Source organism: Phasianus colchicus, unplaced genomic scaffold (assembly GCF_987193195.1).
Source record: "Phasianus colchicus unplaced genomic scaffold, bPhaCol1.hap1.1 HAP1_SCAFFOLD_93, whole genome shotgun sequence".
Classification (NCBI taxonomy): domain Eukaryota; kingdom Metazoa; phylum Chordata; class Aves; order Galliformes; family Phasianidae; genus Phasianus; species Phasianus colchicus.
Window position 1 is genome coordinate 1 of NW_028325264.1, and position 68,269 is coordinate 68,269.

The 68,269-nt window shown below is 49.7% G+C and overlaps 4 protein-coding genes, 1 long non-coding RNA gene and 1 pseudogene across 55 annotated transcripts in view; 3 read left to right on the forward strand and 3 right to left on the reverse strand.

Annotated features, from left to right (window-relative positions):
- The first annotated feature begins 7,822 nt into the window (after nt 1-7,822).
- On the forward strand, nt 7,823-17,684 carry LOC149911534 (ranBP2-like and GRIP domain-containing protein 3; annotated as a pseudogene).
- Nucleotides 17,685-17,946: 262 nt separating this feature from the next.
- Nucleotides 17,947-27,331, forward strand: LOC149911535 (uncharacterized). 24 transcript variants are annotated; one of them, XM_090133694.1, is made up of 6 exons: nt 17,947-19,177; nt 20,515-20,688; nt 21,404-21,727; nt 22,457-23,629; nt 24,070-24,184; nt 25,576-27,331. In XM_090133694.1, the coding sequence occupies exons 1-3, from the start codon at nt 17,956-17,958 to the stop codon at nt 21,556-21,558; spliced, it is 1,551 nt and encodes a 516-aa protein (XP_089989820.1). In that variant the 5' UTR covers nt 17,947-17,955; the 3' UTR covers nt 21,559-21,727; nt 22,457-23,629; nt 24,070-24,184; nt 25,576-27,331. The 24 variants fall into 24 exon arrangements, 18 of the variants coding, with proteins under 18 accessions (XP_089989820.1, XP_089989821.1, XP_089989812.1 ...); XM_090133695.1 differs by having other exon boundaries at nt 21,404-21,598; XM_090133686.1 differs by lacking the exon at nt 21,404-21,727 and having other exon boundaries at nt 25,576-26,075; nt 26,388-27,331.
- Nucleotides 27,332-42,114: 14,783 nt separating this feature from the next.
- LOC149911536 (uncharacterized) lies at nt 42,115-54,697 on the forward strand. Of its 16 annotated transcripts, none has more exons than XM_090133665.1 (16): nt 42,115-42,699; nt 43,167-43,438; nt 43,533-45,910; nt 47,660-47,883; nt 48,025-48,529; nt 48,613-49,653; nt 50,208-50,361; nt 50,613-50,869; nt 51,204-51,274; nt 51,628-51,707; nt 51,830-51,941; nt 52,307-52,430; nt 53,004-53,141; nt 53,461-53,603; nt 53,808-53,933; nt 54,043-54,697. In XM_090133665.1, exons 6-16 carry the CDS (start codon nt 49,402-49,404, stop codon nt 54,161-54,163), a joined length of 1,578 nt encoding a protein of 525 aa, XP_089989791.1. In that variant the 5' UTR covers nt 42,115-42,699; nt 43,167-43,438; nt 43,533-45,910; nt 47,660-47,883; nt 48,025-48,529; nt 48,613-49,401; the 3' UTR covers nt 54,164-54,697. The 16 variants fall into 16 exon arrangements, with proteins under 16 accessions (XP_089989791.1, XP_089989795.1, XP_089989794.1 ...); XM_090133669.1 differs by having other exon boundaries at nt 43,329-43,438; XM_090133677.1 differs by lacking the exon at nt 42,115-42,699 and having other exon boundaries at nt 42,727-43,438; nt 48,613-49,078; nt 49,592-49,653.
- Nucleotides 54,698-60,653: 5,956 nt separating this feature from the next.
- LOC149911537 (uncharacterized) lies at nt 60,654-64,885 on the reverse strand. 3 transcript variants are annotated; one of them, XR_016463205.1, is made up of 3 exons: nt 64,489-64,885; nt 63,187-63,262; nt 60,654-62,840 (listed from the first exon to the last, which is right to left on the reverse strand). It is a non-coding gene; the product is annotated as an uncharacterized LOC149911537 (long non-coding RNA). The 3 variants fall into 3 exon arrangements; XR_016463204.1 differs by having other exon boundaries at nt 60,654-61,606; nt 63,684-64,885; XR_016463203.1 differs by having other exon boundaries at nt 63,684-64,885.
- A 1,195-nt stretch (nt 64,886-66,080) lies between these two features.
- LOC149911538 (protein MANBAL-like) lies at nt 66,081-67,538 on the reverse strand. The gene is made up of 3 exons (XM_090133719.1): nt 67,395-67,538; nt 67,108-67,302; nt 66,081-66,649 (listed from the first exon to the last, which is right to left on the reverse strand). Exons 1-3 carry the CDS (start codon nt 67,524-67,526, stop codon nt 66,542-66,544), a joined length of 435 nt encoding a protein of 144 aa, XP_089989845.1. The 5' UTR covers nt 67,527-67,538; the 3' UTR covers nt 66,081-66,541.
- LOC149911539 (RANBP2-like and GRIP domain-containing protein 8) overlaps nt 67,538-68,269 on the reverse strand; it is a 48,418-nt gene continuing 47,686 nt past the window's right edge. For 10 of the 11 annotated variants that reach the window (XM_090133707.1, XM_090133710.1, XM_090133713.1 and 7 more), the window contains one exon: nt 67,538-67,716. In XM_090133707.1, coding sequence (XP_089989833.1) covers nt 67,543-67,716 — 174 coding nt within the window. In that variant the 3' untranslated portion in view covers nt 67,538-67,542. The remainder of the gene's footprint in view (nt 67,717-68,269) is intronic. The other variant, XM_090133714.1, reaches the window with a different exon arrangement.

Sequence of the window (68,269 nt, forward strand, 5' to 3'; positions counted from 1 at the left end):
TGAGCCATTGAGGAAGCACCAAGCAGAGGAGGAAAGCAGAGGGAGCTGGCTTGAGTTAAACAAGTCAGCAAAGGAAAGATAAAAATGAAGAATCCAGAGGACTAATGTCAGGTAAGTAAAGGCAATGTAAGAGGAAGCAGGCAGGCATGGGGACAAGGAAGGGGAGAAAGAAGGAAAGGAAGAAATCTAAAAAATTTAATCAAGGTTAAAAATATATATATTAAAAAAAAAAAAAATCAGAGCAAAGGAAAAAAAAGAGAAGGAGCAAACAAGAAAGCCAAGGAAAGCAAAGCAAAGAAAGAAAACTAAAAAACAATGAGCAAATTTGGAATGAAAAACAAAAGAGGAAACCAAGGGAATGGAAAAACAAAAAAAAGGAACAGAAAGTAAAAAGTAATCAAAGTGAAAGATAGCACAGAAAAATCTTTTGAAAAGAAGGAAGATGAAAAGGAATTCTCATAGAAAAAGAACAATAATGGGAAGAAAGAAATGCAAAGAAAAAAAAATGACAAAATGAAGAAAACAGTGGAAAGCAAAGAGAAAAACGCAGTAAGGAAAAATAACGGGAAAAAAAAGCAAAGAAAACCAACAACATCCAAATCAACATAAAAGAAATGTTAAAATGTTTTAGTAAAAATACAAGAGAAAAAAAAGCAAAGCAAAGCAACAACATCCAAAGCAAAACAATACAAAAGAAACAAACAAAACAAATGTTTGGTTAAAAAACAAAGAAAAATAAAGCAATAAAAAAAGAGCAGAAGAAAAGCACAGAAAAAAAAAAAGACATGCAAAGAAAAATCAAAACCATAGAATGCAATATCATGGCAAAGTAAAGCATTCAAACAGAGAAAGGGAAAGAAAAAAAAACCTAACTAAAGCTAAAAAGAGTAAATGAAAAAACAGTGAGAAAAAAATAAAAAAGCAAAGGAAAGAGAACCAGCAAAGCTGAAAGGAAAACAAAGCAAAGAAAGAAAACTAAAAAGCAGTGCAAAGGAATGCAAAGGTACTCGTGACATTGAGACAGAACTGCAACAGCGCCAAGCACAGAAGGAAAGCACAGGAACAGGCTTGAGTTAAACGAGTCAGAAAAGGAAAAAGGACTCAACAGAACATAAAGTAAATTTAAAAAACTAAAAAAAAAGATAAAACAAAAGCAAAGGGAAGAAGCGGGAACAAGCAGAGTAGAAAGTAAAGCAAAGCAAAGAAAGAAAACTAGAAAGCAATGCAAAGCAATGTGAAGCAGAGGTGAAAAGGAAGAACAAAAGAGCAAACCAAAGCAAAGCAAGGGAAAATAAACGAAGCCTCAATTTTGGCAGCTTGATCTTCCTGACGGTTGTTTTGTTGTCCTTCATTGGCCCGACTGCTGAGCACATGAGCATCGCCATGGCACACCTTTACACCTGTATTCTTTGTTTGGGCAGCAATGTCTTTCCACAGCTCAGCAACCCAAATAGATTTAGCCCTATTTGGGCCGCCAGTTGTTTTCTTCCCACTGCTGGAACCACCCCCATAAGGCGCTTGCCACCATCCATGAGTCGTGTAAAGATGGAGCACTGGCCACCTCTCCCGTTCAGCAGCATCTGAGGCCAGCTGAACAGCCTTTACCTCTGCACATTGCCTTGATTCTCCTTTTCCTTCAGCGGCCTCTGCAGCTCATCATGTGGGGCTCCACACAGCAGCTTTCTGTCTGCAACGCTTCCCCACAACAGGACACAATCCATCTGTGAACAGAGCACATTTCTTTACATCCCACATCGTAATCTCAATCTCCAATCCCAATCCCGTATCACTAATCCTATATCCCACATCCCAATCCCACATCTTAATCTCAACCCCGAGCCACATCCCAATCCCGATCCCATATCCCAGTCCCACCTCCCAATCCCACGTCCGTAACCCAGTGCCATTCTTAATCTCAATCCCAATCCCACATCCAAATCCCACATCAAGTGCTGCTTGCTCCTGCAGCTCGGAAAGCAAATGGGATCCTGGGCTCCATCAGAAGAGGGGTGGCCAGCAGGGACAGGGAGGTGATTGTCCCTCTCTACTCTGCACTTGCGAGGCCCCATCTGCAGTACTGTGTGCAGGCCTGAAGCCCCCAGGACAAGAAAGACACAGAGCTGTTGGAGAGGGTCCAGAGGAGAGCCACAAAGATGATCAGGGGGCTGCAAAGACAGGCTGAGGGAGCTGGGCTTGTTCAGCCTGGAGAAAAGAAGGCTGCAAGGTGAGCTCATTGCAGCCTTTCAGTACCTAAAGGGAGCCTACAAACAGGAGGAGTCCACTCTTTGAAAGGGGAGATAACAGCAGGACAAGGGGAAATGGTTTGAAGTTGAGGCAGGGAAGATTTAGGTTGGATGTCCGGGGGAAGTTCTTTCCTATGAGAGTAGTGAGGTGCTGGAACAGCTGCCCAGAGAGCTTGTGGATGCCCCGTGCATCCCTGGAGGTGCTCAAGGTTAGATTGGATGGGGCCCTGGGGTTTGACTCTGTGGGGGTGCCCCAACGCTGGGGTGTGACACCATTCGAGTGACAGAGAGGTGTCCCCAGCTTCATGGCGTGACACTGTAGGGGTGTCCTCAACTTCGGGGTGGGACACCATTGGGGTGACACAGGTTTGTTCGCAGCTTTCGGGTGTGCCACTGTGGGGATGACATAGGGCTGTCCCCAACTTCACGCTCTGGGAGTGTCCCCAAGTTTGGGGATGTGACACCACGATGCGGTGTCCTCACTTCCCCTGGGAAGTCCTCGAGCTGCTTCTGAATGCCTCCGAGGATGTCCTGGGCACACGTGGGACCCCCTGGACCCTACAGGGGTCCTTCTGGGACATCTCCAGACCCTTCTGGATGAACCCACGGACCCCATGGATCAACATGAGAACTCCCCAGACCCGCCAAATCCTCTCTGGGACATCCCCAGACCTTCTGGATGACTCCAGGATCACTCAGACCCTCATGAGGACTCTCTGGACCGTACCAGACTCAACTGGGACCATCTTCAGATCAGCCCAGGGACTTCTCAGTGCTCCTGGACACATAGTAGGAGCTCACAGATCCTTCCAGGGGCCCACGGGATCAACCTGGGGACTCCCTGGACACCCAAAACCCACCTGGGACATCTCCAGACTCTTCGGGTTGAGTCCTGAACCCCCTGGATGCACCCAAACCTCTCTAGGACTTCTCCTGCAGATCCTTCTGCATGATTCCAAGGGAGGATAAGGAGGGTTCAGCGGGGGGTGGGAGGGGGAGAAATGAGCTAGTGAGGCTGGGGATGGAGGGAGAGGTGGAAGAGGGAAACTGGAGAGTTGTGTGGAGCTTCTGTGGGGTGGAAAGGGAGTCTGGGGGAAGAGAGTGAGGGGAATGAAAAGAGGAGAACAAGGCTGACCACATGAGTGGAAAGGGGGTCTGGGGATGGAGGGAGGGGTGGGAGGGGAGAACGGGAGGTTGTGGGGGGGGCTTCTTTGGGACATGAAGGGGGTCCAGTTGGGGGAAATTGGGGGCCAACATAGGGGAAACGGACTCCAGAGGGCAGGGAGGAGGGCATGGGGGTACAGGGGACTGTAGGGGTCAGAAATGGGGTGAGGAGCGGGGGGAGTAAGGGAAGACAGGGGACCCTGCGGGGTAAATTGAGGGGACTAGGGGATGGTAGGAGACTCTATGGGAATTGGAGCAGGGGAACTTGAGGGGACAGGGAATTCTGGGGGTCAGATAGAACGGACGGGGGGCAGACAAATCTAGGGGAGAAAACGAGAAGACTCGTGGGGGGGTGAGATTGGGGACACAAGGGATTAGAGTGGGAGACAGATAGACACGGAACCCTGGGGGTCAGAATGGGGAACAGGGGCAGACAGAGACGGAGGAACTGAGGGGACGGGTGGAAGAGGACTCCAGCGATGAGAATGGGGGAAGTGGAGGTGGGGAACTGGGGGGGAAAGCATAAGCCCAGGGGTCAGACTGAGGGACTCGGGAGGTTGTGGGCGACCCGCGGCGGGGGTGGGGGGGGGGGGTGGGGGGAAGGCAGTGAAACACCGGGGGTGGGGGGGAAGGGCGGGAGGCACAGGGCACCTCCCGCCGCCGAGCAGAGGCCCTGAGCAGCAGAGGACCCACGCGGCCAAGACAGGACGGCCCCAGCCCCGGTGCCCCCGCCGCCCCCGAACACCCACTCGTAGAAGCTGAGGCGGAGGAGAGGCGGCGCTCGGAGTCCCGGGGCTGCGCCGCGGCGCTGGAGCAGCGCGGGGCCCCACTCCGCTTCCGCGTGGCCGCGTCCTCGCGTCGCCGCGTGATGACGTCACTCCGCGGGGAGCGGGGACGGCGCGTCGCTCAAGCAACGGCCGCGCCGGGGCGCTGTCGCTATGGAGACGCCGCCGCGCATGCGCTGTCGCCGCGGGGACGGCTTCCCGCGCCGCAAGGAGGGGGGGCGCGCTGTCGCCGTGGCAGCGCGGCCTGCACGCACGGCCTGAAGCCCGAGTGGGGCTCGAGGGGCAGCGGGGGGCGAAGAAGGGTGGGGGGGGAACGGAGAGCCCTCAGGGATCTCCTGGGGAGGTGGGGGAGCGACTGGGGGAGGGCAGAGCTCCGGGGATGGCGGCTGTGAGTGGGGCTGTGGGGTGGGACATCCGCAGGGAGATGCAGCCAAACAGGGGGATGTGGGCAGAGCATGGAGGTGTGGGAAAAGGAAGACGGGCATCTGGACAACAGCGTGAGAGCCAGGCTGATAGGGAGGGAGGGGGGGAGGGAGGAATGGGAAGAAAGGGAGGGAGGGGGGGAGGGAGTAAGGGAGGGAGAGGGGGGAGGGAAATGGAAAAAGGGGGAAAAAAGGGAAGAAGGGAAAAAAAGGGGAGAAGGGAAAGGAAGGGAAGGGAAGGGAATGTTGGTTCTGCATTTGATATTAAAAAGTAGCAATTGGTTTGAAGAAGTAGAACATAATGCATTTGTATTCTGTAACTTATCCTTGTTGATCTAAGAAGTAAAATACTGTATATGTTAGCGGCATGTTTTAGAAACATAATTACTGAATTACCTAACAAATTCTTCCTCACAAAACTGCAGTAGATTTTCAATGTTCTGAACAATGTGGGTGTGGAGAGCGTGATTGAGACCTGGCTGGCTGAGAAAGGCCACACAGACAGTATTCGGCTAATGAGAGGAGAGTCCTTGAGCAATGTAACAGGATGTAAACAAGGCTAACGAGGAGAGAGTCCTTGAGCAAACTAACAGGATGTGTAGGAAGGCAGGAGAATGTAGAAATAAGAAAGATGAATGGCATGGTCTAATCACAAAAAGTACAAAGAAGGGCTGGGGCAACAAGTAGCTGAAGAGCCTATCAGGAGCTCGGGCTTTGCAATGTGTATGAGCTTCATTAGCGCCAACATAAATGCACGCAACCTTCTGATTAAAGTTGAGACTTTCTGATCAATTCTGTGGTCGTGTGTTTGTCTCCCACCGAGCTCCGACAATGCTTGTGCATTGGGATGGCATGTAGCTCAGGTAGTACCCCTTCCTCCGGGGTGGACCAAGGATTCCCAAGGGATGCAATGTATGGTTGCCCTGTACCAGGAGAAAACAGCCTGGGAAAATGAAGCCTGAAAATCACTCTCCCTGTTGTTTCCCCGGATATCAGAGATAGATGACAAAATCCCTCCTGCATTCTCTATGGCCATACAGCTTGTCTCTCAAGGCAGGGTGTGAGGGCTATCAGGCCTATAGGGAATTTCTCACTGTGCAGTGGAACCTTGGATGTTACGAAGGATTTGGCGGGGAACTATTCAAGGCTGGGAATCCCCAGAGCGGATCTCTGGTGGCATTGCGGTGGGAAGATCTTACGGTCCACTCTCCCATCTCATTGGGGAGGTACCTGTGCACTTGTTCAACTGGCTATACCGTTCACTCTGGCATTTGAGAAGGATCTATCTCACATTCACAAAAGGAACAGAAGGAGCCTAGGGGCCCCATTTGATGATGATACAATATATAAAGACTCAATTGGGGTGCCCAGAGGTGTCCCTGATGAATTTAAGGCTAGAAATCAATTGCTGCAGGATTTGAATCTCTATTCTGGTGGGTGACAATTAACAAAAATGTAGATTGTATAAACTACATCTATTACAATCAGCAGAGATTTATAAACTATACAAAGGAGGCAATAAAGGGAATTGCAGAACAATTGGATGCTACAAGCAGGATGGCCTGGGAGAATAGGATCGCCCTAGACATGATATTAGCTGAAAAAGGGTGTGTGTGTGTGATGTTGGGCACCCAATGCTGTACCTTTATCACAAATAACACAGCCCCAGCTAGCACAATAACTAGAGCATTACGGGGGCTTACTACTCTTGCCAGTGAATTAGCAGAAAACTCAGGAATAGGTAATTCCCTCACTGGGTGTTTGGAGTCCTGGTTTGGCAAATGGAAAGGGATGATTGTGTCCTTATTTACTTCTTTGACTGTGGCAGCAGGAGTCCTGACGGCCGTCGGTTGCTGTATTATCCCCTGCGTGGGGGGATTGGTGCAGCGATTAACAGAAACTGCGCTGCCTAAGCAAACAGCAGTGGAACCACCACCGCACTCGGATAAAATGATGATATTAGACGAAATGGAGAATGAAGAAAATGAAGAAGTTTTTAGAATCGTACCTTTAAAAAAAGAAAAAAAGAAAAAAGAAAAAAAAAGGGAATTGCAGAAATCAACACTTTGAAAGAAAAAGAGGGGGGAATTGTGGAAATGGAATGTTGTTTCTGCATTTGACATTAATAAGAGCAGCTGGTTTGAAGAAGTAGAACATCATGCATTTGTATTCTGTAACTTATCCTTAGAAATAGTGATCTAAGAAGTAAAATACCGTATATGTTAGCGGTATGTTTTAAAACATTATTACTGAATTATGTGATTAATTCTTTCTTGCAAAACTGAATAGTTGTTAAATGGTCCAAACAATGCGAGTATAGCGTGTTAGGGATTAGAAAACATACTGTAGAGTTGTTCTGTTAGATAAGAAACTGCCAGCAAGAGAAAAACAGATGTAGCAAACATCAGAGAAGCCAGGGCCTCTACACAAGGCCGGACTGTCTCACTCCGTGAGGAGTTGGGACGTGACAGGCAGGCGCCAAGATAGCACAGAAACATAAGCTCTTAGTTGTTTAATTACCCCTAGCATTTGTGCCCTTTACACTGGTCACTGTTCTGGTCATCCCTCTGTCCTCGCACAGAGATAAGCTGGGAAGGAGGACAGAGGGGAGTGTCTTGGAGCCCGCCTGAGGCACCCTGAGGTTCCCACAGAGTGGGACAGCTCTGCTTCGTGCAAAGGCCCTGGCTCCTTGAAAGCGTGTTCAATGTGTTTCACTTCTGCTGGCCTAACGAACCACCTCACAGCGGGTTTCCCGGTTCAGAACACTACACCCACATCGCTTAGGACATCTAGAGCCTACCGCAGCTTTGTGAGAAAGGATTTCTCACGTTAACTCGGTAACTGCGTTTCTAAAACACGTTACTAATGTGCGCACGGAACTTCTACTTTTCACATCAGCTGTTTCTAAGGATGCGCCACAGCGCGCTTCTTCAGATCAACCGCCCTTTCCAATACCCGACGCAGAAACGACGCTTCCGCTCTCCGCGGCGCGTCGCTACGGGTGAGGAGAGCGGCTCGGTACGCCTCACCGCGCCGAGCTCCGTAAGACGCGCGAGGGCAGGCCGGCCGAGGACGGGACCGGCGGCGCGCGCAGCCCCTCGCGGCGCCCGGCAGCCCGCGCCGAGCGGCCCGACGTCCCGCGGCTCAAAGCGCCGCCGCGCGAAGCGCGAACCGGCCGCTCGGCGCCGCGCATGCGCCGCCCCGCGCTGTGACGTCGCGCGTCGCCGCGGTCGGCAGGGAGGGCGTTCCGCCGCGTGCGGCGGGGAGCTCCCTTAGCGGCGCGCGAGCGCCGGCCTTCCGCCGCTCCCTCTCGCTCGCTCCCTCTCCCGGCCATGGCACGGCGCACGAGGCCCGAGGTGGAGCGGTACGTCGCCTCCGTGCAGGCCGCCGCCTCCTCTCCCAGAGCGGTGAGTGCTACGGCCCGGCCGGCGCCGCCGGCGGCGCTCCCTCGGCCTTCCCCGGGCCGCGGTGGGGGCCGCTCCCCGCCCGCCCCGTCCCTCCGCCCCTCCCGCGGGTGCCGGGCCCGAGGGCGGGCTCCTCCGGCGGGGAGTCGAAGCCGAGGGAGGCTGCCGGCGGGCGGGCGCGGAGTCGCCTCCTCGGAAACGCGGTTCGCCGCAGCTGCGCGCCTCGGAAAGCCGCTGAGCCCTCGGCGGCTTCGGAAGGAGCCCGGCGGCGGGGCGGAGTTCGGCTCCCTCCCGTTCCGTGGGCACGGTCCCCGGGCTTCCGGCCTTCCCTCTCTCGAGGAGCCGGAATAGGGAACGCGTGCCGTTCGGCTTTGGGCTCGTTTGGCCGCTGTGCGGCTGCTGTTGCCGTGGGTGCGACGGCGTTGTGAAACGCCGGCAGGAAGAGAGGGAGAGGCGGGGGGAAATAGCTCTGCTGCCTGCGTTGGTGGCTGGGCAGCCGGGTGATCCCCTGCTCTCTGGAACGACTGGCTGTGGAGCGCGGTCGGTGATGGAAGTAGCTGCTGGTCTTCCTGTTGCGTTGATTTTGGAGAGGAGGGTTGTGCGAGGCTGCCGGCGTTTCTTTTGAAGTTCCTTTCCAGCCCCGTTTACGAGGAGGCGGGGCAGGCGAGAGAGGAAGGTGACAGAAGCATGGACAGGAGGAGCTTGATTTGTGGCATTTGTTTTCTTCTGCAACGTAGATAGGTTGCAAGAGAAACAGCTTGTATGTAGCTGACCCCATTCTCCTCTCTTTAGTCGGAAGTGTGCTTGTGAAAAGTAACAAGTGTGAGGACTTGCTTTGCTACTAACCTCAGTTTCGCTTTGGTAGCCTTTGCCAGTTACTGGGAAGAAATGTTATTTTCTTACTCCTGTGTCTTTCAAAAACAAAGCCCAGACTACAAGGAGTGAACTGGAGCTGATAGCTGTGAAGACACCTTTGGAAGTATTATGCACCCCTGGAAAGAAGGGTCTCCCTACTCAATTACTTCAAAAGTACTGTATATTTAAAATGTACCTTTTGTTTTTTTTTCTTCAGAGATCGTTAAAAGGATTCTTTTTTGCTAAGCTGTACTTTGAGATAAAAGAATACGAACTTGCTAAGAGGTAATAAACGTTACGTATGTTGTTCTGTTCTTTAAAGTGTGATGGGAAAGCTAAATGAAGTAGAGTGGAGAAATGAAGACCGTTGTCATGCTGTTTTAAGGTAGCAGCAAATGGGAGAATGTGGTGCCATTTAAATCTTCCTAAAACAGCAACTTAAAGCATGGGTAGTTGCGTGGTGCTGTAAAAACCCATCCAGTAGAAATGTCTTGTATGCCATCGTGTTACGTCCTTCCTACAGTTTCTGTGAGCTACTGCTTTATTTAATGAAGGCCAGTGCTTGCAGGCAAATATGCAACATCTGTACGTGTAGCAATAATGTTGTGCCTTACTTGAAGATCTAGATCAAGCCCCTTGAACTAAATACAGCTAACTGTCCTGTGTGACAGATTAAAGTCCCACGTTAGCTGCAAGGTGTGGGGGGACTTGTAATACTGAGGAATACTGATCCTTCTGGTTTTTCTTTATTTACTCTGTAGATATACATCTATTTATCTCAGTGTCCGAGAGAGAGATCCCAAAGCTCACAGATCTACGAGGCTCAGGATAACACGGAAAAAGCTTTTGGGTGTTACAAGGTAAGCACCTCACTCACCTCCCTGATGTCCTGCTTTATTCCTTTGTAAATGGACTTGATCTTTGTGCTTCCTGCTCTGATAGTCTTCTTCCCGCTGCCCTTTGGACTAAGAATATGTGAGCCCTGTAGAATTCTGCAGTAGGGATTATGGTGACAGCAGTAATCCGGCTGCTACTGAAAGACTGGACTGAGAGTGTTTTTCAGTTGCATTGTTTGTTTTCTTGTTAGCGGTGGGCTTTTTGTTTGTTTGTTTCCTCAGAGGTAGAGGGAACGGGGCAAATACAGTTCCGATTAGGTAAGCATATAAATGTGAACTTCACAGTCTGTGTTTCATTATTCGGGCACCGGGGAGGGAGAGGATACACACAAAAGTCTTGTTGCCAGCACAGTGACTGAGTGCCATCAGTCTTTGTGACTTAATTCTGTTTTCCGGAAGCCTCCGTATTAGGTTAGGCTAGAGATACCCCTGGTCTGGCTGTCTGAGTAGAGCAGCAGCGGGTGGTAGAGGAGCTGGTTTTGACATTGTTTCTCTTACGGTGTTCTGAATTCCAGCAGTTGTCTGGGTGTTACAAACCAATGGTGGCCTTTCAAAAGGGAGGCTTTTCTTAAAGCAGTGAGAAAGTATTTATTGATAGTTCTAATTTGACTTGCTGGGTCTGTTTAATGGGGGACATGTTTGACATGTTTTCTTTCTTGTTCTACGTGGACTGCAAGATCAAGTTACTAGTAACCTTTTTTCTTATGTGTATGCATGGGGAAAACCAGCGTTCTGTGGAGCTGAATCCAATGCAGAAAGATCTTGTACTGAAGATTGCAGAGTTACTATGCAGTAACGACATCGCTGATGGAAGAGCAGAGTACTGGGTTGAGAAAGCTGCCAGGCTCTTCCCTGGGAATCCTGCTGCTTACAGATTGAAGGTAAATTCCAGCTTCTGATCTCTGTTCTGTGCCTAGAAGAAACTTCAGTTGCGTCAAGCGATAGGAAAACCATGGTAGTAATATTATCCAAGAGGTCAAGATTAGATAGGTTAAGTATTGTCTCTATTATATGACTACACTGCTTTCTAGTTTTTTTTAATTTGAGTTGAAAACTGTCAAGTGTAGGAGATGCTGTTATTCCCTAATACTGTGTAAATGCTTTCAGTCATACAATCTCACTTTTGTACAGGTGTTAGTTTTCTGGAGCACAACTGCAATGAAATTGAAGTCTTGAGAGGCTTGTGCTTTGGGATTTTTTGTGTGGTTATGTTATTTTATTTTATTTTTTTAGACAAGCTGTTCTGTATTGACGTGTGGCATCTTTGAACCAGATGGTTTGACAGTCTTAACTTAGCATCTAACTTAGCATCTACAAGATGCAAACTCTAAAGCTTTGGGTTTTGGTTTTGTTTTTTTTTTTTTCCCTCACTTCTAAAATGTTTGTCAAACTCTCTGTAGCACCTACCAGCTTTCCAGAGCAGTTTGAGTAATGTAGTCTGTAATGGCAATGAGAAAACAGTCAGGTAACGTAGTTGCTGAAGAGGCTCTCGTAGAGAATGAAATTTCAACGTGTTGCCTTCGTATGTGATAGGAGCAGTTACTGGAGCGTAAAGGCGAAGATGGCTGGAATCAGCTCTTTGATATGACTCAAACCGAGCTCTATGCGAGACCAGACGATCCCTACCTTAACATCAGACTGGTTGCTCTCTACCGTTCAAATAATAGATTAAGAGATGCTGTGCTTCATTGTCAGGAGGCGGAGAGGAAAATACCTGTAGACTCCAGCTTGGAGTGGTGTTTGTGCGTCGTAAAGACATTTGAGGTATTTAATCATGTTTTGATCCTGTCATAATCTCCCATGTCCTTGAAACCGGTGTTATTCTCTTAGTATCGTTACAATGGCAGCTAATTCTCAAGTGGCTTAACTCCTTTAAATGTAATGTCTGCGGAAACAATGATTTATTTAGGATTTTCTTAAGCCTTAAAGAGTTGTTTAGTTTCTAGCTGAGGTACTAAGTTAGATACAGCAGCTCCATCAGGGAGGGAATTGCTGAGGCAAATAGTTCCTGGAATTTTGCTGCTGAAGAATACGTTAACATCTCACCTGGGAAACTGGATTATGTAGCAAGATGTTCTGGAGAAACTCTTGCCTTCATAGAAGGATGGCGGTTCCTCATTCTGTGATGAACTTTATTCTTTAGGAATATCTTGAATCAGTACGAGACTTGAAGGCTGATTAAAAAAAAAAAAAAATTGGAGAGCTGTCAAGAAGGATCATCTGCTGGCCTATTCTAGCTTGGTTAAAATGACGCTTGCTTCTAGAGATGTTCGAGAAAGCAGAGGGGCCCTTGAAAGGTACTCTTTTAACTGTTTTGCTTATTTAAAAAAAGAAGAAAAAAAAAGGAAAAAATTGAATATTTTTCTGGGTCACCGAACTTCTAGCAGGCATCATTTTCAGTGAGTAGCTGTTTTATGGATGGAAGAGGAGTTCCTCTGTACTAACTGCAAAGAGCAAATGTTGCTAGGCTTGATCCGCAAGCTGTGTCTGAGCTAAAGGCCTCAGAGAAGACTCAGTGATAGGGGTCTAGTATAAATCCTGGGAGACCAGGACTTGGTTGAAAATGAATCTTTTCTATGTTCCAGTTTTGATCGTGTGCTTCACTCTGTGAAGCTGTGTGCGAATGGACCTGATGAGCTGTCTCGTACCTTCCTTGAAATGAAAGGACACTTCTACATGCACGCTGGCACTTTCCTGCTGAAAACGGCCCAGAACAACGAGGCACAATGGAGAGATGCATGTGAACTCGCAGCATTGTGTTGTCTGAAAAGTTTCCACGTAAGTCACTGTTCAGTTTGTGCCTGTAATTGTTGCAGTTCTTGGATGCTCTCACTGTACGCGCACTGAACGCCTGCATTCCAAAAACTAACTACTGTTTTTAAGGCTGTCTCCTGGCCAAATCTTACCCTTCCATACTTGTTTAAAAGATTTCAAGTACTGTGAAGAAAATCTCATCTGTTTCACTTGTCAGAAGTAAAATGACTCTTAAGGGCTAATGAGTGTGTTTCCTGTAGACTATTCCCTTCTCTGTAGTGCAGCTAAAATAACTAATATTAAGGTTAGTGGTATGGGGGGGAGGGGAATGACCTGAGTAGCTCTCACATACTAATTGTGTAAGCAGCAGAGCTTGATCAAGCTTAATTCTTTGCTTTATGGAATAAAATCAGCTTTCCCTTTTGCACAAGTGCTTGCGTTCAAAACATCGCTTTCTCTTGTGCGCTCTTACAGCTATTTGCAATTGTTCAGTTACTCACCTTGTGTCCTTTTCAGGAAAGAAACAAGCTTGTTTCCTAACTTTTAAGACTAAATGAGGGTGAGTTGTTTTTTGTTGAGAAGAAGCTGTAGCAATTCTTTTCTTTCTTTGCCAGATTCCTAAACCAAAGTCAAAACTAATAAGAGGAGATCGTGCTGGGCAAGATGCGCTGGAAATGTTGGCCTGTGACCGAAAAAGCCAGTCTGGTAATAAAAACTAAGAATTATAAATGTTCCGTAGTTCCATTTTATGAGCAGTTAATGTCAGAGCTAATGGCTTGTTAAAGAGCACACTTGGCGTCTTGGAACATGCTATCAAACGTTCTGTATTTTGGCTACGTATGAAATACAAAAGAGCGGTTTGATCCTGACACGTAATGGGCTTTTTCTTTTTATTTCCAGGACATTAAGATAGAATTTAACTTTCAGTGTCTCCTAGTCTGCTGGTTTCTGCCTACTAATATACTATTTGTAAGCATTGCTAGTCCCAAGTATAAAAGAAAATATTGCTCCTTTCCTGTCACTTTTGTTCCCTTCTTTGTTCCAACAGGTTTGGTTTGGTGCATTTTTTTAAAAATTTTTTTGGTGAAGCCGAGGTAGTTGTTTTCAGTCTTCACTATCCTGTGGGCTCTAGATGAAAACAAAGAAAACACCAGGCATCAGGCTGAATTGTTCCTGAATAGATGAGACTGACAGCTACTTATTTTGAAGACAATTGCAGTGTCATTATAATAAAAATACACAGTAATTCTGGAGAACTGGATTTGAAAATGCCTTGGGACTGCTGTCAGCCCATATGCTAAAAGGGTGACTTAATTATAGGGAGAGTGTAAGTTAGAAATTTGTATTTGTAAATTTGATTTGTAAATATCATAAGGGGAAATCTAGATTCCCAGCCTAAAGCAGCAGGAACAGCCCACTGCATCAAATATTGTAGTCCTTGTTTAAGTTGAGTGTTCTTATGTGACATTACGTTTTTCTAGGTCATATGTTGCTGAACTTAAGCCACGGCAAGGAAGACTTCTTGAAAGAGATTGTGGAAGCTTGCAAACAGAAGTGGTTTATTTACATTGTTTGAAAGCCTGTTTGGGAGTGGAGCTTCTAAAGAGAGGTCTTTTCTCAGCACAGATGATATGGGAGATGTCAGTCCCCAAGCACCAGAGCAGGGAGAACTGAGTAAATACAATATTGGTAAGAGATGCTACTTAAACTCAACGTAAGCATGACTCTGTATTAGAGGTTCTTCTACAAGTGCTTCATCTGCAACAAAAGACAAGTATCTGTAATAGCTGCTTGTGGTTGCCCTAATCAGAGGGTGCTTTGCAAGAAGTTTCACTTTCAGCTGTAGCTGAGGGGCAGTATCATCATGCCAGGTTCTGAAGAATTTCTCACATACTTCCTGCTTCCACACTGTTGTCTTCTGGTCTGCTCTGACTCATTTCCAATTGAAGCTGGAAAGTGCTTGTATGCTGGTGAGTGCTGATAGGAAGGCCCACATTATTTATGTGTAATCTATGAACACAGGTGACAGGCATAAAAATGAAATAATTCCAGGATGAATTGTGAACTAATGATATCTTCCCATTTTTTAGGCTTAACTTGATGATGAAGTCTGGCTTTGAATTTGAGTGTAACAGGAGTAGAATGATACCTTTCCTAACGAGGACGCTTCTTGCAACCCTTGTTTTTGCATAGGTGCTGTTTGGATGCACAGTGGTAGTCTCCAGCACCTTGCATGGCTTGGCTTGCAGTGGAATTCCATGTCAGTGTTATTCCCGCTGCGCAGATCATTACAACAACTCTTTCACTTGCCCCAAGAGACATCGAGACTGGAAACAGATGCTCCTGAGTCCATTTGCCTGTTGGACCTTGAAGTAAGCAAGCTTCCTAAGTTCTTAAATGCATTTAAATGCCTGTTTTTTGCTACCTAATACCTTCTGTTTGTTTATTTTCACCAAAACAGGTTTTTTTACTCGGGATGGTGTTCACTAGCAACTTAGAACTGCAAGAGAAGTTTAATACTCAGCGTGGCACACATCAACCTCTGTTCTTACCATTGCTGCTGTGCAAACAGTTCTGTACTGAGAAGCAAAGATCCTGGTGGGATGCTGTTTGTGCTCTTATGCAGAAAAAAACAAAGTAAGGCTTCTTCAGTTTGGAAATATTGGAACCAACCTTCTAGATGGCTTCTGAATTGATTCCCATAGGTTGCGTAAAACTAGTTCCTTTTGTTTGACGTCCTTTAAATGTTAAATGTTTTTTGCTGTAGGGGTGTGAGATGCTGAAGAACTTTATAAAAATGGGCTTTACATTTCTGACAGTGCATTTGTAAAGAAGAGCTAGCTTAGGACTGAAGCTGCTTGTTATGTTCATCAAACAAATGACGTGTGAACAGATGAAAAAGAGGGAATACTAATTGAGGAATATTTCTTTTGATATTCAGACCAGACTCGGCAACCAAACTGAAGCTTCTTGTACAGCACGGAGTAAGTACTGTGTGAGCCCTGGAGAAACACGGCCTTCAGCCTGCCTTAATTATACATTGGGCAAGAAGTCTGCAAAAAACAGTACGTTAAGATTATCTGTAAATAAGTATCATCTGTTTTTCTCTAATTTTGCAAACTTAATAGACTAAATAAAATCAGATGAGAATGTAGTATTGAGAACTGCTGCTACTAATTTTGATGGGATGTCATGCAAGGCAGTTGCTCTAGTCAAATACTCTTACCTCACTACTCTCAACTGCATCAGAGAAGAATAAGTATGAATAACACTCTATTTAAATATTCTGCGATAGTTTGAATTTCTCTTTCTTCAACAGGGCGTTAGCCTTAACTCCCACGACCAGAAAGAATATATTGGAAGAAGCGTCTACTACTGGAAGAAAATTTTGCTTAGCTTGAGAACTATCAAAAAGCACAGAAGTATTCCCGAACCTGCGTATCCTCTCTTCAGACATTTCCATAGTGTGGACACCCAGGTACTGATGGATTATTCAAAGATGAGAGTAAGAGGGGTTGTATGTCACAGGCTTACATATGAATTGTTAGCTGGTTGGTTTGTTTTTTGTTTCAGTTGGCTTTGTGTGTTGATGGGTTGTGGTTGGTTTTATTTTTTTTGTTTTTTTGTTTTTGTCATTGTACTGCTACTACTGAGATTTGGTAGTATCTTTCTGTTGAACTTCTGAGTTTTAAAACTCTGATTGGAAGATACTGAACTGCCTTAGTACCTCCTCCTATTTGATTACTGTATGGGAACTGCTGAGTCAAGGCCTGAACCTCTGATTAATCACCTGAGGTGAGCAATGAGTCAGCCCTGGGAGCACAGGTGAAAGCAATTCACCTGTGCTGCAGGAAGGGGTGGAGCCTGGCTCCACCTCTCCTAGACCCATTTAAGAGCTGACTACAAGTGGGGAAGGATCTCTCTCTCTCTCTCTTCAGAAGATCCACTCCACTGGAGTTTCCTGAGTGAGCCCACGATATGGGTCAGCAAGTGGAAGCTTTAACGGTAAACAACTTGAGTCACTATATTCGATGCAGAACAGTTGATCTTTTTGTTCTGGTAAGTACTTTGTGACCCAAGCATTGAACTTCACTTACCAGGCTACCTCTTAACTCAGTGAAGAGAACTGCTATAAACACCTGCTTAAACTGAGTTCAAGAGTAAAACTTTGTTGCCTACAAACTCTGATTTGGTACTCAGATATGGGAAGTAATCCTGAGGATTGTGCGTGCAGAAAGTTGTGCTTTCTTCAGCTTAGCTACTTTGTTCTGGGTTTATTTCTAGCTTCAGGGAACAGTCTCAGTTTCGTAAAGCATAGGAAGATCATAGATTATTGCAGCACTTAACTCATCTTTTTTTTGTGTGTGTCTCAGACCTTGAACATGCTTTAAAATAGCAGAGGAGCGTAGGGATCATTCCTTAGGTTTCCTCCAAATACCGATGTAATACGTTTACATGCTCTTAATTGAAACACTGTCTTTAATAGAATGAAATATGGGAAATGAAACGTAATAGTTCCAGTGTAAATGTATCATCTCACTGCTGGCCTGCTGGAAGCTATGAAACAGGTACAGTGTCAGATGGTTATCGGAGAGCACAAAATCTTCATGAAGCTCCTTTAAGGGGTAAGTTGATGCTGAATTTTTAATTGAACACTTAGCTAAACGGAGTAAGACTTCTTAAAATGTTTCTGCAGTGTTCTGAGATGAATGAGTAAAACTGGTCCCTTGGGAAAGTTCACTCAAGTCAGTAATCACAAAAACTGGATATAAACTCTTTTCTTGGTGTTCCTTTTCAGTTGCTACCTCTGGCCCATCTGTTCACTGTAGCCAGTCACCTGCTTGTAACTCACAGTCTCTTCAAAGAACTGCTGCAACCAGTGTAGCACCAACAAAGGTGAGGACATACGAATCTGCTCAAGCCATTTCTACTGATGTGTTGAAAACAACTGGTTTTGATTCTGTGTGTAGCAGGATATAACTGCGGTTCCCGAGAGAGCGTTTACTAAACTTGAGGTCTGCTGGAGACAGGCAGAAAGTTCCGTAATCAGCTAAGCTTTGGGATATTGGGTTTGGGAGAAACAGCCAGCAAAGCATGTTTTTAACCTGCTAACATATGTCCTCTGCTCGTTGTCTGCAATGTTCTTTTCCCCAAAATAGTATGGGGGCTTGATTTTTTTTTTTTTTTTTCTTTTTAAATACTAAAGAAAAATGAGTCTATTCAGCTTACGCTTCTCCCCAGTCTGTGTTTTCAGATACCACTCAAGTTTTGAACGTATGATTTTAGTTTAAACTGATTAGAGTTGAAATGTAATTTTACGGTACGCCTTGCTATTAAGAGTGCGTGTTGCATGGGCTTTAGCACCCTAATCCCTTTTCCTCCTTTTCCACAAGGAAGTAACGGTGCTTTTTCTTTAAGCACCTGTCTGTGGCATGGATGGACTTGCACCTCAGCAGCGTAGATACACTCATCAACAAGCAATCCGCACGCCACCTCTGCGAAACACTTGCGCTGCTGTGTTTCCTCAAGACACGTATGGCGCACCTTTGCATTTTGATGCTCCATCTGCTGGAATCATTTTGCCTCGTGGTGGTGGTGATCGCTACAACTACAGCCTTCCACAGGCAAGCACAAATCCACCACTGCCTGAACCAGGCTATTTCACAAAACGTGTGGTTTTAAAACCTCTAGAATCCAGTGTTAGTGTCGCACAGGACAAATTGGGATCTGCCTTTGCTAAAAAGGAAGGCCAGTGGAACTGTGACATCTGTTTAGTAAGAAATGAACCCACTGCCCCAAAATGTGTTACTTGCCAGAATACAAGCAAAACTAATTCAGAAGTATCTCTACAAGAATTTTCCTTGAAACTTGAAGGGAAAACACCAGCATGTACCTCTCAGAATCTTGCAGATGGTGAAGCAAAGCCTGCAGAGGAAGGATGTAATTTTTCAATGTGGATGCCTCTCGGTGGATTTAAATTTGGTATACAGGAGTCCAGTAAAAATACCGCTAAGAAAGATGATCCATCCAAAGAGTGTACAACTGACTTGACAAACATGGATGAAAAAGACAAAAACGAACTGCCTTCAAGTAGTGGAGTTACACTCCAGTCTGAAGAAACAGCAGACAGGGACAAGAGTGAGCACACCCGTGAGAAAGGCACGTTGGTAACATCTCATGTTTCTCGTACGAATGCAGCCAAAGCATCTCCTTGTGGTAACAACGCTGTAGCTGTGCTGGAGGAAGCTACCAGGGTGAGAAGCGACCTCGGCCATGGTAGTGATGCTTCTGATGCCACCGTAGAAGCTTTAGAGGTATCAAGCACCGCTGAAACGCCAGCAAAAATGGAGGTTTCTGCTCCGAAGTTTGTATTTAGATCTGAATCTGTCAGGAGCGTTTTCAGTAACAAAGAGACATTCCCGTTTGGGAATACTTCAGCCCCCGGCTCCCTCTTTGGATTCAGCTTGAATCGTCCAAGAAAGAGCGATGAAGGAACTTCAGCATCTCGGAAAGCAGAGCAGGAAAAAGCGGGAGTAGCTGAACCACCCAAAAGCTGTAGTGCTGCTCAGAAACCTTGGGAGAGCGAGGCATCCCAGCCGGCTCCTTCGGCACAGGGTGGGCCCTCCAACTTCTCGTTTAAAATCCTGGAGAAAGGTGAGTGTTAATTGAACCAGTAATTTATTCAAGTGTGCAGCTCATTAGTCAGTCACTTGTTAATGCTGGTCATTGTGTATTACTTCTTCTGTCTTAATAGTATGTCATTTCTTTCAGTTCTAATGCACGTCTGTGAATCTTCAAATCCTAGACGTTCAACTTGAGTAAATATGAAGTTGTAGTTCTTTGCACGTAAGAACAGAAGCGTGCCTTATGCAGGACTCAGTGCAACTCTGTAGTGAGAAAGGGAGTTGCAGGTAGGATTTTGGAATCTGTCCGGGGCGTCAGAGTTGATCTTAGTGTTGCTTTTTTTTGTAGGGAAGGAGTTTGGTACTGCTAGAACCAGGAGATGCTAATATTGTTTAAACAACGAGGCGTTGTTTAAAATGTCAGGGTGAAGTGCTGACAGTGCATTTTTTGTGTTAAGCTGGCAGTTATTGTGTTCAAGGCCTCGCTCTGACTGGTAACCTACGAGAACAGCAGTTGTGCTTAAGCTTCAACTCAAATTATCCCTTCAACTAGGAGGCATCCTTCTTGTCTGCTTCCATTCCTTTCCAGTAACTTCACATCTGTCGCTTGAGCCTTTGTTTGTCGTGGTTTTTCTTCTTGTACTTCCCAGAAGTGTTGTGAAATAAGCTCTATTCAGTCTCTGGTTAATACCATCTGGAGTTCCAAATGCTCAAAGTTCATCGGTAGCACACGCTGCTGCTGACTGCTTTCTGTTTCTTACTTTCTTTTTCAGTCCTTGGTTTTGCTTTTCCTCTGTAGATGATACCCATATGGCTCTTCTCTGTAGCTGTATTTTGTTTGGCGTATGGCCATCAATAATTCTTGTAACAATATGAAAATGCTGACCTGTTCTTGGTCTGAGACTTGAATTTCAAAAGGAAAGTGTATAGTGCTACTAGAACCAACAGACAACATTTACAATATGTTTACAATATTTAAATTGAGAAAAACTGTCATCTTCCATTTGGCCAGTCACTCTTTCTGAGGCTGTGAGTGTCTGTGTACTAACAAAAGGTGGCACGTATTGAGCTTCCAGAAATATAAGTAAATGTCAAAGGAAGCTAGTTTTTGTAGTGGCAGTTGCAAGATTGAAGTCTTCATTATTGCATGGAGGTTCTTTGATAGCAGCAGAAAACCCAAGTGTGATGGATTTACAGTTCCTTGGTTATCCTGAATGAGTGTCTTTTTACATAATGATGTTATTTCAAAAGCTCTACATTTAAGATGTTCTGAATATCGTTAGGTTACTTTATAACGTATGTGCCAAAAATGATCACAGTATTTAGCTGTCTTATCAGCTGTTTTCCACTAACTTTTGTGCTTTGCAGCAGGCCCCCTAGTCAAACGTGAATGTGTTACTGCTTGGGAAACTAAATCTTCTGAGCAGAAGGCTAACGGAGAAACTCCACAGGTCCCTTCTACGTCTGTCTGTGGCTTTAGTAGCAGTGCGGAGGATGCCAGTCCAGAAGGCTCTCAGAAAGAAGTAAAAACTCAAAGAAAAAGTACGAGTCAAGTCTTTACGAAAGTTTAGGCAATAAATTTGCAGTATTATCCTTAGACTATTTTCACTTAGTGAGAAATAAAGCGTCCGGCAGATTAGAAACTACTTGGCTTGTTTGACTGTGTCTCAAGTCTGTTCTGGCACTGGAACTATGGTACTACTAAGAACTTAAGTTTCTCCGGGAGAGAAAGGAAACAGCTTTGCCTCCTAAAGTAGAAACAGCTTTGGCTAGTAGAATTCCTCCTAGCAGGTATGTAAGAGTTAAGTGATTTCAGAGCAGTTTCCAAGGGAAATGGTGCTTGTTTTGGAATCGTACTGCTTCAAAGGTACTTCAGTCTCTTGTTGAGTCAAAGCTGTGTGTGTTTTAAGAGTGATGAAGAATGTCTGAAACCTTCCAACAACAATTCTTGTTTGTTTTTTTGTTTTTCCCCAGTTGTTCACTTCCCTTAATCCCTGTTAGTTAGCTGTTCTGAAACATTAGTAGCACTATAGGAAAGTTGGAGACTGAGAACTTACTATCATGTTTTTACTGTACTGCTGTTGTAAATAAATGAAGAAATTTATCAATTTCTGGAAGGGAGGGAGGGGAGAGGGGAAATGTGGCTTTTTTGGAGGGAGTCATTATTCTTAGTGTCCAGACTTAATGTAGTTTGAAGTTTGTATCTTAGGCTCTTACGGCTTATTTGCTTACTGTTTTATTAATCGTACTGACTCAGTCTCTACAAGTAAGGAAGAATTACATACTCCATCAACCAGTGAAGCAACAGCAACAGTATTTGTGCAGTCAGCTGCCAGCAGCGGAGAAGCAGAATCCACAGAAACTGCTCGCGTGTCAGAGAGTTTACCAGGAGGTGGTGATACAGCTTTTTAGGAAGTAGAACAACTTGCTTGAAGAAGCCTGATGTAGCTTTGTAAGGCTTAACTCAGTTGTTCATGTCTGGATTTCGTGTTTAACCTTAGTATGCCTAATAAGAGGAGAAGCTTGCAATGACTGTAGTCTTCTAGTTTGGCTTCCTGTAAAGAATAGAACTTAATTGCAGGTTAGTATAATGACTAAGCAAGACTGATGGAGCACAAAAAAACAGTATGTAGTGTCCTTTAATTGGAACAGTTAATCTGATGAAGTCTGCAAAATGTTGTCTTCCTCTTTCTGCAATATCTTGTCTGCCTTTCCTCATCCGTTAATCATATTACGACGTCTGTTGTTTTCTTTCTTGCCTTGCCTGCTCTCTTTCTCCTTCAGAAATGCTTGTCTGTCACATGTTTCTCCAGTTCTTTCAAGCTTTTCTTTAACTGTGGAAGATGTGTTAATTGAAGGATGTTAAAAGGCAGTAATGTGCACATATAAAGTGAGGAGGATACGCAGCTGTGAGGCCTCCATTTATTATTTTCAGTTGATTCTTATTCTGATCAAATGCCAGTATTAAGTTACTTAGCAGCCTTCATAAGGGGAACACCTGGAATGCTAACAGTGCTGGGTTATCACTCAGCACATCATTCAGCAGACCTGAAATTTCACTGGGAAATATGCCGGCACACTTGATAGCTTAAAAATGAATTTCAAAGGCTGAAATCTGTTGGGCTCTCTCCTTTTGAGAAGGCAGGGCTGTTTGGTCACTTCAGTGCATGATGAGTATAGAGCTGTGGGTACAAAGCCACTGAAGAAAGGAAAACATCGAATAATTTTGGATTATGATGTCAGAATTGTAACAGTGTTGTTGGTGACAACAACTTCTGGGGAAATCACGCGTTACTGTGCTGTGTTTTAGGTGGAGGTAGTCTGGAGAAGAAGATGAAGGAATTCCCTTCAAAGAGAGGGCGAAATTTTACAGTTGGGCCAGAGATGCTGCTCAGTGGAAGGAACGCGGTGTTGGAGAGCTCAGGGTCCTCTTCCATACACAGAAGAAGTGTTACAGGATCCTTATGAGAAGGGACCAAGTTCTTGAGGTGTGTGCAAAGCATGTCATCGCTAAAGAAATGAACTTAGTGCCCTCTGAAACATCAAACAGTGTTTTAATTTGGACAGCTACAGGTGATGCTGGTTAGTCGGTTGAGTGGTTTTTACAGTTCTTTTCAGTATCTTCTGTAGTTTGTTTGGCTTTGTTTTACCCTGGAGATTATACAGAACAAAAGCTGCTGATCTCTGGCTGCAGTGACTAGAGCTAAGGAAATCTCGGATTTGTTTTCAGATGGTGAAGTGAAAGTAGAGCAATTTGGGGTCAGAGCTAAAGTTCAAGAACTGGCCAATTCTTTTGAGAGGAGATTTGAAGAATGCCAGCAAAGCTTGTCAGAGCTGCAGAAGGGCCACCTCTCTCTGGCAGCGGAGCTGTCAAAGGACACCAACCCTGTTGTTGTGTGTTTTGTTTCTGCCAGTGACGAACCTGTAGGACACACAACCACGGAGCTGCTTTCAAATATTGTCCCTCGAACAGCTGAAAATTTCAGGGCCCTGTGCACAGGGGAGAAAGGCTTGTGGGTTCAAGAATACCACATTTCACAGAATAGTTAGTGACTTCGATGTCAGGTAAGCTTAATGTGAAGGCTTTTCATTGAGAGAAAAAACCCTTCTGGGCTGCAGCACTCCATGAATCCTGCCTGAAAGTGGGCTTTTCCAGTTCTTGAATGTGGTGAGAGTAGCCGAAATCAGCAGGGCTGCAGTCAGCAGCGATGCCTCAAGCTTTCCCGACACTTCTAGAGACCATCGCATTTTATTCTTGGAAAGCTATGACTTCAGGGGAATGCCACAGACTTGCATGTTAGACTTCGTTTTCTTCATACCTGTTATCTGCCTGATCGCTTCTCTTTGGCAGCTGTTTGATCTGTAGGCTCTTCAGAGCTGGGTGTCAGCCTTTGGCAGCAGCAGGAGGCGGAGCTCCCGACGTATTGCAGGCAGCGTTTGCGCTGCTCAGGGCCTTGGCTGCAGCGTGCGTGCAGAGAACAGCGTGAGTGTTTGGCATGGCTGTGCAGCAGAGAATATGAAATGGTAGTTTTCTCACTTCCTCAGTGCCTCCCAGCACAGGACTCTGTGGTAGATCAGAAATTGGTGTGCGTGTTGGATTTGCTGTTTAGCAAGTGCATTCTCCTGCTGTATCTCTGTGTGTCTTTGTATTCTACTGTACTTTGACTGCAGGAGTTTTCTCGCAGGAGGGTCAGGGCCATCCAAACTCAGTTCTGTTGTGCTTTGAGTATGGAGCTCTTTCAAGCCTTGATTCTAGGCCTAGTGGAGTAGAAGCCAACACTGTGTGAATAACAGTTGAAAAGTGTCCTTTTCTAGAAGAGGAGCAAGGCAAAAATGGTGATGTAATTCTAGCGATTCAGTTGCAGGCTTCTTTTAACTTTGTGTAGCATGGCATTTTACATCCTGTTACTGTGTTTCCTACAGGTGAGTTCGTTATTGGTTGCGTTACTAAAGCTGTGAACAACCACTGGAAGTGCTTCTGCTGTGATATCTGCCAACAAGTATTGGCAGGAGTTGGATTCGTCAAGAATGACGGCAGGTGGGTCTTCACCCTTCCTTCTATCACTGGTAATGATGAAAATGGAATGACAGTTGGGAGGGATGGTTATGGTTCCTAAGGCTTTCCTGCTGAGATGGAGTAACCAAAGTGTCTTTTATGAGAAAAAGGTCTAAGAATGCATCACAAAACTGAGAGTGGATATCTTAAAATGTGTGCATAAAATATTAACTACTTGTCTACTTCGACACCGGATTTCCTGTCAAGTGTGTGTTGTACCTGGTGATGTTTCAGGATGAGTAGGATACACTGTGGTAGACACTTAAAAACAAATCAGATGCAGAAGTTTTGTCATTTTTAAATAGGTTTTTATTTTCCCAACATGGGTTCCCCAATTTGAGTCCAGTTTATCACCTTTTTCACTAATAAATGCGCTCATTTCAGTGGGATCCTTCACGGTTTGTTTTTTTTTTTAAGTAAACTGTGTAGCCATTGATTTCATGCTTTTAATGCAATACACGTGGTTATGTAGAGAGTTAGGGCCCGTTTTGCCATCCAGCTTCCAATCTAAATTTCTGAAGAGGCTGAGGGTAAACATGGGAGTGGGGCGGGATGAAAGTCTGCAATTTGCAGCACAGGGTGGTACCATAGGAAATAGGAAATCTGAGTGCAAACTTGCTTATAGCAGCAAAATGATTGACATTATTTTTCTAATACAAAGGGCAGAAAATTGGTTGTCTTCAGCTGCTTCAGTCATTATCTTGCCTATGTTCTTTGCTTTTAGTTGAGTTGCACAAAGTGTGTTTTTCTTTTCAGATTTCCTTCATCTCGTTTCATCAGCTTCTGCAGCTGCAGAATACATAGCTGCATGTTTTTACATCCCCCAGTGATGCATGGATGAGGGGGCATTGTAGGATATAACACACGTCACTAGTTGTTTGCTTTTTAGTACAAAGGAAGCTATCATTTCATTATCATGGCAGAGGCTGATTTGAAGAACAACCGGTAGTGTTGTGTCAGCGGTATTGTCAGCTTATATTTTTCTTTCTCTGATGTTTGATATCACGGGGAAAATGCAGAGGAGTGCATTTTTCTTTCCTTCAATTACATTTAAGTAAATCTAAAAGAAACCTGTGCTAAGAGAGCCAGAATGTAAGCCAGGCATGACTACAGCTTTCTAACCTGTTTGAGACAAGCTCCGTAGCTATTTTCATAGAGATTTGATGCATCCTACTTAGCAGGCTTTTCTCAGAATCAATCAAGCTTGTTTAAAAAAATAATCATATTGAACTGTCGTATTTGATGCTGCTAAAGACATTATTATAGTATAAATCCTGTTACTGAAACAAGTGCTAAAAATTAAATGATCTCTACGGAAGCTCTGAAGTTGAAATTGTTCTATTCATGCTCTCAATTAATGAATTTTTGAACAGGAAGGAATTCACTGCTGATGCTCACGAACCGAAAGGAGAATAATTACATGGTTTACCTGCCGTGACAAAATGGGCGTCCCCATCTGTGGAGCACACAGAAGACCAGTTGAAGGACGTGTGGTGAATGCTATGGGCAAACAGTGGCACGTGGAGGTAAGCATCAGCTGACACGTTGTCTTTCACAAGTGTAAAGGTTAACGTACTTACCTGGAATATCGCTGATCAGCTTCCATGAAAGGGTTAGAAAAGTGTGCAGCAGTGATCAGCAAATGCATCTCCTAATCCCATTTTCAACCTTGATGTGCCTGATCTTCCACTGAGAAAAGACCTCTGCCTGCGGAGCTAAAATCAGGAGATGTCCCAGGAAGCATTGCGAGGTCCTTGCAGAAGAAAATGTCACCAAGTGAGAAGCAGGATATATGGAAAGGCAGTAAAGTTCTGTGACAAACGTAGTGCTAGTGGGCATTATAATGTTTCTATGGCTTCCAGTTACTTGCCACGTAAGTATCTCTAAAGCAGTTTAGGTGACAGTTCATATTTCAAGTCTCTGTACAAGATTTACTTCTTTATCTTCCATTTAAGTTATAAAGATAAGCAGTCTAGTCCTTTTGTTGTGAAAATATCCTGTAGCATGTACTTTCTTCACAAGATGCAGTGGTGCTGAAAATGTAGTCTTTGTCATTAATAACGTATCAGAATCACTTCAGTGCATTTTTTTTGTAACTTTTGGGTTGAAATGTTAAAGACAGTAAAAGGAATGTTATTTTAGTGATCTAAAAGTACAAAACAATAGTTGTAATTCTTATTTTCAGGATAGCTGGGCTAATCAGAATCTAGTTGCTCTTCAAGCTTAGTGTTGCTTATGTTGAGCTGTTTCAAGCTTTTACAGATGTTTAAATGAGAGCAGCTAATGACACCCAGTTTTCCCCAAGAACATAAAGACGACTTGCCACTCAGGAGTAGTGGTTTAACACAAAGCTTTTGAATGGCGTGGTCTTCCTTACAGCTGCAGTTCTAAGATGACTGTGTGTTAAGATAAGCTGCATCAAGCAGCTCTTTCATCCGGTTGCTGAAGACTAACAAAGACTAAATTTGTCAGAGGACAGCACCTAGCATTTAAAGAAGAGGTATATGTAGTTGTACCGTTTCCCTCCAGACTCCCTTGACTGTGCAGTCCAGCACCATAATGGATAGACCTTTATTCTTTGGAAGCCAGGTGCAAGGTGTTGTGTACACATCTCTGCTTGGATAAATAAAGGAGGATTACATTTGGGAGTTCTGCAAATTTGCAGGTGGATCCTAAATTTGTCAGCGATGAAGGGCAGGTGATTGAAGTATGCTGGCATCCCTGCAGACAATAAATGCCATGACATGATTAGCAACAGTATTGCAGTCAGGATAGAGCAAGAACATACACCAGGGAAGAGTTGTGTGTTGAGTGGATGTACAGATGTTCAGCTGGATGTTTACTAAAAATGCATATGTGACTCTTCATTGCTGGATTTCCAATGCTCAGATGTTCAGGATTAGGGAAGCAGCAAAACAAAGCCATATTTGTAGAGGGTGGAGCAGATGTAGAGAAATATTTTCATTTTTAATATCATGAAGCCATTTGTAATTAGATGACGCAAGATTCAATTGGAAACCCAAATCAGACTTGCCATCCTTCTCCTTTTATTTCATTTTAAATAAAACAGGAAAGCTATTGAGATACATTTGAGAAATTACCGTCAATAAAATCATTGCTTGAAAACTTTGTTGTTTCTACTTCCTCTTCAGCTGTTTTGTTTCCACTGCAGTCGTGATTGAAGGAGATGGTAAGCAGTTCTCTAGCTGTTTTCTTAGCTTAGTTACGTTTTGATGAAAGTTCTTTCTAAAAGTGGAAGGAAGGTCCTTTGTTGAATCCCTCACTGCTCCCATTAGACCGCAAAGAGGTCTCTCTATCAGACATCAGGATAGGTGTGATTAGTCAGAGGCCAAATGGGCAGAAGACCTTACAGCAGCTGTTTTGTGATGATGGAAGATGAAACAGGAGCTAAAGAGAAACCTTTTAGTAATAACCAAAGGCCAGAGATGCTGGGAGATGCAGAGGAGGCTTCCTGCCCCACCGGCTTTAAAAAGGGACACATACCGCTGTGAGGGTGACCACATAGGCATCTCCCCAAATGAACTTAGGGATCCATGACCCAGATTTGTAAAATATTTAGATACTGAACAATTTAGGTGGGCTTTGTGAGGGATTACTTTTTATTAAGTGCCTAGCTTCTATTGTTTCAGTTTGGTACCTGGAGATATTCACCTATCTGTCACAGGCACCTGTCTTTTGAAAACAGAGGCTGATGATAATTGCACAAAACCAGGAAGGGATTGTACCTGGAAAGATCTGTCCTGCAAAGGCATAAGTGCAAGTGTCTTAATTTTGAGGAGGAGAGATTGTTTGGTGGGCTTTTGGGACTGTCATCAATGATGAAATGCCCTAAGGCAAATCATTTCACGTGCGTCATGCCACGTTATTTTGTCCCTAGCTCTACAGCTCCCTCACCTAACACTGTAATACACGTCTTAGCCTCACCTAGGCCAAATCCATTCTCAAAGCGGGAGGAAGCCTCTGGTATACAAAAGGAGCCATAAAGTAGCTCATAGTCATGTGGGTCATGTAGTCATATAGGGTGAGACCTACGTTCCAGAAATGCGCTTTCCCCACACTTGGGGACTGGGCTGGACCTCGGCGGCTGCATTTCCCTCGTCCCCCACCAGGGGGCGCTGCTCCCCATCCAGCTCAGCACGCACCCTGCGCTCACTTCCAGGGGGCGTTCTCGGCAGCGTGCGCCCTTTGCACCGGGCAGCCCGGGCTGCGCTTTACTGACGTGCTGCTCGGCCGCGTTCACAACGTGTGCTCCAGTCAGCCCGCAGGCTGTCGGCTTTTCAGCGTCTATTACACAGCCCAGTGCCGGAGCTGGTGTGCGCTAAAGGCACCTGCAGCTGCCGGGACAGCCTGAAGAAAAGCCTCGGGAGGGGTTTGCACGACCCCAGGTGAGCCGTCAGCCCGGCGCTAAGCGCACAGAAGGGAACGCTGGAAGGGCCGCTAGAGGCAGATGTTGCCTGCTGGGTCCCCGAAGGGAAACTGCGGGCTGCCGGGGAGAGAGAGGGGAGTGGAAATTCCCCCGCTGGAGGCTTCCCATTCAGACACTCCAAAGGAGGAGTTGAAAGCTGCCATCAATCCATGCGTGCAGAGCTGTGGAGCGGGATCATCTCGTGTCTGCCGTGGCCCAGAGGGAGAAACGCACTCCCGGCTGGGCTGTGTTACAGAGAGCCAACCGGGCAGCAGAGCACGCTGAGCTCCTCTGCTCACTTCCTCACTGTCCCAGCTCCAACCCCTTCCTGTGCCTCTCGGAGCCCGAGCCGGGCTGCAACACGCCTGGCAACCGCTGCTCCCCTCGTTGCAGCCCGTCTGGCCCAGCAAACCTGCCGTGCTGGGCAGGAGCTGGGGCCGGGACCGGGCTCCCGCCTGGGCTACAGCAGCGCCGGTTCCGCCCCGCCCGGTGCCGCTCCCCGCTGCCCTCCCGCCGCTGCTGGCAGGGGGCAGGAAGCGTGCGCTCCTCTGCACGAGGCACGAAGGGCTCCTACCTTGGGTGCGGAGCAGGCTGCTCCCACCTCCGGTGCAGGCAACCGGGCTCCTGGGAGTCGCTCCTGGGAGAGCAGGGGATGCCGAGTGCCCGCAGCCCGGAGCTGGCCGCAGGACGGCCTTGCTGCACCTCCTGCCGCCGCGGTGCTGCCCGGATGGCTTCCAGCCAGGCTCTGGCCGCTTCGGCACAGCCTCAGGTGCCGGGCAGCAATTCCCACAGCGAGCACGCCCCGAGCCGGCTGCCAGGCCTTGGCAGTTTCACAGCTCGTTCTCGTGGCACATCTGCACCCGTGGGAGAGAGGGGAGGATGGGGGCTGTGTTTTGTCACGCTAATGAAGCGTCGCTCTCTGCTCCGTCCCTTTGCTTCCTTTGCTGGGGCCATTCGCACATCCTTGCGGTCGCACATCCCCACGTTGCTGTCCTGGCGCTCCTTTAACTCCTCTCACCCGTGAGCAGGTCCCAGAAGAGGCAATCTCCCGCTGCCCTGCTCTCGAGGGCAGCATCTCCCTGCAGCTGGCTCACTTCCTCACTGAGCGCTGCCCATGGCACTCATGGCACGTTTCTCCTCACTGAGCGAGTGACTTCTATTGCTAACAACTTCCTATCCTGCTTTCTCAATTCGGTCTTCTCTGCAAGGCATGAGCATGGTTAAGCTCTCTGTGTACGAGGGCCAGCTCTGCTGTTCACTTATGTAGATCTGACTTTAAGGTCACCCAGGAGGAACCGCCCTCGGGGTAACCGGGGGTTTGTGTCTGGAGAAGACTGCTTCCTTTTCTATTGCATTTTCTGTGGGGCAAAAGTGGCTCCAAGTTTCACTTGGCAATGTTTAAACTCTACGCATCTTTCTGCAGGGGATGTTCCTCTGAACTTTGCCGTGATCACAGCCGCATCTCTTTCCTTTGTGCTGGTAACCCAGCTGCACACATGAGCAAAATTATTTCCTCTGCTCACATCAAAATTTTCTAGGAAGCAATGGTTTTGTAACAAAAGGGCCAGTATCCCTATGGCAGAGGAGGTCAACACATCCTCTTCTGACTCTGCTCTTGAGAAGAAAAAAAAAAAAAAGAAAAAGAAAAAGAAAAAGAAAACAAACAAGGAAGCTAACAAAGAAGCCCACCCTAGTCTAGTCTGGGACATGGTTCACCAGATTCTTCCAAGTGTTCTCACTTCTGTCTCACTCAAGGCTAAACAGAACTTCCATATGTGTGGAAGAACACAGATCATGGCCTGAACAGGACGACTTGTGGAAAATCAAACTCCATAACCACAAAGTGGTTATAAAGCAGGTATATTTTGAGTTACAGCACTGCACACACACGCTGGGTACTGAGGGAGTAGCCTCTCCTAACGTGCACACCGTAAAAGGACAGTTTAAGGATATTTATGGAGACAAGTTACACATATGCAAGAATAGGAGAGGATATTACGATTGATTCTAAGAAAGGAGGTGTAGATTATTCTGATATTACCCTTAGTATAGGAGGAGATATTCACTGGTTCCAAGAAGTTATAATATTCTCCACCCCAACTGCTGAGTTACTGTGGCTTGCAGCTCTTATTCCTTGCTGTAGTGGCACAGCAAGGAACCAGTAAGTGAGCACGAGTGCCTGGAGCGGTGCGAGAGATGCGTTCCTCGGCTCACCTCCCCCTTCTCCAGGCTGCTGCTAGGAAGGGTGAGTCAACCCCCCTCTGACGTCCCCCCCGAAGCGTCTGCGTCACTTTTTCTGCTCTACACCTCCTTACCTAGTACATAATTCCGAAACAATTCTAAAGAAATAGTCCCACATCAATTCCCCCCTTTTCTACAATCTAGCAATTGTCACGTCGCTAGATGACACCATTCTCACCTCAGGATTTATGAAGAACGCCCCGCTTTCCATCTTTTAGTGTATCTTATGCTGTTTCCATTAAACATACTCAAGAAACAATGTAACAACACATACGAATATTCCAAGAAAGAGTAAGACTACACAAGCCTTGAAGAGTTGCTTTAGCCAGGCAAAGCCCGGTAACCAACTGGTTAATCTGCTCCACAGTTCTGTAAATCCAAATGAGGTGTTATCCAAAATAACTTGGTGGATCACCTGAATTTATTCCCATAGTTTAGTGTGCACATCTGTTTCTTTTCTTTGAGTTTCGTCAGTTTTGATTGATTATAGCATACACCCCTCCTTCTTTGGCCGTCAGGAGATCAAGAGCCATTCCTTTCTGCAATACTACTTGACTAAGAGAGGATACCTCTGTCTGCAGTCCAAGAATAGCATCCATAGTTGAGTTCTTGATTTCCCTAATGTAGCTGCTATACTGATAATTGCCTTTTCTGATTCACTTACTCCTAGTCTAGGAATAAACCATCCAATAAAACTACGGAACCCAGAGGGCCTGTCTATATGGGGGTTATTACCTGCTTCACCCTTTTCCAAGAGGTTCTCAGTATCCCTGGAGGAGGCGCTGTTCCATTGAAGCACTAAGTATCCTCCTCATAATGTCCTTTCTAGTTCTCAGGAAGGGTCTCACATTGAGGCCTGTCTATAGTTGTATACTGAATTTAGGTCCTTTTTCCTATTGTCGTGATTTTATTTGCACACCTAGGCCTACTTCCTGCTCCACCCATAGTGTCCAATTGGTGGAGGGAATCCCACACTGAGGGATTTCCATTCCTCCATCTCTTGGTAAGGCTGTACATATCCAACAATCAGTGAGCTTTAGGCTAACCGCTAGTGATATTTGAATAGGTGATTTCACGCCAGGCTAAAGCAAGTGCAATCTATAAACACATTCTAAACTTATTGTCTCTTAATCCTTAGCTCCAATGGTCCAGTCTTCTTAATATTCCACTGGGGTTGAGATGTCTTCTTAACTCACGTGTAGCTCCACAAGCTTGCTCTTTCACCTTGATCGCTGTATATGATATGATATGATGATATGATATGATATGATATGATATGATGATATGATATGATATGATATGATATGATATGATATGATATGATATGATATGATATGATATGTTCTGGAACCCCAGATCTTGGAATTATCTCTTGTAACAGTACTTTAGTTACTCCCTGCACCCTGTTGGTCCTGCAAGGGAAAAGCCTCTGGCCAACCTGAAGAGGTGTCTGTTAATACCAGCATATACCTATACCCCCCTTTTCTTGGGAGTTCAGGGAAATCAATTCACCATTGTTGCCCAGGATAAATTCCCTTCCCTGTTTGTCCCAGGGCACCCTGGGGCCTGTTCTAGGATTACTCTGTAAACAGATCTCACATTGCTGTGTTACCTGCTTAGTGGTGGTGTATAAATTCCAAGCCACAACCCGTTGGCTCAAGTATTTATACAGGGTCTCGGTTCCCCAGTGAGTTTTCCTGTGCTCAGCCATGATTATGGCCCATAATAGGGAGGTGGGAACTATTATCTTGTTTTGAAGCCTGCACCTCTGTGTCCTCTGTTTCTGAATGCTCTCCAAGCCCCCTCAATTAGTTTATCCAGGTCCTGTATTTTGCTTCCTTTACTCTGTGTATCGCTGGGAGAAAAGACATTCTTGCGCTGATTAGCAAAAGACCTTGGGAGATGTAAACAAGTTCAGCAGAATGAAGGGAGAAAGCCGAAAGATTGTAACTATCTGTGCCAGACCGAGCCTCTCGACGTGATCACGAGGCGTCCAGGAGTGAGCAGATGCTATCAAGGTCAAGCTGACCAGTGGCAAACCTGAGGTGGCTGACAGAGGTGAGTGGCCTGTGTGCCACAGGATGGCACAAGAGGGACGAGCCCAGCTCTAGTGCCACCTCCTTCAGGGCAGGATGGAAGATCCAGCACTGCCGCATGCAGCAGGAGGGTCACAATTCATAAGACACTTGACCAAGAGCATATTGTTCAAGTCCACTGTACACAATAAAAGTTTTTGTTCTGCACGAACAACAGAGTCTGTGTCTAATTGCCACAGGTAAACCTTAATCTGCTTTGCCCTCCTCAACCTGAATGAGGACCTCTGGATAGGATTTAAAAAGGGCATAGAGAGTTTTTACCAGTATTCCATAGTTGTATATCCATATGCAACACCACCTTGTCATCCCTAGGAAAGTCCGGAGCGCCTTTGCTGCTTGAGGTTCCACAGTCTGGCAAATCGCTTCCTTCCTTGTTGTTCTCTAGGGTTTGGAATCCAGCAGCAATTTCGTAACCCAAGGTTACTTGTGGCCACGCCATCTGGGCTTTCTGTGGAGAAACTCAATAGCCATCAAGTCCGAGAAAGTTTAGTAGACTAATTGTCCTTGCTATGCATACCTCCTTTGTTGTGGTAGCTATCAGAAGGTCATCCATGTGCTGTGACAGGATTCCTTGTCCTGGGGCCGTACCCATTGCTCCAGTCTTTGGCAAGTTGGTTCCTGAAAAGAGTGGGACTTTGTTTGTTTGTTTGTTTGTTTTAACCTCTGGAAAAGTGCTGTGCATGTAAGTTGTGTTGCTCTTCCTGAATCAGTTTTCTCCCACTCAAAGGTAAACATGAGCTGATTCTCTGGACTCAATGGTGGACAAAAAATGGCATCTTCTAGGTCCAGAACGGCAAACCATGCCAATTCACCTGATAATTTTGGAAGCAGCGTGTTTGGGTATACTACCAATGGGTATAAATCCTACACTATCCTATTGATGGCCCTTAAATCTTGTGCTCACACTCCAGTAACAACCCGAATTTCTGAAAACTGTCAATTATTGGCTGGATTCCTTTCCCATCTCCGAATCTGAGGGGGTACAGTTTAATCCGAACCGGCCGAGCTCCCTGCTTTATTCCGATTGCTAGTGGTGCTGCATTCTTAGCTCTTCCTGGGGTCTCTACTACCCACACCCCAGGATAGACTTGATCACTTCCTTTGTCTGGGATCCTGGTCCCAGCAGGGGTAGCGATTAATGATAAACTAAGCACCTCCATTAACTGTTCTTCTTGTACCTTACATTCCAATTTTCCTTTCAACTTGATTTCAAGATTCCAGTTGTTCTAATAAATCTCACCCTAGTAAAGGCTTTGGTGAATTTGGCACCTACAAACATTTGTGTATCCCTACCTGTTTACCTACACTAAGTTAAGGGTTAAGAAAGTAAACTTCCTCACTTTTGCCAGTGTCTTCCCTTACGGTTACAAATTCACCACTCACTGGAGTATTTAACACCCAATTAGATGCTCCAGTTACTACAAATTCCACACTTTGCTGCAATTCCTTCCTCAGCTTAATCTTCTCTACCCTTGACTGTTACTGCATCTGTTACCAAATCCAGCGCCTCTTTTTGCACTAACTGCTTTCCCGTTCAATGGGGGCAGAACCTCCTGGGCCCTTCCAGCTCTCCCCTGTCAGCTCTTCCTGAGGAGATCTCTGGTCCTAGAGCCCTGCTCTCAGCTCCTCCCTTCCTAAGGCTTCCCGTGCTAACACTGGGATATCAAGTTTCCCAGGTCTCTGCAGATGAAGGCTATTCGCTCCCAGCATCTCATCTCCTGCCTTCGCAAAAACAATATTAACTGCTAAATGGTCATCGCCTTCCAACCACCATTGATTACAATTTTTAATTAAAGTTTTCTTGCTCACGGGGCCCCCAGGCTCTCCAGCAATATCTCAGGTGGAATTTGCCTGGGAACTTCCTTTCCCTGTGTTCCTCCATACTAAATTTCATTGATTCTTTATTGTTCCCCAAAGTCCACACCTTATAGCTAGTAAGTTACTGTGACCAAATACATACTCCTCTTTAAACCCCAGTCCACAACGCCAACCAAAATGCCAGTTTCCTCTATTCCACTGTAATTCCTGGACAGTACTACAGGTCAAGGCTCTGATAACAAATACAGGGTTAAACAAATATCCAACTAAACTCGATTCCCACGTTCACACCACTCACACCTTGGATCCAAAGGTTAGCATTCACACTAGATAGCAGCCGCTTATAAAGTCTCGTTGCTGGGTAATGGAGTCTGCCTACTTCCCCAGGGCACAGGAACACCAAATTCCCTGGGCACGAGCTATAACCAATGTCTCCCAGCAACAAGAGCACTTGTATTGTAAATGGAATTCCACAAGCAATAATTTTATAACAGAAACACTTATCAATCACAAAGATAACGACAATGAAAAACCAGTTTGGACATTTACTCGTTACATGATCCTACCAGGCCCCTTCCTGGCAGCTAACTGCAAATGCCCCCCAGCGCATTTTTGTTGCGATGATTTCTCCAAAGTATTACAAAGCTTACATTCCCGAGCGCATTATAGCCTCAATCTCAGGGTGCCTTGCAAGATTTCACCTCAGAGATACCTCCCCAAGTGGGACCCTGCTCTCAAGGGTTGTGCTCCCACACCGATCTGCATCACACAGCCTATAGCTGTGGATCCACCCTCTGGGGGAGCACCCTCGCTCCTTCACCCAAATGGAGGACATCTCCTTAAGACATACGGGTCCCTGTACCTGTAATGTACCTGGTGCATACCAGGGCTTTCTCTGCCCCACAGTGGATGATGTGTGGGCCTCGAGAGTTATAGCATAGCCAGCCCTCGTACAACAGAGAGCTTAACCATGCTCATGCCTTGCAGAGAAGACCGAATTGAGAAAGCAGGATAGGAAGTTGTTAGCAATAGAAGTCACTCGCTCAGTGAGGAGAAACGTGCCAGCAGGCAACATCTGCCTCTAGCGGCCCTTCCAGCGTTCCCTTCTGTGCGCTTAGCGCCGGGCTGACGGCTCACCTGGGGTCGTGCAAACCCCTCCCGAGGCTTTTCTTCAGGCTGTCCCGGCAGCTGCAGGTGCCTTTAGCGCACACCAGCTCCGGCACTGGGCTGTGTAATAGACGCTGAAAAGCCGACAGCCTGCGGGCTGACTGGAGCACACGTTGTGAACGCGGCCGAGCAGCACGTCAGTAAAGCGCAGCCCGGGCTGCCCGGTGCAAAGGGCGCACGCTGCTGAGAACGCCCCCTGGAAGTGAGCGCAGGGTGCGTGCTGAGCTGGATGGGGAGCAGCGCCCCCTGGTGGGGGACGAGGGAAATGCAGCCGCCGAGGTCCAGCCCAGTCCCCAAGTGTGGGGAAAGCGCATTTCTGGAACGTAGGTCTCACCCTATATGACTACATGACCCACATGACTATGAGCTACTTTATGGCTCCTTTTGTATACCAGAGGCTTCCTCCCGCTTTGAGAATGGATTTGGCCTAGGTGAGGCTAAGACGTGTATTACAGTGTTAGGTGAGGGAGCTGTAGAGCTAGGGACAAAATAACGTGGCATGACGCACGTGAAATGATTTGCCTTAGGGCATTTCATCATTGATGACAGTCCCAAAAGCCCACCAAACAATCTCTCCTCCTCAAAATTAAGACACTTGCACTTATGCCTTTGCAGGACAGATCTTTCCAGGTACAATCCCTTCCTGGTTTTGTGCAATTATCATCAGCCTCTGTTTTCAAAAGACAGGTGCCTGTGACAGATAGGTGAATATCTCCAGGAACCAAACTGAAACAATAGAAGCTAGGCACTTAATAAAAAATAATCCCTCACAAAGCCCACCTAAATTGTTCAGTATCTAAATATTTTACAAATCTGGGTCATGGATCCCTAAGTTCATTTGGGGAGATGCCTATGTGGTCACCCTCACAGCGGTATGTGTCCCTTTTTAAAGCTGGTGGGGCAGGAAGCCTCCTCTGCATCTCCCAGCATCTCTGGCCTTTGGTTATTACTAAAAGGTTTCTCTTTAGCTCCTGTTTCATCTTCCATCATCACAAAACAGCTGCTGTAAGGTCTTCTGCCCATTTGGCCTCTGACTAATCACATCTATCCTGATGTCTGATAGAGAGACCTCTTTGCGGTCTAATGGGAGCAGTGAGGGATTCAACAAAGGACCTTCCTTCCACTTTTAGAAAGAACTTTCATCAAAACGTAACTAAGCTAAGAAAACAGCTAGAGAACTGCTTACCATCTCCTTCAATCATGACTGCAGTGGAAACAAAACAGCTGAATAGGAAGGAGAAACAAAGTTTTCAAGCAATGATTTTATTGACGGTAATTTCTCAAATGTATCTCAATAGCTTTCCTGTTTTATTTAAAATGAAATAAAAGGAGAATGATGGCAAGTCTGATTTGGGTTTCCAATTGAATCTTGTGTCATCTAATTACAAATGTCTTCATGATATTAAAAATGAAAATATTTCTTTACATCTGCTCCACCCTCTACAAATATGGTTTTGTTTTGCTGCTTCCCTAATCCTGAACATCTGAGCATTTGAAATCCAGCAATGAAGAGTCACATACGCATTTTTAGTAAACATCCAGCTGAACATCTGTACATCCACTCAACACACAACTCTTCCCTGGTGTATGTTCTTGCTCTATCCTGACTGCAATACTGTTGCTAATCATGTCATGGCATTTATTGTCTGCAGGGATGCCAGCATACTTCAATCACCTGCCCTTCATCGCTGACAAATTTAGGATCCACCTGCAAATTTGCAGAACTCCCAAATGTAATCCTCCTTTATTTATCCAAGCAGAGATGTGTACACAACACCTTGCACCTGGCTTCCAAAGAATAAAGGTCTATCCATTATGGTGCTGGACTGCACAGTCAAGGGAGTCTGGAGGGAAACGGTACAACTACATATACCTCTTCTTTAAATGCTAGGTGCTGTCCTCTGACAAATTTAGTCTTTGTTAGTCTTCAGCAACCGGATGAAAGAGCTGCTTGATGCAGCTTATCTTAACACACAGTCATCTTAGAATTGCAGCTGTAAGGAAGACCACGCCATTCAAAAGCTTTGTGTTAAACCACTACTCCTGAGTGGCAAGTCGTCTTTATGTTCTTTGGGAAAACTGGGTGTCATTAGCTGCTCCCATTTAAACATCTGTAAAAGCTTGAAACAGCTCAACATAAGCAACAGTAAGCTTGAAGAGCAACTAGATTCTGATTAGCCCAGCTATCCTGAAAATAAGAATTACAACTATTGTTTTGTACTTTTAGATCACTAAAATAACATTCCTTTTACTGTCTTCAACATTTCAACCCAAAAGTTACAAAAAAAATGCACTGAAGTGCATTGAAGTGCAGTGAAGTCCCCCCTGGTGGGGGACGAGGGAAATGCAGCCGCCGAGGCATTCTTGGTGCAACGAGGGACCGGGGCTTGTTCAGCTTGGAGAAGAGAAGGCTCCGGGAGACCTCCCAGGCCTTGAAGGAAACGTATAAACTGTATAAACTGGAGGGGGAACAGATGTTTACAAGGGTGGATAATGACAGGATAATGGGGAATGGTTTTAAATTGAGACAGGGGAGATTTAGTTTAGATATCAGGGGGAAGTTTTGCATTCAGACGGTGGTGAGGCATTTTAAAAGGTAGCCCATAGAGGACGTGGATGCCCCATCCTTTGGGGCATTCGAGGCCAGGCTGGACGTGGCTCAGGGCAGCCTGGTCTGGTGGACAGTGTCCCTGCACATGGCAGGGGGTTGAAACTAGATGGTCATTGTGGTCCTTTTCAACCCTCCTTTATCCCCTCTTATCCCCCCTTGGAATCATGCAGAAGGATCTGCATGAGACATCCTAGAGAGGTTTGGGGGCTCTAGGGGGCTCTTCTGGACTCAACCAGAAGAGTCTGGAGATATCCCAGAGGGACCTTGGGATGTCCAGGGAGTCCCCGGGTTGGTCCTGTGGCACCATGGAAGGATCTGGAAGTTCCCACTATGGGCCCAAGAGCTCTGAGGAGTCCCTGGGCTGATCTGGAAATGGCCCAGCAGGGTCTGGTAGGGTCCAGGGAGTTCTCATGTGGGTCTGAGTAGTCCTGGAGTCATCCAGAAGGGTCTGGGGATGTCCCAGAGGAGTCCTGGGGTGTCCAGTGGGTGCTCATGCGAATCTGGGGGGTCTGGCCATCCGTCTCATCATCTGCTGTAACATGACCACAGCACTTTCATCAGTGGTTTGGACTCACAGCGACAAGACGCACTTTGTCAACTGTGTCACCAAGGAATCATAAGAATTGGAATCGTTGGAACTGGTTAATATGGACTGCTGTTTATACTTCTAAAGAACCCATCCTTGTTCAGTGTATTAATTTTAGTTTAGCTACTTTTAGGATTGTTTTTGAACCGTGCTTCTTTTTCTCTTAATAGCGAAGGGGGAGATGTGGGATAAAGAAAGTCATTATCTTGCTAATGAGTAAAGAAACTTAGCAGTAACTTGAGCCAGATGTAAACACACACGAGGCTCCTGCTTCCTACATGTAAGTTGCTGTTGCACGGGTATAAAAGGTTGTAAGCATCTTCAGTAAAGGTCCTTCATCCTTCCTTCTGCACCAGCAAGGGAGTCTGAGCCTCTCCGCACCAGCAAGGGAGCTCGGAGCCCTCTTGCCAACAAAGAGGAGAGGAGAGGAGAGGAGAGGAGAGGAGAGGAGAGGAGAGGAGAGGAGAGGAGAGGAGAGGAGAGGAGAGGAGAGGAGAGGAGAGGAGAGGAGAGGAGAGGAGAGGAGAGGAGAGGAGAGGAGAGGAGAGGAGAGGAGAGGAGAGGAGAGGAGAGGAGAGGAGAGGAGAGGAGAGGAGAGGAGGAGAGAAAAGATTGAGCAGAACAAAGGAAAAAGGGAAGAGAGAAGCTTGTAAGGGGGAGAAGAGTGATGAACAAGAGGGGAGAAGAAAGAGGGCAGAACAGAAGAGAGGATACAGGTAAGAAGAGCAGATCTAAAAAGATTCTTTTTCGGAGCAGGACACCATCACTCTGATCAGAGTGCTGTTGGCTGTTCCCAGGCCCTAGAAAGCAAAGCAGCCACGTGCACAGAACGTGCTGGAGAATCACTGACAGACACAAAGGTCTCAGTGCCCAGTCTTGTGCAGGAGCATTTACCTGCTCTTAATTACAGCAATTTTGCATTAATGGAGCGATCCATTAGCAGCTAGTGTGGAGGAGGCCCAGGGCAGACCTTATTGCTCTCTATAACTACCTGAAGTGAGGTTGTCGTGAGCTGGGTGTTGGCCTCTCCTCTCATGTAACTGGTGACAGAACTAGAGGGAATGGCTTCAAGCTGCACCAGGGGAGATTTACGCTGGACGTTAGGAAATACTACTTCTCTCAAAGAGTGGTCAGGCAGTGGAATGGGCTGCCCACGGAGGTGGTGGAGTCACCGACCCTGGAGGTGTTCAAGGAACGTTTGGATTTCGTGTTGAGGGATATGGTTTAGTGAGAACTATTGGTAATAGGTGGACGGTTGGACTGGATGATCTTACAGGTCTTCTCTAACCTTGGTGTTTCTGTGATCTTCTGTGATCTTCCCAGTCCCCAGTCCTGCCCTGTGCTGGTGCTCTGCAACAAACAGCAGTCCAACACACTGTGTCCCTGCAGAATCACAGAATCGCTCACGTTGGAAAAGACCTTCAAGAGCATCGAGTCCAACCATGACCTGAGCAAAGTACCCCAACTCTAACAACCCTCCTCTAAATCATGTCCTGGAGCACCACATCCAAACAGTTTTTAAACATGTTTGGGGATGGTGACTCAACCACCACCCCAGGGAGCCCATTCCAGTGCTCAACAACCCTTACTGTATAGAAGTTTGTCCTGATATCCAACCTAAACTTACCCCATGCCTGTGCGTTCTGTGCAACCCCACAGATGTGACAATGCGGACTGGCTTCTGCACTGGCTTCTCAAAGGAAACGGTGTCAGGAGGAAGCAGCTGATCCTGCCACTCACGCTGCTATTCTGGGAGTCCCTCCCCAGGACTCCCACAGCTTCCCCTTCCCAGCCCCGCTCAGCTCCTCGCGGGCTGCAGACGCTGCTGAGGCTCTCGCACTCCACGGCCGTCATCTTCTTCTCGTGCTGCCGGACCGCTCTCTGCAGGGCTGCGCTGAGTTCCTGCCGCTGCAGCCAGAACCGCAGCTCCCGTGCTGACGGATGGAGGAGCTTCGTGCCGACACCCACAGCACGTGGTCCCCGGGCTGCCGGTGGCACGGCAGGATGCTCCCCTCCCTGTCTCCCATCGCCCCTCAGCTACGCCATCCGCCTATAATCTGCCTAAGGATTCCAAAGACCCTGCAGAGGGCTCCGGTCAGGCCGATCGACGGCTGATGCCAACGGCACGAGGTTCAACACCACCACGCGCCGGGTCCCGCACTTTGGTCACAACGACCCCAGGCATCGCTGCGGGCTTGGGGCAGAGCGGCCGGAAGGCCGCGTGGAGGAAAAGGATCCGGAGCTGCGGGCCGACGCTCGGCTGAACGCGAGCCAGCAGCGCCCTGCGCAGGCGGCCGAGAAGCCGGCCGAGCATCAGCAGCAGCAGCAGCCGCTGATCGCCCCGCGCTCAGCCCCGCCCCGCACAGCGCCGGCCTCGGGCCGGCACCGCGACCGCCGCCTGCAGCGGGACGCCAAGGTGCCCCGGAGCCGCTCGTCTCCAGCGGGTTCCCCACGCCACCGCCGGGCCGCGCCGCCCGCCCGGACGCCCCGCTCCCCCACCTGCCGGCGGCCGCCAGCCCGCGCTCGCCGCTCTCCAGCAAGGCCCGCACGGAGCGGGGCGGGGCGGGGCGGGGCGGGGCGGGCCCGGCCTCGCTGAGGTCCCCCACGTCCCCGCCCTCCTCCCGCAGCCGCAGCCGAGGCCCCGGAAGCGGAGCGGGCGCACGACGGCAGGCATCGCGAGGGCAGCCGGGCTGGGGCCACGGGGACGCGCGCGGTGATGTCGCAATGACGGCGCGCCCGCGGACGGAAAGGACCCCGCGCGGAGCGCCCGCCCCGTTCGGCGCACCGACCAATGGCAGAGCGGAGGAGGCGGGGCCGAGCGCGGGCTCTCCGCCAATGGCGGCTGCGGACGCGGGGCCGCCGCCATGGTGATGCCGATGGCGCCGGCGGGATGGAGGAGCCGCGGGGCTCCGTGCGGGGAAAGCGGAGCTCCGCCGCTCCGCTGCCCCGCCGCCGCTCTCGGGGACGCCGCGCGGTCGGGGGAAGGCGGCGCGGGGGCACCGCCGCCGGCCCCGTCCGTCCCCCGTCAGAATCCGGCTGTCCTCGGAGGGGGAACCGAGCCGTCCTCCGTCGTTGCGGCGAGGCGCTGCCGGGCTGCGAGAAGCGGCGGCTGACCGCGAGAGGCGGGACCCGCCCGGTGTCCGGGAGCGGCTCCTGGCTGAGCCGGGCAGCCCCGGAAGAGAGGGAGCGATCGCGCGGATCGAGGCGCGTTCGAGCCCGGCACGGAGTCCGGCCCAGCGGAGTCCGCTTCTCGCTCGGCTCCAGTCATCGGCAGCGCTGTGCTGAGCTGCTGCCCCGCAGCTGCAGTCTCCAAGCGCCGTTTTCCATCTGATGCCGTGGAGACGGCGCGCCCTCCCTCATTGCAGCGCGTAAAGCCGCCCCCCCGGCGACAGCGCATGCGTGATGGCGTCCCCGTGGCGACAGCGCCTCAGCGCGTGCGCCGCGCCGTCCCCGCTGGGTGACGTCACCAGCCCCGCGACCCGAGGAGGAGGCGGCCGTGCGGAAGTGGGGCGGCGCACCCCGGGGCTCCGAGCGCCGCCTCAGCTTCTACAGGTGGGTGTTCGGGGGGGGCACCGGGGCGGGGCCGGGGTTAAGGGGGCTGGGGGCCACGTGCCGCTCTGCGTTGGCCCCGCGGGGTCTCTGTGGCGCTCGGGGCTTCCGCTCGGCGGGGGCAGCTGCCCTGTGTCTCCCCGCCTCCCCCGCCCCGTGTATTTCACTGCCCTCCTCCCCTCCCCCCGCCACTGGTCGCCCACAGCCTCCCCCGTCGCTCTGTGTGACCCCCGGGGTTGCGCCTCCCCTCCCCTTTTTCCCCCTTCCAGTTCCCCCATTCTGATCACTGTAGTCCTCTTCATCATCATCAAATCATCAAATCACCAAGGTTGGAAAAGACCTTCAAGATCATCCAGTCCAACCATCCACCTACCACCAATATTTCCCCACTAAACCATGTCCCTCAGTACGACATCTAAATGTTTTCTGAACACCTCCTGGGAAGGTGACTCCACCATCTCTTTGGGCAGCCCATTTCAGCATCTAACCACACCTTTGAAGAAGAAATTTTTCCTAATGTCCAATCTGAATCTTCCTGGCACAACTTGAGGCCATAAACACACAACCTGCTGTTAATACTTTTCCTAATGCCCTGACAATACTGAATGAGAAACACATCAACCTCCTGCTAGATATCTCCGAATCAAGTCAGTAGAACAACAGAGAAAGTAGGAGATGCTAACATCTGAGAAAAAATACTGAGAAGGGGAAGTAAAACAAGAAGAAGGCAATGAAGTGGCAGGTGGGTTGTCCCTCCATACCTCTGCTGGTCCTTCACTGAAATTCTTTTCTGAGGGCAGGGCTTTCTTCTCACTGCAATTTCTTGCTTCCTGCAGCCCTTCCCTAAGGCAACAGACACATTCCTGCCAGCTGCATTAATAACTTCCACCTTGTGACACTGAAAACAGTGGGGAACTGTTTAAGAGCATCCTGTCTTGTACAGATACATACAGAAGCAGCAATTACAGTAACAAGAGGAATAATAACGACAAGAAAAAGCACAAGGTGGAAAAAGTCTGTGAAGAAAGTGTGGGCGAAAGCATTTTTTCAGGTTCCTTGCACGAAATATTCCCAAGCAACAGACACTGTGAAGTGGGAGAAATCCAGAACTTCTACAGCATTTTGTCTGAATGCCCTCACAAAGAGAAAGGAGCGGGCTTCAAGACAGGTATCAGGATTTGGCCAATAATAAAACATACCGTTAGTTTTAAATGTGTTCCTTAACCCATTGTGTTACTTTGGCTCTCTCTGAAGGGTTGAAAACTAAGTGCTTTTTTCTCTGCTTGTAATCCATTTCCTGTGGGTTGTTACCACCTATCTGTCTGGCAGGAACTACCCAGTTACCCCGTTGATCAAACCTTACCTTTGGATGTCATCCAAAATTACTTAACAGAAAAGAATCCAACTGGCATATCTACTATGAGGAGAATGAGCAACATTTCCTTGAAGAATTTACTCAAAGTAGGCGTGCGTATTATGTGCCAAGAAAAGAAGGAAATTTGATGCTAGCATCAGTTGATGAACATTAGCATATATTCTTTATATGGTACATGCTGAAGGCAATGCTGGAAAAAAAAATATGAAGAAAAATCATTGTTTTAAGGTCTTCCTGCCTCAATTTAGGGAAAGAAAATGGCAAGTTCTTCAATGGAAAGGCTTTTTTGTTGTTTTGTTTGTTTGTTTGTTTGTTTTCCATGAAGAATGGAAGTACTTCAAGAGATGGGGGTTTTGTTGTCAATGTCTAAACAAAACATTTGCATTGAATTCAAAATCTGTATGTTTCAGCGTGTCCAACACAGCCAAAATATTTTGCTTAGAGAAGGCAGGCATGTGTTACTATTTTCAATGCGTTTCATGTTTAAAAAAAAAAAAAAAAAGTCAATAATGAAGCATTCACTCTGTTGATCCAGTTCTCACTGAGTCATTAAGGGCAGGGAACAGAAGAGACAGAAGGATATGAGACATCTTTGAACGCAGCGTATACAGCGGACTACTGAGAAATTCAAACCCAAACGTCTAGACTAAGTGGAAAAACTTGAAGGAAAAGAAAATAAAAACAACACACAAAAACACAACTTGGAACGAAGTCAAAAAACCAGGATGAAATGAAACAAACTCCATCTCCCCTCATGGAGATGTTCTGATGCAGTTTGGCAGACCAGCTATATGCTCACTTCCTGCTCCCAGGCCAGCTGTGAAGATTGCTCTCTGAATTATGGACTCACAGAATCGTTAAGGTAGGAAAAGGCCATGAATATCATCTGGTTCAACCGTAGACCTCTGGAAGGTTTCCTCCCAGACCACCACCCCCTTCCTTCAGGGGACAGGTGCCATGGTTTATTTTAGTGGGCAGCACCTCCTCAACTTAAGTTCCCTTGCCTTCAGTTCTCTTGCCCCTCTGCAAACACAGCAGCATGCCCCTAAAAATAAACAAACAAATAAATAAATAATCCTGTGGTTTTGACACCTGTCCTCAAATTCCATGTCTGCTTTGACAGAATTACATGTTTTTAGAGGAGTACTTGGCCTGTGATTTTCAGTTAGTTCTGTCAAGCAGTGCACAGACCTTGGTCTCTGTAAAATGGGGCTCTCAGATAGGGTGAGCAAAGCTCACATGAGGGGAAATCACTAAGGGCAGGCTTGTCAGCAGGTTTGAATCTATCCCCTGAACAAAAAGAAGTGAAAAAACAAATTTGGCATCTTGGAGCCCAAACTGGCAGGCCTGATCTGAAATGACATTCCAGTTTTCATTAGCTAGTAGGAGCTGATTTCTTTCCTCCTTATCCAACACGACCTTGAAACATACCTTAAGCTTAAGTAGGTTGTTGTAGTCTTCAGGGGCCTATACTAGCTTTCCACTAATGGAAACTAAGTTTTGAACTCCAGGGGATGAAATGAGGTGAACAAAATTGTCTATCTATCTAGTCACAGCTGTAAGATTTAGGGCATATGAAATAAAAAATGGGGCAAAAGGGACACCAAGAACCGGTTTGAACTTTAAGGTAGTAGAATATGTACAGGGCTGGAGCTGAAGAAGTAGCTTAAATAAGAGTCTTGTTTCTTGTTTTTGGCTTTTGTGGTTCAGCAGGGTGCAAGGATGACAAATATTTAATAGCAGACCACTTCTGCCACAAAGCATGGCCATGGCTACAGAGGCTGGATGATGTCAAAGGATACAGAACAGCAGTCGTGTGATTATCCAGTGCATCACGTGGTAAGTAGGGGAGCTAACATGACTCTGACACCAATTCTTAGTCTACAGGCTTTTGTAGGATGGTATTCCTTAGCAGTATCTTTCACCTGGGGGTAAAGGGAGGGAGACCAAACATCCTCGGACAACCACATGCAATTTCTCACCATCATCAAAAAAGTAACCTGCTGTCAGTCATCTGGCTTGCTCCCTTCTGAGGTTACAACCCTTCAACAAAAGCAATTCAACAACAGACCACTCATAAACTCCCGGTCAACAAAAATAGTTCTTTTTTCTATTGCTGGAAGAGCTGCAGCAGTTTCAGTCTCCCGATGAGCTATACCACTGCAGCACTTCTTTGGGCTTGAGTTAGTGGTGCACCACTTTAACTTAGTAGGCTTAATAAAATACAGAAGGTACTTCACCTTTTTACTGAGAGGGAGGGCAGGAGAGGCAAAAATTGCTACTTTTTGCAAACTACCCTCAGTTTGCAGTATCCCAATGCTCTGTATGAAAGCCTAAAACCACAAAGAAAATGACTATATCTTTAAATATTAGCAATGCAATTTCCTTTCTTCTATTCTTGTGAATTCCAACTGCTTTCCTGATGTTTGCACTTACCAAGTAGACAACCCAGTGATTACTTTCTGTGATCAAACCTGGCAGCTGTGAACTCAAAAGGGCAGGCTGGAACGAAAGCAACACAGCAATGCTGGAGAAAAGAACAGCGTGGCTTCACGTGGTGATGGAGCTTTGTTTCCTATCTCCTCTGAAATTCTGCTCTTTCACATACCCTGCTGTTGTACAGCAAGAGGAAAAAAACAATCAGTGAAAGGGTTGAGTTTGTAGGAGACATGAGCTCCACTTGAAGAGCCATGAGACGTTGGCTGGTATGCTGGTTCAAGGGTATGCTGGTAACTCGTAAACTGAGAAGCCTCCAAGTAAACACTCAGTGTGTCAATAAAAGGCTTGGTGGAGGGCAGAGAAATGTGCTGCTCCTTAAGGCGTGGTGCCCCCATGAACGGATGCACACGGTGTCCATCTCTGCTCTGCATTTAACGCAGGGCCCATGTCCCAGCCCACGTCCCAGCCTCGGATCGCGTCCCGACCCATGCCTCGAAGGACTACATCGCAGTGCTCGCCCTATACGCGGGACCAGCTGCTGAGCCCAGATCCCCCAGCGGGGGCAAGGGGCTGCTCAGTAGGGCTGCCCTTTATGCTCTCACCCCCTCGGGCCCCTCCTGCGAGTCTAGGGGGCGCCGAGCTCGAAGGTCGCTCGATGAGGGCCGGGGGTCGCCGGTCCGGTCCGGTCCGGTCCGGGGCAACGGAGAAGGGCCGTCCGCACACCCCGGGAGCTCCCCGACAGCCCGAGCGGCCGCAAACAGGGTTAAGGCCGAGGCGATTTGCGCGTAATCCCCGGCACGGCCCGGGGAAAGGGGCGCGGTGCCGGGTAGGGGCGGTGAAGGGGGAGGGCAGCTCGGCTAGACCCCCGGGAGCCGGGGGAGGGAGCGGAGCCGGTGGGGAGGGAGGACGGGGCCCGGAGGGGGCCGGGGGGAGAAAAGGGAGGAGCGGCAGGGGGTGGAGGGAAGGAAGAGCGGCGTGGGGAAGCGCTACGCGCCCGAGCGGCGGAGGGAGGGAGGGAGAGGAGGAGGCGGCGGTGGAACGCGCTCGGCTCCCTGGGCCGAAGGTGCCCACCCCTCCCCTCTGTGCCTCCCCCGTTTTGACCCCCAGGGTCCACCTGTCTGCCCCCCCCCCCCCCCCCCCCGGTCCCAGCACCGGATGCCAGCACCGGGACAACCGCCTGTCCCGAAGTCCACACTGTCACTGTAACCATGGAATCTGGGGCCGTACCAACCCGTTTACCTCGAGAGCCCCATCAGCGTCCTACAGCTCCTGGAGCCTGGTGTCGCTGTCACCCTGGCTGTCCATGACTGTCCCAAGCTGTCCCCCCTGCCATGGTGGCACAACTGCAGCGCGGTGCCATCCTCATTGAAGAGGTGATGAGGAGGGGTACAGGGAGGGGGGCTGGGGACAGTTGGGGGACACGTGGGGTGTGACATGGGGTTGGTGGTGTCACCATCGTTGGGTATCACCTTCACTGGATGCCATTGGGTGTCATCGAGTGTCACTGTCTTCAGGTAACACCGTGACACAGGGTGACCTCGATGTGGAACAGCCGTGATGCAGTGTCCCCATCCCTGGCTGTCACTGTTGTTACCGTCATCCGGTGTCGCCATCACTCGTGTGTCACCATCCCTTGGATGACATTATTCCCTGTGCTGTGATCACCACACAGAGGTAGGCACTGGTGGCCCCGCGTTGTCACCGTGCTGTCTCTGAGCCTCTTGCTGTCCTTTGTCACCCCTCCAGGCCTGCCTACAGCCGGACTCAGTGACACTGGAGCCCTCTGGTGCCCATCATTGCCTGCCACGAGGACGGGGACACACACGGTGGTGAACTCTGTGCCACCACCAGAGGAGACCACATGTGACATCAGCGTGGCACAGCCGTGATGCAGTGTCATCATCGTTGTGCGTCGCCAGCAGCTCACCAGCTTCAGCCTGTATGACACGTGGCAAGTTCTCGTGCCATTTGCCGAGTAAACCACGGTGACTGTCAATAATGATATTTCAACCTCGTGAGGTGTGTGTGTGCCTGTGAACGCACAGGTTTTTGTTTATTAAGCAGACGTGAAACAACTTCTCTTACTAAGCCATTAAAGTTAGGCTTGCGTTCTTTCATAACAGAATTCAGTAAGTTAACTGGAACTCCTCCTGGAAGAGGAGATCTCCTCTCCATGCCAGTGACCCAACAGAGCTCCAGGTGACCCGGGCTGATGTCACAGTGCGATGCGCTGCATCACAAGGAGATCTTCCACAGGGCAGCATCAGTGCCAGCACTTCCCTGCAAGGCCTGGGCGCTGCTGCAGCACTGCTCAGGGGCTCTGTCCTTCTGCGGTCAGGAGTTGGCTCAGGGGCAGCAAGGCTGCACTGGGTGACCTTTGTTGACACGTGGAGGAGCAGGGGCACTTTGCGGAGAATTGTTGGTTGGTTGAGGAGCCTTGTTTGTGGAGGGCATCCTTAGTTCTGAGCTGAGGGCTGTCGGCCAGCGACATGGAAGGCTGTTGGACTGTGAGCCTCAGCTCGGAGCTGGTCTACACGTTCCCAACGCTGCTGGAACTCTCTACCAAAGGTAAGGCTTTCCGGACTCCCTTCCCAAGGCATCGCACGGGGCTGTTAGCTGTCCAAAGCCTCAGCTCCTGCTCTCTGTGCTTGGCTGGGCATGGCTGGGGGCTGCTGCAAGAGCCCTGCCCAAGGGTCCAGCTCTTCTGGGGACCACGTGGCAGCCAGGTCCCAATAGTAGAGCTGCCCAGAGCCCCCAGGTTCCTTTAGGCATGCTCAGTCCCCTGTGATAGGGCAGTCCAAGACCAGGTTTCCCTGGGAGAACACACCTACAGGTGTTTCCGTAGGTTCCTGCTCTGGGAGGAAAGGCATCCTGTGTCCCACAGGCTTCCTATGTCCCCGTTTCCCCTCGGGGCCCTGAATAAGGCTGAAATCAGAGCAAAGCCCAGCTCCGCTAGCCATGGCGGTGCTTTTCTGGGGTGTGTGCGTGTGCCTGTATCGATCACTGTCTGTGTGAGGAGCTTGCCAAGCAGTTGTGAAGAGGCTGTCCTGGAGCATGACATGTCTTTTCTTTCCTTTGCAGAGATTGTGGCGGTCTGGGATGCCGTGTCTGATTACATCCTGGAACAGATGAAGCTGGACAAGGTGGGCTGGTATGCTGGTGTCCCTTGCCCTGGAGAGAGGTTCAGTCCCGCCAAGAGTGTGGGCCTCACAGAGCAGTCCCTCCCTGAGCACCACACTGAGCAGCACGCTGAGCCCAAGCCGGGTGCCCAGAGCAGCCTGTTGGCCAACTGGGAGGGAAACCCAAGGCCAGAGCTGCCCTGAGCAAACGTTTGGCACACGCAGGGGCTTTGCTCTGCCCTGTGATCAGAACGGGGAGAGCCAAGGGAGAAATGGGTGGGGGATTTTTTCTGGCCCTATGCCAAGGATGTCCTTGGGAATAAGTCCCAGGCTTAAGCCCTGTGCTGTAAATGCCCGGGCTCTTCTCTAGCCAAAGGATGTTGGGAAATACTATGCGAAGGTGACTGTCTTGCAGGGATCACAGATTTTTCCAAAGCTTTCCGGAGAGCCCCATCTCACCCTGCTGTCCATCAGGAGTGGGGAGGGCGGAGAGCAGTGACCCCATGCTCTTGATGTTTGTGGCTTTTGCCGCCCCTAAAGTACACACTCGTCAGCCTTTCTGTCTTTTCCCCGTGCAGGGAGTCCTGGTTCCGGGGCTCGGGGTCTTTGCTGGGGTCCGAGAGCAATTCCACAGCAAAGAAGAGGCAGTTTCGGTGCTAAGGCCTGTCTTCCAGCTGGACATCGGGGTGCTGTGGCTGCAGGACCTCCAGTCTCCCAACGACATCATCCCTGGTGAGAAGGCAGCAGCCACCTTCCCCTTCCTGTCCCACGTCTGGCTGGGTGTGTTATCCCTGCTCTCTGGAAATGGCCGGGAGCAGCAGAGAATTGTCTGCAAAGCTCGGGGTACAGCGTGAGTTCGTCCCGAAGGAACCACAGCTCAAGAGCTGTTTCTCCGAAAGACCTTTTCTATGGGATTTGGTCACGATCATGTTGCATGGGAATGTGGCTTGCTGTGGCAGTGAGGCTGTGCCTTCTCCTTGCAGACGATGTCAAGATTGAGTCGCTCAACTACCGGCAGCTCTCGCGAGCCTCCGGCGTCCCGCTGAACGTGGTGCTGCGCTGCGTGCGAGAGAGTGTGCTCTTATACTGTCACCTCCTGAGGAACAGGGAGCCCGTCTCATTTGTCTTTAAGAACATTGGCGTTATGACGTGCCAAGACGACTTCCTCCTCATGAGGTTCTTCTGCAGCTGCATTGCAACGCTGGAAAGCAATGCCACCGTCCTTTCTCTGTTCCGCACTGTAAGTTGAGGAGGTTTTGAGGGTGCGCCATCAGATCACTGCTGGCCAGCCTGGATGTGGCAGGCCAGTCCAATGCTTGTCCCCACGGCTTTCTCCACTGGCAAAGAGATTTCCTGGATCTCTGCCCCTGCAGAAAGCCTGGCAGTGCTCTTGCACAGCCTCTCTATTTGGCCATCCTGCTCCTTCAGAGCAGAACAAAGCTCTGATGTTCACGGAAGAGGCTTTGGTGGAGAGCAGCTTTCTCTTGGCATGGGAGCCAGGCTTGCTTCCTGTCAAGAAGAGCCATGAAAAAATGGCCTTGGCAAGCCTCCAGCAGGTCTGTGTCCCTTTGCAGAGATTTTGGACAGAAGATTCTGCTGACTTCGGGCCAGAGACCACCGCCCATGGGATCCGGGTGTTCCCGAGGTGAGCGCATTTCCTCTGCAGCACTTAGCTGGCCAGGAGACAGGCTTATTTCCCACCTCCTCCTCTGAGACGTGCCCTGCTGGGTCTCCGTGCTCGGCATCCAGTCGGGTAGAAATCCTGGAAAGTCTGGCTCCTGGGAATCATGGTTGTGTTACTGGTGCCCAAGCTGTCCCGATTCTCATCAGAGAGAATGGACTGCACGTGCAGAGGAATTTGGGCTACGTGTGCTGGTTTGGCGTGGCCAGGAAGGAAAAGGATGCCACGCTTTGCATAGCACATAGATAAATACTGCCAACCAACTGTGTGGGGTAGGAAGTCATCCTTCTTCAAGGGTTGTCACTCTTTGTTTCCAGGTTTCAGCTCACTGTGGAAAAGAGCAGAGCAGAGGTTGCCGCGGAAAAGAAAGCTGCAGTAGAGCGGAAGATGAGTAGAGGTGAGGGAACGGGTCCCAGCTGTAGGGAGGTGGGCCCTGTCCCGTGCCGGGTGACCGGATCCAGGTTCACGTGCTGTGTCCGTGGGGCTGCTCTGAAGAACTTCTTTCTGTCTTGGTTCCAGGGGGCTCTGCCGGCAGGCTGCTGCAGAGGCGGAAGACACTTCCCCCCTCCATGCTGCTGCAGCGCAAGCCAAGCTCAAGGCAGCAAGACGTGGTGAAGGAGCCTTCTGCCAGGTGAGAGCCTTGGGTGAAAAGAAGAAGGAGATGCGTGTGCTCGTGTAGGAGTAGCCTCCCCTTTGGAGCTGCCAGCTCTCAGCACCCAGAAAGGCTCCTGACACACGTGTCCCAGTGGGAGCCGTTCTCTCCAGGGATGGCAAGCACGCGGCACAATTGCTCAAGGCAGACACACCAGCTTCATGTTCCACCCTGGCCCCCGATCCCTGGGGGAGCTGAATGCTGATCCCCATTGATGGCAGAAGCTCTTCTCCCTTCAGGGGTCTCTCCGCACTGCACCGGAGCCCATCTTTACGGCTGTGGGAGCACGGGGGGAGACCGAGGTGCCCTGGGCTCCTGCAGACTCCTCTTGTGTCTGTTTGCAGCGCGCTCCCGCCATGTGCAGGCAGCTCCCGCGGGACGAAGACAGCGGGACAGAAGGAAGCATCTACTCCTGCCCAGACCAGCACTGCACTCCCTGCCACAGAGGAGTCTAAGAGGGTGCTGCAGGTACCGGCCCTGCCTTGCTACGGGGACTGTGCTGCTTGAGACTGCACAAATGACAGAATGGTAGAATCATAGAGAAGTTTGGGTTGGAAGGGGCCACTCAGACCACCTAGTTCCAATCCCCTGCTGTAGGCAGGGACACCTGTCTCTAGACCAGGTTGCTCTAAGCCTGACCCAGCCTGGCCTTGAGTGCTTCCACAGGGAGGGAAGCAAAAGCCTCTGTGTGTGCAGTGACCTGGAGCACAGCCCTTGGGGTGCCATCATTTCACATTTCTACCCGCTCCTTCAGCTCCTCTTCAGTAGATGGAGGGTGCTGCACACCTTCCCTATCTTTTCTCGCCTCCTGGCCTGCCACCTGCCACAGCACTCTGATTTTGAGCAGGGGCCATGAGAGTGGAATACGACCTCTGAGCCACGTTTGCTACAAGTTGCGGATCCCGTCCTGCCTTTAGGGCCCCTGGTCCTTCAGGGACAAAACAGTGCTGACCGGCTGCCAGAGGCGAGGAGCAGGAGCGTGGAGCTGAAGGAAAGTCCCAGGGGCTGAGGCTGATCCTGTATGCTGCTGTGTCTCTGCAGGAGCTCCGGGAAGTGTCTGCATTGTGGAAAGAAGTAGACCGCACGTGGCCCATGCACCAGCAGCAAGTAGAGCAAGCACGGGCAGAAAGGGCGGCGTGGGAAGGCTGGAGCGTAGGGGCGGACCAGCGTCCACCCCAGGTACTGTCAGGGATCGAGCCTGCTGGCAACAGCCGCCATCCTCAGAGCCAGGCTGCGAGCTCAGCAGGACTGAGGGGGTGGGGAGTGGGACAGGCGCTGTGCAGCATGGCAGGGGCTGGCCTGCTCCTCCTGGGGAGGAGAGCTTGGCACCTCGCAGGGAGAGCCCTGCAGGGAGAAGGGAAGGGCGGCGGGCAGCCGTGGGCTGGCAGGGCCAAGTCTCCTGCTTGCCGGGGCCTGCTGCAGGGCCCTTGACAGAGGGCTTCTGAGAAACAGCCCCGTGCTCCCAGCCACTTTGCTGACAGCGTCTCCTCTTTGGCAGCTGATGGCCAGGCAGAGCATGCGTGCTCCGCATCCTCCAGCCCAGCCCAGGGGACAGCAAGTGGAGAGGAGGTGGAGGAAGGATGTGGATCCTCTGCCGGGAAGTAAAATGGGAACAGCGACCAAGCTGGCACTGCATGCTGAGTAAGTGTGTGCGGGCTCTGCTGGCTGCCTGAGGCACTCGGGCAGCTGTGACCCTGCAGCTCGGGGACAGGCCCGGCCCGGCCAAAAACTCTGGCGGGGTGCAAGGGTGGGGACACGTGGCAGCACGGGGATGCTGGGCTGGGTGAGGGGAGAGGCAGGGGGGCTCAGCAGAGCCCAAGGGATGACTTTCTCCTCCTGCTGCAGCCTCCTTTCCCCACGAGTGGCTCAGGTGCTCCAAAGGTTGGAGCCGCACCTCCATCAGCAAGAGGCTTTTGCCAGCACAGCGGAAAGAAACCGGCAGAAGCTGGAGCTGAAGCGGCAGCTCCCCTGGTGAGCTCCACAGGCAGCAGATCCTGAGAGCCGGGCTGGAGCCCAGCCTGCACTACTTGCCTGCGCTCAGCCCGTAACGCTCCGTGCGCTGTTCTTTTCACCTCTGCAGTGCTCGATGCTCGCGTCGCTCCAGAGGGGAAGGTGCAGCCAACGGTGGTGACCGCGGTGGAGCTCTCGGCAAGGGGGCTGGGAAGCTGTCCAGATTTCCACCTGTGAATGGAAGATCATAGAATCAAAGACTCATTGAATGGCCTAGGTTGAAAAGGGCATTGAAGGTCGTCTAGTTTCAACCCACCTGCTATGTGCGGGGTCGCCGACCACCAGACCGGGCTGCCCAGAGCCATATCCAGCCTGGCCTAGAACGCCTCCAGGGATGGGGCATCCCCCACCTCTCGGCAAGCTGTTCCAGCACGTCACCACCCTCCGCGGGAAGAACTGCTAACATCTAACCAAATTCTGCCCCCCCTTCCACAGTTTAAAACCATTCCCCCTTGTCCTGTCACTATCCAGCCTCGTCAACGGCCGTTCCCCCTCCACTTTATATCCTCCCTTCAAGAATTGGCCACAATGAGGTCTCCCCGGAGCCTTCTCCTCACCAAACTAAGCAAGCCCAGTTCCCTCCACCTTTCTCAATAGGAGAGGTGCTCCAGCCCTCTGATCATCTTAGTGGCCCTCCTCTGGATTCGATCCAAAGCTCTGCGTCTTTCTTGTACTGGGGCCCCAGCCCTGGACGCAGTACTCCCAATAAAAATAAATTGGCCTTATTTCCAGTCGGTCTGCTGGTGTCGTGTCTGTTGCCATCAACTAATGTGATGGAGCCGTGCTTTGAGAGAGGAGTTTGGGTGGCAACAAGAGCTGCTCCCAAGGCCCGGTAGGCCCATGCTCTCCAAGAGCGGATTCCCAGGACGGCAGCCATCTCTGCTGGCCGTGCACACTTCCTGTGCAGAAGAATTGATGTGTCCCCTCGTATCCCCATAGCTCCCTCCCAGCAACAGAAATTCCGTGGGAGAACCGCAGGGGAGCTCTGTGGGGACGAGGAGCAGGCAGGGGCACAGGGAACATGAGGGCTTCTGAAAGGCCTCTCCTTTCCCCAGAGGGCTTGTGAGCACTCCTGCCTGCAGCTGGGAACTGTATTGCCAGGAGCTCTGCAAAGGTGGATTTGCTTGTAACTGTAGGCAGGGAGTTTCAAACCAACACTGCCGTCCACAAGGGGAACATTTACATTCTCTGTCTGACAGCACTGAGACAAAGATTTGAGCTGGCAGTCTGAAGGCCACATTAAGCTTGACTGGAACAGCTGTACAGTGAGAAACCATTTGCCTTTTCACGGGGAACACAGCTGGAAGGGAAATCCAGAACAGGGGAAAGGAAGGCAGATGGTTGCCAGGCAGAGCTCTGAGCGCAAGGAGATCTTGGAGTGGATGCTCCTGGAAGAGATGCTCAGACACATGCGAGATGAGGACGCGATCCAAGACAGCCAGCACAGCTTCACCAAGGGCAGATCGTGCCTGAGCCATCTGGTGGCCTTCTACATTGGGAGTGCCGGCACTGGTGGTCCAAGGAGGGGCAACTGATGTCATGCACCTGGGCTTGTGTGATGCCTTTGACATGGTCCCGCCCCATATCCTTATCTCTAATTGGAGAGAGATGGATTTGAGGAGCAGCCTCTCGAGTGGATAGAGAATTGGCTGGATGGTGGAAGCCCGAGGGTTGTTGTCAGTGGCTCCACATCCCGGCGGAGGCCGGTCACCAGCGCTGTCCCCCAGGGGTCCATCTGGGGGCACACTAACACTACTCGATAGCCTAATGGGGTGTGACTGATCAGCCCCGCCCCGCTGCCGGTACTGCTGGCTCTGCCCTCGCCCCGTTGCCGGCTCGTTAACGGGAGCCCCCGCACTTACCGCTCACCGACAGCGATCGCAACCCTCCTTGCGGTGTAGTCCCGCGTACGGGCGGCTTACGGTTTCTCCTCGCTGAAACAGCCCGCCTGATCCTCACAGCCCGACTCCTCCTCTCCGTCTGTGGTGGGCAGCGACGCGAGGCTGCCCTCCCAGAGGCTTCTTCTCGGCGGGGGCGCGGATGCAGAGCCGTTGCCCTGGCGACGTCCCCGCCGCGTCAGCCGCTCTCGCCAGAGCTGCCCGGCCGCTCTGTTGTCTCGGGGATCCTGGGTGAGGGGACCGAGCGAAAACCCCCGTACCTCGCGGTCGGTCGCTGCGGTTCTGGCTGGAACAGCTCCGAAGCAGCGAACGCCGGGGATCGAGGCTTCTTGCGAGGCACAGTCATCGAGGCAGAAGGGAGAAGCGTTCATTTGTGTCCCCGTGCGAAGTTCCGGAGGAGAAACGAGGCTGTTCTCCCCCTGAAGCTGAAACGGAAAGTTTCGGAACTATCGCTCATGGGTTCCTTTTGCTAAACTCACACGTTGGTTCTTAAACCGATGTGCTAATCCCTGCTGCCGAACAGAGCACCCCACATCAATCCCTCCTCTTCCTTTGAGGATTATGGTGTTTGTATGGTTGGAAATATCCAGATAATTGCATAGAGAGACGCTTGGAAGGAGGATCGAGGGGAGTATCTTGATGCCTGCCTGTTGCATCCCATCCTTGGAGCTCTGCCCTCCCCCGAGTCGCTCTCCCACCTCCCCAGGAGATCCCTGAGGGCTCTCCGTCCCCCCACTCTCCCGGTCTTCTTCACCCCCCACTGCCCTTCGAGCCCCACTCAGGCTTCAGGCCCCGTGCCCCCCGTCCCCCACCCAGGGTATTTCACTGCCTTCCCCCCACCTCCACCACGGGTCGCCTACAACCCCTGGAGTCCCTCAGTCTGACCCCTGGGGTTCCACTCCCCCTTGTCCCCACCTCCAATTCCCCCACTCTCATCGATGGAGTCCTCGTCCACCCCTCCCCAGTTGTTCCTCCACCAGTGTCTGCCCCTGTTCCCCATTCTGACCCCCAGGGTCCCATGCCTGGCCCCCTCCCATCCCGTTCCTTCCTCGGTCCCCCACTCTGATCCCTTGTGTCCCCTTTCCCGCCCCCCCCGTACGTCTTCCCATTTTGTCCCGCAGATTCACCCCCCCCCCCAGTCCCCTCTACCTGACCTCAAGAATTCCCTGTCCCCCCAAATACCCCCACTCTAATTCCCCTATTCTGAACCATAGTCTCCTACCATCCCCCAGTCCCCTCAGTTTGCCCCCCTCCTTCCTGACCCCATTTTCTGATCCATAGAGTCCCCTGTACCCCCCATGCCCTCCTTCCTGACCTCTAGAGTCCATTCCCCCATTTTGACCCCCAATATTCCCTAACAGGACCCCCCTTATGTCCCATAGTAGCCCCCCACAACCACCAGCTCTTCCCTCCCTCCTTCCCCCTGGCCCCCTTTCCACTCATGGAAGCTTCATTCTCCTCCCCCCAGTCATCCCCCCACAACCCCCACTCTCTGCCCTAGACCCCCTTTACAGAATCACAGAATCACAGAATCACAGAATGGCCAGGGTTGGAAGGGACTTCAAGGATCACAAATCTCCAACCCCCCTGCCACATGCAGGGCCACCAATCTCCCTGTTTAATGCTAGGCCAGGCTGCCCAGGGCCCCATCCAATCTGGCCTTGAACACCTCCAGGGATGGACAGGGCATCCACAACCTCTCTGGGCAGCTGTTCCAGCACCTGTAAAGAATTTCCCCAACGTCCAACCTAAATCTCCCCTCCCTCAACTTCAAACTATTTCCCCTCGTCCTGCAGTCATCAACCCTTTCAAAGAGTTGATTCCCCTCCTGTTTGTAGGCTCCTTTTCGGTACTGAAATGCTGCAATGAGGTCACTCCTCAGCCTTCTTTTCTCCAGGATGAACAAGCCCAACTCCCTCAGCCTGTTTTCATAGGGGAGGTGCTCCAGTCCCCTGATCATCTTCGTGGCCCTCCTCTGGACCCTCTCCAACAGCTCCCTGTCTTTCTTGTACTGGGGGCTCCAGACCTGGACACAGTATTCCAGATGGGGCCTCACAAGAGGGGAACAACCAAGAACAATCACCTCCCTGTCCCTGCTGGCCACCCCTCTTCTGATGGAGCCCAGGATACCATTTGCCTTCCGAGCCACAAGGGCACACTGCTGGCTCATGTTAAGTTTGTCATCCATCAAGACCCCCAGGTCCTTCTCCACAGGGCTGCTCTCAAGGACCGCTCTTTCCAGTCTGTAGGGATGCCTGGGATTCCTCCGGCCCAAGTGCAAAACTCTGCACTTTGCCGTGTTGAACCTCATCAGGTTCACCCGGGCCCACCTTTCTAGCCTCTCGAGGTCCCTCTGAATGGCATCCCTTCCTTCAACCGTGTCGACTGGCACCACTCAGCTTGGTGTCGTCAGCAAACTTGCTGAGGGTGCACTCGATTCCGTCATCGATGTCATTGATAAAGATGTTAAAGAGCACCGGTCCCAAGACAGACCCCTGGGGGAAGCCACTCATTACCAGCCTCACCTGGACATGGAGGCATTGATGACGACCTTCTGTCTGTGGCCTTTCAACCACTTTCTTATCCATCGAGTGGTCCACCCATCAAATCCACATCCCTCCAGTTTGGAGAGAAGGATGTGGTGGGGGACCATGTCAAAGGCCTTGCTCAAGTCCAGGTAAATGACATCGGTCGCCTTTCCCTTGTCCACCGATGCCGTCACTCCATCATAAAAGGCCACCAGATTGGTCAAGCATGACCTTCCTCTGGTGAAGCCGTGCTGGCTGTCACGGATCACACGCCCTTTCCTCATGTGATCAAGCATGTCATCCAGGATGATCTGTTCCATGATCTTCCCAGGCACAGAGGTGAGAATTCACTGGCCTGTAGTTCCCAGAGTCCTCCTATTTTTTTTTTTAATATTTTATTTTTTTAAATTATTTCTTTTACACTCTATAGAAGCTCCCCACAACTCCCCAGTTTTTCCCTTCCATCCCTCCCTCCATCACCAGAACCCCTTTCCACCCCACAGCAGTCCCACTCACTCACACCTTCCCCCCCTAGATTCCACACAACCCCCCTTTCCAGTCCAAAAAAGTCCCACTGACCCCTTTCTCACCCCACCCACACCCTCCTTTATCCCCTCTTATCCCCCCTTGGAATCATGCAGAAGGATCTGCATGAGACATCCTAGAGAGGTTTGGGGGCTCCAGGGGGCTCTTCTGGACTCAACCAGAAGAGTCTGGAGATATCCCAGAGGGACCTGGTGTAGGGATCCTGCTTTGGCAGGGGGGTTGGACTCGATGATCTCTGGAGGTCCCTTCCAACCCCTACGATTCTGTGATTCTGTGACCTTGGGATGTCCAGGGAGTCCCCGGGTTGGTCCTGTGGCACCATGGAAGGATCTAGAAGTTCCCACTGTGGGCCCAAGAGCTCTGAGGAGTCCCTGGGCTGATCTGGAAATGGCCCAGCAGGGTCTGGTAGGGTCCAGGGAGTTCTCATGTGGGTCTGAGTGGTCCTGGAGTCATCCAGAAGGGTCTGGGGATGTCCCAGAGGAGTCCTGGGGTGTCCAGTGGGTGCTCATGCGAATCTGGGGGGTCTGGCCATCCGTCTCATCATCTGCTGTAACATGACCACAGCACTTTCATCAGTGGTTTGGACTCACAGCGACAAGACGCACTTTGTCAACTGTGTCACCAAGGAATCATAAGAATTGGAATCGTTGGAACTGGTTAATATGGACTGCTGTTTATACTTCTAAAGAACCCATCCTTGTTCAGTGTATTAATTTTAGTTTAGCTAATTTTAGGATTGTTTTTGAACCATGCTTCTTTTTCTCTTAATAGCGAAGGGGGAGATGTGGGATAAAGAAAGTCATTATCTTGCTAATGAGTAAAGAAACTTAGCAGTAACTTGAGCCAGACATAAACACACACAAGGCTCCTGCTTCCTACATGTAAGTTGCTGTTGCACGGGTATAAAAGGTTGTAAGCATCTTCAGTAAAGGTCCTTCATCCTTCCTTCTGCACCAGCAAGGGAGTCTGAGCCTCTCTCTCCGCACCAGCAAGGGAGCTCGGAGTCCTCTTGCCAACAAAGAGGAGAGAAGAGAGAAGGAGAGGAGAGAAAAGATTGAGCAGAACAAAGGAAAAAGGGAAGAGAGGAGCTTGTAAGGGGGAGAAGAGTGATGAACAAGAGGGGAGAAGAAAGAGGGCAGAACAGAAGAGAGGATACAGGTAAGAAGAGCAGATCTAAAAAGATCCTTTTTCAGAGCAGGACACCATCACTCTGATCAGAGTGCTGTCGTCTGTTCCCAGGCCCTAGAAAGGAAAGCAGCCCCGTGCAGCTAACACAGAACGTGCTGGAGAATCACCCACAGACACAAAGGTGTCAGTGCCCAGTCTTGTGCAGGAGCTGCTCGTAATTACAGCAATTTTGCATTAATGGAGCGATCCATTAGCAGCAGCTTGCTCCTGAGTATGACTACTACCCTGATGTGCAGAAAAGCCTGATGTTTCCTAGAAAAGCCAGTTTCCTGACTGGCTGCAGCTTCCATCTCACGATTGCCATGATGCTGCTGACTCGAGCATGAAAATGCAAGAAGGAAGCAAGCAATCTTACTCCATGTTTACCTTCATGGAATCACACAGTATTTCAGCAAAGCACGCAGGCTTTTTTCGCATGCATTTTACTCTAAGGAGAGACAAGAACAAGAGAATTACGGTCAGTAAAAGCAGGAGGTTTTCCACAAAGCTGCAGCACTTTCTTGGTGCAGGTTTTTCTTCTGTCAAGATGCACCTCCAGGTTAACAAACAGCAGCTGCAGTGCAGGCATCCAGTCAGTGATGTGCTGTGAGCTGACGTCTCTGTGCCTGGTGCACAGCAGTATTTGCACGAAGGCTTTCATGCCTCCTGGGAGCAAACCTCTGCTGCCAAAGCACCCTATGACCAAGCACACTGTACCATAAAGCACAAGATAGCTTTCTCACCTGACTGGGTCTGTAAAGCATAGAATCATACAATGGTTTGGGTTGGAGGGGACCCCTAAGATCATCTAATTCCAACCCCCTGTAATAGGCAGGGACACCTCCCTCTACACCAGGGTGCTCCAAGTCCCACCTAGCCTGGCTTTGTGCCCATAAACAAAGACAAACCATGTCTGCCATGTTAACAGCCACTCGAGGAAAGACACAGCACCTCTCATCATTACATCACTTTGTAGACAACGTTTTAAAGCAGAGCACTCACGCACAGCCAGCAACGCATGTTCCAGGTCTCCTGACACCTCAGATTTAATGCTGTCTGTTATGTCCTTGTCAGCAATGCCTCACTACCATCAAAAACTAAGGGGAAGAGTCCATGGCAGAAAGTCAGAGAGTTAACACGGAGTTTACTAGATCAATCTATGCCTGTGACAGGGGGCAGTAGGCCCCTGCCCCCCACACCCCCCGGCCCCACAAAATGGGAAGGAAGGAAGGGAGATTAAAAAAAACAGCGGCAAGGAGGAAAACTTATTTTACTATGATATCGGAATGCAAGATAACACAATATAACACAATCTAATTGAAATTGAGACTAATAAATCAAATAAGATAGGAGAGAGAGTTCCTGAGACCGAGTCAAACCTGGAAAGCTTGGAACGGCTGGGAAAGCACCTCCAGCACCCACTGCCAGGCAGTAAGAGCCCGCCCCACCCGGAAGGGTCAGATCCATGACTTCTGTAATGTATAGGGACAGGTACCTGGAATTGGAGCATTAACACTTTAATTCCAGCACACTACATGATGTTTCGATGCAGAATACTGAAAACCAAAAAACATAAAACCATGACAGATTCAAAAGAACGCTTTGCAACAACAAGCTCCTTATATACTGCACAAACGTTCTATCATTCCTGCAGCACTCTCAGCTAAATCCAGACCGTCCCTCAGAAATATTTCATTTTCATTGCTAGCAGTCTTCTAATTGGCCTACCACAGCTATTACCATTTTCAAGACCTGCTACTTTGTGCTGCCAATCAAATTTCTTAGCTCCTCTCCCCCCTGCCCCAGTGGCAGTCACACTTCACTCTGTCAGGGACACAAGGACCCTTTGAAACATGGAAGATGTGTCAGATGCCATCCTCAAGGGAGCAGCCAGATTCTAGCAAGAACACACACACAGCATCCGTTAGGAGCAGGGCCACCACCTGGGTGCTGCCCACATTTTCTAGCCATAATGTAGCTAAGTACAGAACCATGCCCACGGCTCTCAGCATCACTGCAGCACTCCAGCCATCATCATTAGCAGGACAAGGCCTGGCCTTTCACACTACTTATGAAGCTTGTAGTTCTCATTAATGTGACGAATCTCTTCATTGGTGCAAGAAGCCAGAATTTCAATCAGGCAACCTTCATCTTTCCTGCTCCCTAGGGAATTGCCATGGCAAGATTTAAGATACCAGCAACTGCTTGTGACGTGCAACCAGGTTTCTTTAAGAGTTAGTAATAAATAAGAAAACATACATAACAAAGCAATAAATCCTTGGACAGAACTTAAGCAATACAGAAGGAAGATTTCCAAACCCTCACAGCACTCCTTAGTTCGTGCACATCATACATGGTGGTGGGAGTCATCCCAATGATCACCCTCTCAAAATTCCCACTCAGCTCTGACTTCAAGTCATCAATCAAACCCTAGAAGGCCAAGAGGACAGAAGGAACTGAGCTGTTCACCACTTCTCTTCAGGCTCCAACCTTCCTTGCATCAACAACTGCTCTGAACTGAACAAGAACAAAACAACCCTGGTCAGGTAAAGTCTCTGCTGACCTTTCTCTTACGGAGATTAGGTCATTTCTCACTTTTCACCTAAGTGACACAACCACGTTCACACATCTCTGAAGACCACCTACCCTGCCAATAGTGCTCAGAACTTGCTGACACTGGGAAACGTTTAGTTTGGTCAAGACACCAATGATGGCATCTTCATCTGTGCCTGAAACCAACAAATGGAAGCCAGTCAGGCTGCTTGCACAAGAATCAGAAGAGCCCTCTGCTCTTGTGCCACCTCCAGTACCCTACACAGACGGTTCTCAACAGCCCCAGGACTACAGCTATGCGCACAAAGCTGCCAGGACCCACACCACCAGAGCAGTTGCATTTTGGGACATGAAGGGCAGTTCTGTTTCCACTTTTCAATGATTTTTAGGACAGTTGTGCAATGTGTTTAGGACAGTGGAGCATTGCAAGCAGCTATGCTTCCCTCTAACAGATCACCAGAGCAGCCATTCCCAGCACTGGGGAAAAAATAAAAGTTGACCTGTGGAGGGAGATCAACTTACCAAAGCCCTTCATGACCTTCCTGAGCGCCTGCGCTTCTTGCTCAGCGCTGAAAACTGAGGCCCGCTTGATTGTTGCCTAAGGTCACAAGGAAAGGATTTAGTAAAGGCAGACTTGCACACATAAGAGTTGAACTGAAAACAAACAAACAAAGAAACAAACAAACATAAAAGAGGTGAACACAGACAGTAAAACTCCACCCACACAAGTGATGTTGTATCAGGCTTCTGTCTCACGCAGCAGTCTGCTCTAGTGGGACTTCCCAGGCACATCAGAAAGAAGCCACAGGGGCACAACTACATGGAGAACATATCTCCACATTGCTGCCCATGGAGTACCTGGTTTCCAGTGAAATAAAAGCTGGGCCACCTGGCACCTGTGTTCAGGCCCACCAGGCCTTCTTCCTAGCAGTTCTCCATGTCAATCATAAAGCAGCGTGCTCCCATCATAGCCCTAGTCCTGACCTGTAGCAGTAAGGACCATTATTCTGCACCATTACCTTTGCTCTGCTCGGCACTGGTGAGGCTGCACCTGGAGAACAGTGTCCAGGTCTGGGCTCCCAGTACAAGAGACAGATGGACATGCTGGAAAGAGTCCAATGGAGGGCTACCAGGATGGTGAAAGGACTGGAACACCTCTTCTATGACAAGAGGCTGAGAGAGAGGGAGCTGCCCAGCCTGGAGAAGGGCAGCTCAGGGGGATCCCACCCACGGCCATCAATCCCTGCAGGGAGGGGCAGAGAGGACGGAGCCAGGCTGCATCCAGTGGAGCCCAGTGCCAGGACCAGAGGTTGCCACCAAACATCAGGAGCACTCCCGCACTGTAAGTGCTGCAGCACTGGCACAGGCACCCACAGAGGCCGGACACCCCTCACAGCGGGGGCAGTCAGCCGCGCCTGCCGCCGATCCACGCAGCCCGAGTACGCCCGGAACGGGCCGGGTCCGCCCAGCACCGACCGACTCGGTCGCTCCACGGCGGCGGCGGCGGCTCGGGTAGGACGGAAGGACGGCCCGGCCCCGGCGGGCACCGGCCCACACGGTCGCGCCGTGGCAGCGGCCGTACTGCGCACGGTCTGTCCGGCTCCGAGCGGCTCGGCCGCTCCGCAGCGGCGTGGAGAGCGAGCAGCTCTGAGCGAGCCTCCGCTGTCGCGTGGGAGAAGGCGAGGGAGAGCGAGCCGCGGCGAGAGCCGGCGCCCGCGGCGGAACCACCGGGCCAAGACGACTTCCTCCGCACGGGACTCTGAGCCGCGGAACGACTGGCAGCTTTGATCGAGCCTCTGCTGTCGCACCGTGCGGCGCCGTTACCTGCAGCACTCACGTTCCTCTGTTGCATGGAGTGCTGTGCTGGTCTGAGCAGAAGTAGGTGCTTTCTTCTGTCCCGCTTTCTTCGTCCTGCGGGAGCTGCCTGCTCATGCTGGGAGCGTGCTGCAAACAGACACGTGGAGTCTGCAGGACCCCGTGCACCTCGGTCTCCCCCTGTGCTCCCACAGATGTAATGACGGGCTCCGGTGCAGTGTGGAGAGACTCCTGAAGGGTGAAGAGAAGAATTTCTGCCATGAATAGGGATCAGCATTCGGCTCCCCATCACTCCGGGAGGCAAGCATGGGGAAAGACATTTGGCTAGCCTGCCACATCCAGGCTGGCCAGTGGTGATTTGATTGCACACCCTCAAAACCTCAACTTAGTGTGGGACAGTGCAATGACTCTGGTATTGCCCTCCAGTGCTGCAATGCAGCTTTAGAAGAACCTCATGAGGAGAAAGTCATCTTGGCACGTCATAACGCCGAGAAGGGTTCGTTGTTCCTCGGGAGATGACAGTACAGGAGCATGCACTCTTGCATGCAGCGCTGTACCATGTGCAGTGGGATGCCGGAGGCTCGCGAGAGCTGATGGTAGTTCAGCGACTCAGTCTTGACATCGTCTGCCAGGAGAAGGCACAGCCTCACTGCCACAGCAAGCCACATTCCCATGCAACATGATTGTGACCAAATCCCATAGAAAAGGTCCTTCAGAGAAACAGCTCTTCCTCATTCCTCCTGGAGGAACTCACACTGTACCCTGAGCTTTGCAGACAATTCTCCGCTGCTCTCTGCCGTTTCCAAAGAGCAGGGATAACACACCCGGCCGGACGTGTGGTGGAAAGGGGAAGGTGGCTGCTGCCTTCTCACCAGGGATGATGTCTTTGGGGGACTGGAGGTCCTGCAGCCACAGCACCCCGATGTCCAGCTGGAAGACAGGCCTTAGCACCGAAACTGCCTCTTCTTTGCTGTGGAATTGCTCTCGGACTTTCCTCCCGAACGGCTGCACGTGGGCCCCCCTGCTGGATCCAGACCCAGACCTAAGATGCAATGACCACTTAAAAATAGTGGAAGCTGGTTTTCTCTTTACAACCATCTCCTTTCCTCGGGGCTGAGCTCTGGGCCCGAGGCACGTTCTCCTGCTGCCCTCTCCTCCTCCCCACTCCCAGCTCTGCTCTTCACACCATCCCACCCACACCTCAACTCTTCGTGCCTAAACGGGAGGCTGATGTGCAGGCCATGGCTGCCTGCGTGCAGCTGGGCTTCCCAGGGCAAACAGCAACCCTCAGTACAGCCCAAGGCTGAAAAAGCCATCAGGAAAGAGGCGAGCTCAAGGGGCTGAGTGCAGGGACACCTTTCTTCCTCCCGGGCTGCTTCTCCTCCTTTGTGCTTTTGCTAGCAGTCCTTGGAGAGCAAGGGGATGCTCACAGCCTATTGCTAGCAGTTACAGTTGGGCTGAAAAGCCACCCATTGGGAAGACCAACAAGGAAATGGGGGAAAACCAGCAGAATTTCAGGGGAGAGCCAACCGGTTCATCGCCCCGCAATTGCCAGCCCAAGCAAGGGACCTTTTGACCAGCTACGGAAACAGGCAGCACAATTTTTAAAAAGTTGATTTCGTTTTTATTCAATACAAAAGGATTTGGGTTGTATTTCTCAACACAGCCCAAAATGAAACCCCAGTATCCAGGATTTCTGCTTAGCAGTGAGTCATTCAGCCTCCAGTCAGACACAAGGAGAAGCCTGACATCACCTCTTCTCTCTCCAGGCCCGGCTAGCTGTATTTCAATCTTATACTAGACCGGCTCTGGCCCTGAAGAGACGCATCCTGAAAGAACACAGCGTCTCCATCTCTTGCCATAGATGAAGTCCTGCCTCTGGCAAGTCCTCTTGGCTTGGAACGCAGCACAAGCCCTTCCCTCCCAGTTGCCTTAGTTCCTCTGCACTGTCCGTGACAGGGAGAGCACGGCCATGCCAGAAAACCAGACGACTCAGTCAGCTGCTTTTGGTGCCACCTCTGAGGAACCATTCCAGATGATTCTAGTGTCCTCGGTCAAGCCCTTATCGGTTCTTTTTGCTTTCCTTCTTGGCTTTCTTCCTCAGCTGAGCAGCACTTGCCTTGGGTTTTTTCACTGTCTCCCAAGTCTTAGTCCCAAGACCGTGTGAGTCCTACAAGAATCAATTCAGAAACGGTCAGGGAACCTTCACAGCTAACAACTGGCTGACAGCTCGCTTTGGGAGCTCAAGTCATCCTCCTGGGCAGCTTTGGCTGCCAGTACTGGAAACCGCCTTCCTGACATTAGGGCACACTAGAAACTCCACTTCTATCTCAATCCCAAAAGACCCACACAAACTAGAATCCAAAGCCATCTTCTGCAAGGCAGCACCTGCACAGGGGTTGGACACTGCCTGGCAGTGCACAGAGCACAGCAGCAGCAGCAGGATAAGATGAGCTTGCACCTCAAGGCTTCTTGCGTGCATCAGGTACAGCACGCACACCGAAGGAGGGACAGAACTATACCACTTTCAGCAGTGCCGGGACACACTACCGTAGGCAACAGCTACAAATTGTTCCCTCCCTGCCTATTGTCTGTGCCTTTCTATCAGCCTCAGAGAGCATGACTTACTGGCTTATGGCACCTGGAAATTGGCATGATTACAACTGACGCACAGAGAAGCTGCAAAGTGGCTCCGCAGAAGAGATCGTGGTGCAGCACAATCTCCACCAGCGTGGGCTCAGGGATCTCAGCTGGGGAGAAATGCCCTTCAGGAGCCACAGAGCAGACAGCCTGCTGCTCTCCCACTCTCAAGGAGGCTGCTTTCTACAAGAGGGTAAAAAGAGTCATCATTCTCACATGCACATTGGTGTTACAGGCTGACTTAGCTGTTCTGAAGATATCCTTGGTCTACTGACCCAATAACAAAGAAGGGCATGAAACGCAGCTGCATCGTCTTTTACCACCTGCCGAGGAAAAGATTCCTCCAACTTGAGCATTGCTCCACTTGCAAGTGAGGGGAGCAGGAGCTGAAGAGGATAGGTGGACATGAAATAAGGGAAAAGCTTAACAGAAAGCAGATCTGTTGCAGACAGTGCCACAAGCTGTGTTTGAACAGCACCACCTTAGCGCACGCTTACAGTAAGGCACACCTACCTTGCAAGGGTCACACAGGCACCTATTGCTCCCCTGAGTCCCAACTCCATTTCTCAGCCACTCAATACTCTCTTCCTCGATGTTCTGCAACAGAAAAGTCACAAGACGGAAATTCAATTCATCGCAGACGTCATCAAACCTCCCGTCTCAGTGCACTCGCACTCATTTCTCTGCATGGTAAATCAGGGGAGTGCTTACTGAGTGAGCGGCATGTACTGCCAATTGCTAGCAGCAATCTATGCCTAACTCTAAACTACTAACAGTAACCTATGCCTAACGCTAAAACTAAACTTAACACTAAAACTATGCTAACACTAACATCAACAACAAAACCCAGAAGGGGGACCTAACTCCTAAAAGGGGAAGATGGAACTGGAGGCCTGCAGAACCGCGGAGGAGCAACAAGGTGGAGGAGGAGCAGATGTTAAACAATGCCACCCAGCTAATGCTGGGGGTGGGGCCGCGCGGCGGGTAAGGAGCCCAGCGCCCGGACCAGCGATGGCGGAGCTGTGACCGCGCCGATGCGGGGCCTGGCACGGTGGTGTGGTGCCAGGCCAGCTGTGCCGCAGGCGGATCCACCTCCATGGGCTCCTCTGGAGGCAGATCCACCTCCATGGGCTCCCCATGGTCGGTCACA

Excerpts from the sequence above, each read along its gene's own strand:
- LOC149911535 (XM_090133680.1), top strand. The coding sequence starts at position 17,956 with ATGGATGGACTTGCACCTCAGCAGCGTAGATACACTCATCAACAAGCA. Across the intron at positions 19,178-20,514 it reads GTTTAAAATCCTGGAGAAAG|CAGGCCCCCTAGTCAAACGT; the intron begins GTGAGTGTTAAT and ends TGTGCTTTGCAG. Across the intron at positions 20,689-22,456 it reads AGTAAAAACTCAAAGAAAAA|GTGGAGGTAGTCTGGAGAAG; the intron begins GTACGAGTCAAG and ends GCTGTGTTTTAG.
- LOC149911536 (XM_090133665.1), top strand. The coding sequence starts at position 49,402 with ATGTCCCCGTTTCCCCTCGGGGCCCTGAATAAGGCTGAAATCAGAGCA. Across the intron at positions 53,142-53,460 it reads CGGACCAGCGTCCACCCCAG|CTGATGGCCAGGCAGAGCAT; the intron begins GTACTGTCAGGG and ends CCTCTTTGGCAG. Across the intron at positions 53,934-54,042 it reads CTGAAGCGGCAGCTCCCCTG|TGCTCGATGCTCGCGTCGCT; the intron begins GTGAGCTCCACA and ends TCACCTCTGCAG.
- LOC149911538 (XM_090133719.1), bottom strand. The coding sequence starts at position 67,526 with ATGTCCACCTATCCTCTTCAGCTCCTGCTCCCCTCACTTGCAAGTGGA. Across the intron at positions 67,303-67,394 it reads ATGCCCTTCTTTGTTATTGG|AAAGCAGCCTCCTTGAGAGT; the intron begins GTCAGTAGACCA and ends ACCCTCTTGTAG. Across the intron at positions 66,650-67,107 it reads TTTCCAGGTGCCATAAGCCA|GACTCACACGGTCTTGGGAC; the intron begins GTAAGTCATGCT and ends TGATTCTTGTAG.